Source organism: Acomys minous (genome assembly GCF_964271855.1).
Source record: "Acomys minous genome assembly, chromosome: 11".
In the NCBI taxonomy this organism is placed as follows: Eukaryota; Metazoa; Chordata; class Mammalia; order Rodentia; family Muridae; genus Acomys; species Acomys minous.
Window position 1 is genome coordinate 60,008,236 of NC_140492.1, and position 71,596 is coordinate 60,079,831.

General features: G+C 48.2%; 2 long non-coding RNA genes across 2 annotated transcripts; both read right to left on the minus strand.

Moving 5' to 3' along the window:
- Positions 1-22,870: 22,870 nt before the first annotated feature.
- On the minus strand, positions 22,871-27,159 carry LOC311608344. Its single transcript, XR_014782912.1, has 3 exons — positions 27,098-27,159; positions 25,941-26,209; positions 22,871-23,151 (listed from the first exon to the last, which is right to left on the minus strand). It is a non-coding gene; the product is annotated as an uncharacterized lncRNA (long non-coding RNA).
- A 26,165-nt stretch (positions 27,160-53,324) lies between these two features.
- On the minus strand, positions 53,325-58,194 carry LOC311609003. The gene is made up of 3 exons (XR_014783224.1): positions 58,087-58,194; positions 56,033-56,508; positions 53,325-53,941 (listed from the first exon to the last, which is right to left on the minus strand). It is a non-coding gene; the product is annotated as an uncharacterized lncRNA (long non-coding RNA).
- Between the last annotated feature and the right edge of the window lie 13,402 nt (positions 58,195-71,596).

Below are 71,596 nucleotides of genomic sequence, written 5' to 3' on the forward strand. Positions count from 1 at the left end.
GGGCTCCCCTGGCCCTGGAAGGCTGGAGTTGCCTGTGGACCACCATACCTACAGGGCCTTCGTGCCGGTCCCAGGGTCTGAACTCCAGTCCTCAGGATGGCAGATGTTTTAGTCACTGAGCCATCTCCCTAGCCCTCCCTTCCCTCAGCAAGTGTTTTTTAATCCAGCCAAGCCAGTGACGGTGAAAACTAACTACCATGGTGCCTTCTCAGGCTGTCCAACCACAGCTGCCTGCCGCTACTTCCCAAAAGCCTGGAGACCTGAGTGGCTTTTTAAAACTGGGTCAGAGGAAGTGAAAGGAAATGAGGGTTCTCTGTAGGCACCTGGGCAGCAGCCATGGGGAGTGGAGTGTCGTCCCCAAGGTGAGTGACTCTTCCATCATTCCCTAAATGTCCCCAGAGGAAAACCCATGGCTTATAATATCCCCACCTTTCTGGTCACTTTCTTCTGATGCTTTTCAAGTTTTCCTGTTGCACTATGAATAAATATTTTTATATTTTTAAAAAAATAATCTGTCTTTATTTAAGGATTATTTCATATTCAGATTTTCTTGTGTCAAGTACTCATGTTTGTCTGTTTAAATTAGAATTCCGTAGCTATAATGGACATGTGACATAATTTATTTTCCAGTTTGTCTCCAGTTGGATATTTGTAATATTTATAATTTAGCAGAACTAAGAACCCCAATATGGTTATTTCTGTACCAGTAGCTCTTTTGTCCCTTGGGCTCATGTGTTCAGGCTACGCTTCCCTATATGGAGAGGCTTGATCACACCTAGGACTCAGCTCTCGCTATTGCAAGCTTACTCTCCAGAAAGATGCAATCATCCTACAGGGCTTTCCAGCTGCATTTAAATATGCTGTTATCCCATCCCAGAGTGCAGCCACCATTGTCTTTTGCCATTTATATTCCATTTAGCCTGTCATACTGGGGGAGGTAAAATAGTCAGGGATACAGAAAATGCATCAAAGGAGACGATTTGCAAGACGGAACCAGGAAACAGAACTGAACACCAACCAAGACGAAAGCTTCATGGGGAGCCGGTTGAAGGTCGCCTGCCTAGGGCGTGTCGTGAGTGGGCTGCCCTGGGGTGAACGTTCGGGGTCAGTCAGGGCGGAGACACGCTCAGCAAATAAGTAGCAGAGCCCATCAGCTAAATCTAGGTTGGCATTTCTTTCTGTTTTTGCCAGGTTATGCATCCTAGGTAGGGGACCGTCGGCAGGCCTGCTGTGACGCCTTGAGTATGGCTTCTTCTGCGGAGGCGCGGATGTGTTTTGTTCTTTGCCCCTGGGTGGGCAGTCCTGGGTTGATTGAGAAAGGACGCTGAGCAAGGCTTAAGCAAGCCGTGTGCCTTTGCGGTGTTCCTCTGCGGTCTCTGCCTTCAGGCTCCTGTCACGACTTCCCTCAGTGATGGGCTGTGACATGGAAGTGTAAGCCAAATAAACCCTTTCTTCCTCTTATTGGTCTGGTCAGTGTTTAATCACAACAGAAAGCAAACTAGGACAGGGGCCATCTGCTGCGAGGTGACGTAGCCAAGAGGGCCCTTGTACAGGGTTCTGTGCTATTTGGACTTTAGCCAGACAAGCATCTTTTCTTTATAAGGATGCAGACTTGGGCATTTAATAATGAAAAGACCGATACATCTATTTTTGTAGGTCACATGGGAGCCTAAGAACCTTTCAACTCCAACGTCTCCTTACCCACAGCCCTCAAGACTCCAGAAGGCACCCCAGAGAATATTCTGACATATTCCTGAGCAAGCTACCCGTCCTGGTTTGTTTGACCTACCAAGCGAGTGAGCAAGTTGGGAGTGCCTGGGAACTGTGGTGGCCCAGGGAGCAGAGCTGGCTATCTAGCGTTTTCTGCTTTTTTCACCTTTCTTCACCCACATGTAACATTTTTGAAGGTAGCTTGGCATAGCTCATGTTCTAGGGGTCTCCTTCATGCTTGGCATCTGAAGCCTGGACCAAGAAATCTCCCAGGAAATCACAAGGACCTCCCAGAAGCCTGTGACATGTGAAGGCTTATAGTTAATTTCCTGGCTATACCAAGCATCCCCAGCAATTTCCCTTGGGGAAGCCAGACCTAGGAACGTCTGCTTGTAGGATGAAATAGCTCTTCTTATGAAGAGGATTTTTGAGAGTTTGAAAGCTTCCCAGCCCTCAAGAATGGGGCCTGTGGGTTCTCTAGTCTTAAACTTAGATATGTAAACTCCTTGAGGGTTTAAGAGGCAGAGGAATTCCAGCATCCTCAACTGACTCCTCCTCATTCTACTGGCTGTGCTGGCAGAGCAGAGGGTCTGGCTGACTTTCCCAACAAGCCTAGCATCCTGCCCAAGGCCTGACCCAAGGGCTGAGACTGCAATTTTCTTTTCTCCCTGAGTATCTGAAATTGATAGGGAAATAGGTGGAAGGAGAGAAAGGGTGATCTGACTTTCCAGGGGGGCACTGGTCTAGGCAGCACCACCACCAAGCTGTCTCCTTTTGAGAATATTTTACTTACCCACGTCTTGAGTCCCTTAGACCTTAAAATGGACCCTTCCTAGTCAAGCAGCATCTTGTTTATAGTGTGTGTGTGTGTGTGTGTGTGTGTGTGTGTGTGTGTGTGTATGTGTAATATTGTGTATGTCCAAGTGTCTGTATAGGTGCATTTCTGTGTAGGAGGTATGCACCTGGGCATGTGCATGTAGTGTGTGGCATGTGTGTATCTGGACATGTGCATGTTTGTATATGTTTGTGTGGGATATGTGTGCCTGGGTGTGAGCATGTAGAGGCCAGATGTTAATGTCAGAGTTTTCCTCCTGTGCTCCACTTTATTTTTATTTATTTATTTATTTTTAAGGGTTTTTTTTTTAAAGGCGGGGTTTCTCTGCGTAACAGCCCTGGCTGTCCTGGACTCGCTTTTGTAGACCAGGCTGACCTTGAACTCACAGTGATCCGATCTGCCTACCCCTGCCTCTCAAGTGCTGGGATTAAAAGCGTGTGCTACCGTGCTGGTCCGGTTTATTTCTTTAAACAGTTTTTCACCGGGCTAGATGAGCAGGCCAGTGAGCGTCCAGGATCTACGTGTCTCCTCCCCTACCGTGCTGCGGTTACAAGCACGCAATGCTATGCTTGTCTTTGTATGTGGGTACTGGGGCTCTGAACTCAGGCCTTCAGGCTTATGTAGTAAGCACTCTACCCACTGTGTCACCTCTGCAGCCTTCACAGCGACCTCTTAAAATGCAGCATAGCCTGCGTCATGCCTTGCTGATTCTGAAAAGAGATGCCGTTTACCTCTGGCTCGCTTCCTCCCACCCTAAAAAGGGCCACACTAGATAGAGTTCCTCTGCGTGCCTCAGAGTGAAGTCCCTAAAAGTCTACCATAGGGTCTTCTGCTATGCTTGCCTCTGTATAAGACCTGGCACCTAGTCCCCAGTGTAGCCTGCAGACACGCCGGATGTGGGCTGTTATATGTAAGGGAAGCCGGAGCAAAGGGAGGATAGTTCGGTTCCCAAGGTATTTTCCAGAGCAAAAGAAAGAGAGAAGGAAAACCACCTCATTGAAGTGGTTTTAGGTGCAGAGAGACAGGCGATAAATTCACTGGACTCTGGCCTTTGGGTGTTCTGTTCTGTAGATCTATCTAGATCAAGCAAAGGTCCTTCCCAGGCCCTCTTTGGCTCCAAACAGTATGTGTCCTACCTACCGTCTTAGTCAGGGTGACCATTGCTGTGATGAAACACCATCACCAAAAGCATCCTGGGGAGGAAAGGGTTTATTTGGCTTACATGTCCATATTGCTCATCAACATCAAAGGAAGTCAGGACAGGAACTCACACAGGGCAGGAACCTGGAGGCAGGAGCTGATGCAGAGGCCATGGAGGGGGTGCTGCTTACTGGCTTGTTCCCCATGGCTGGCTCAGACTGATTTCTTAGAGAACCCAGGACCACAGCCCAGAGGTGGCCCCACCCACAATGGGCCGGCCCTCTCACACCAATCACTAATTGAGAAAACGGATTGTAGGTTTGTCTACAAATTTCTGGAGGAGTTTTCTCAACTGCGGCTCTAGCAGCACACTTACTTAGCTTCACTGTCTGTCTTCTTGAGGCAAGATGGAGTCACCTGGAGAGTGCACTGTCTTAATTGATGTCTTAATTGGTGCAGGAGAATCTGGGCCGTTTTGTGGGTTATGCCATCCCGAGGCCTGGGAGTGAGCCCACAAGCTGTATTCCTCCAGGCTTGCCACTTCTAGCCCCTGCCTTGGGTTCCTGCCCTGACTTCCGTCAACAATGAATTAGCGCCTGGAAATGTTAGCCTCTCCTCCGAGTTGTTTTTGATTGGAGTGTTTTATCATAGAAACAGAAAGGAACTAGGACAGTATATATAACCCAAAGGGAATAGGGGGCAATGGGCTTCCCTGTACCCCAGCATGAGTGTGGGATGGGGATGGACTCTGGTCAGACAGAGAGAGCCACAGGACTCAGCAATCACACTTGTTTCCCGCTGGGGGTAAGCACATGAAGCCAGCAGCCAGCATTGTGTAGACTGTACAGTGTAGAAAGACCCTCAGAGGAAGAAACAGCACCCCGACCAGTCACTTGAAAGTGTCTGTTCTCGAAGGCTCTAGACTTGGAAGTAAGAACACTGGGGAGAGATGGGATATGCGCATAATACAGGAGAAGAAGAGAAGGTTACAGCTGCTGCTGCTGCTGCTATCACTGAGCTGGGACTTCCGGCCTGAGCAAAGCTGGCCAGGTAAAATCACTCGGGCTGAACTTAACTCTCAGAATTACGCAGGGGGTGGAGGTACGGCTTAGCGGCAGTGCACGGGTGTAGCATGCACAAAGCCCTGGGTTTGAATCCTAACAGCAAAACAAACAAACACCACACACACACACACACACACACACACACACACACACACACACACACACACACACACTAAAGAGAATGGAGGGACCTGGCAGGGACAGGCACCCGGAAGAGGAGTGGCAAAGCCGGGTCAATGCCAGTAGAGCTGTTTGTACCAAACCAGAGTTCATTTCCTGGCCTCATGGTCTTCAGTGAGGAGAAAATAGTAGTTAGCCGAAGTCTCACCCCGTCACCAAACACACTGTGTTAGGAAAGCCTTCACCCTCTCCTTGACCTCCGTGCCCAAGGCTTCGGGATGAGTCACCCTATTCCCCGTACCAACTTCTCTTTTCACCCCTAGTTCTGACGTGTCTAAGCCCGTCCACACCCCCAGAACTGAAGCGCCTGTCATCTTCACACCAAGGATGACTAACCGTGGCCTGCTCCCCGGCTCCTAATTATCGCAAGATGCAACTGCTACGTGTCTTCAAGCTGAGCTTTTTGGGAAAAGAGGGGTGGAAGTCACAGAGGCGACGAAGATGCTGTGTGGCAACGAGCTGACCTTCAACGGGCCTTTGTAATTCTCAGAAGCAAGAACCACGTCACCGCAGATCCAGACAGGGTGTTCTTGCGGGACTACATTGTTAGCGCCGTCCATTACTGCCTCTGATTAGGTTCCCAGGCTCATTAAAGTCTGTGCGCCTTTGACGGCTTCTCTTGGATCAGATTGGGTCAGCTTTGCTGAGAATAGTCAGGGCTTTGGAGTGTCCGGCACAAGCTAGATACTATCTCTTGGCTCGACTTCTTTCAAACGCCCCTCCTTGACCCGTGCTCGTGTTTGCGGGTGCGCTGCCAATGACGCAAAAGTCACCATTCAGGTATGCCGGCTGGCAGGTCCTCTGTGCGAGTCTAGCCAAGGGTTTCTGGCCCAGAGAAATCCAGAAGGAAAAGTCCAAAACATGCTGAGTCAAGTCTAAAAAATTAGGAAGAGACTGGACAGGAAAGACACGTAGACTGGGCTTAGAGAACCATAGCTTAAAACGGCTTACAAAAGGAGGACGAAGGGGAGGCTTGTACCCTTTCTGATACTAAGACATGTTAAGGCCTCATAATATTGACAGTAATCAAAACAACAACCAAACAGATCAGTGGGGCCGAGCAGAGGGTTCAGATGCAGAACCATGTGCGTGTCACAGCATAAAGATGAAAGGGATGTCACAAATGGGAGGGGGGAAGGGTTATCAAGTGGCACTTAGGAAACTGGCTCACTGTAGGAGGAAGATGAAACTGTGGGCTATAGCTCGCTTGGTACAATGCTTATCTAGCATGCATGAAGCCCTGGGTTCGCTCACCGGCACTACACAAGCCCAGCACATATGCTTGTGATTCCAGGAGTGGGAGACAGAGTTAGAGGCCAGCCTTAGTGACTTGAGGCCCTGTCTAAAATAAACAAAGGAACATAAGAGGAAAGCATGAGGGATAAAAATTAACTTAATACTGAATATCAAAGAGGTCACTCATGGCTTAAAATAAGTATAAAATATTAAAGAAAAATAGTAGAAAGAAAATCTGTAGATATACAAAATTCCATTAATACAAAACTTCAAGGGCCTGAAGAGATGGCTCAGCAATTAAGAGCACTGACTGCACTTCTGAAGGACCTGGGTTCAATTCCCAGCACCCACATGGCAGCTCACAACTGTGTCTAACTCCAGTTCCAAGGGATCTGACACTCTCACACAGACATACAAGAGAGCATAATATCAATGTATATAAAACAAGAAAATAAAAAAGACCACTAAAAAAATTCAAAAGCAAAAGTTGCCAAGCAGACGTTTATAAATCTGATTATGTCAAAGCTTGGAAATGTTTAATAAGGAATACATCCCTGGCTAAGCTAATAGGCTGGTGGCAGAATAGGTGTAGCTATTTGTAGCATCTCCTAAGAACTCACTATTATCATTTGTGAGTGTGGTATGTGTGTGTATGTGTATGATGCAGGTATGCGTGTGAGTGAGCATGTGTATGCTGGAAGAGGTCTAAGGCCCCTATGCTTGTAATATCTATATGAATGAGGATCTGAGGTGAAGAACATAGAAAGATCTTGGACACTTATGACGGCAACAGGAAAGCGGGAAGAAATAGACAAGTGTTACATAAATAAAATTCCCAAGCTGGCAGGTTGTTACAGGTCCATTTTCCCTGGGTTTCAGACCTAGAGATGCAGAGCTGTGTGGTCTGGGAAGGTGGCTTAATCTACCCAAAAACACTGGGTAGATTAAGAGTTTGAACTGTAGCCGGGCATGGTGGCACACGCCTTTCATACCAGCACTGGAAGGCAGAGGCAGGTGGATCTCTGTGAGTTCAAGGCCAGGTTGGTCTACAAAGTGAGTCTAGGATAGCCAAGGCTAACACAGAGAAACACTGTCTCAAAAAACAAAACAAAACAAAAGACTTTGAACTGTGATCCATCATAACCCAGGCCTCTACCAATGCCATGGGCGTTGCTGCTGCTGGCTGGTCTCTTCAGAGACATCCTGGACTTGGCCCAAGAACTGAGGACTTTGCACACCTGCATGATCAGGCACTGGATGGAAGCTCTTCCATCAGTGGGTCATGAGCTGGGTGCAGCAGCTTCCTTTAGTCAAAGGAAATCCCCATGAACAATCTCACATGTTTTCAAGGCCAACACTCCGCGTAGCTGGGAACTGGGTATCTAACTTTTAAGCAGGAGCCTGAGCAGTGCACCCCAACATCCACCACAGTAGATATGAAGGGAGATTCACAAGCCACATGGAAAAAAAATGCAGATTAAAATAACAATGAGATGTTCCTGCATGCCCTTTTTTTTACGGATTAAATATGGAAAGAAGGATGGTGCCAAATGTGGCAGATGTGAGATGTGACTGCTCCTGCGTACTGCTGGAGAGGGGGTGGGCTTGAGAGAAGGCTGCTTTGGCAAGCATCCCAGGGAGAGCTCTGTCCTGGTGACTCATATTCAGCGGAGCACACAGAAAGTCCTCTATTTGGGTATAGGCCCCCAAATCCTCATTCAGTTCCTCTGGAGACATCTGCAGGTACTCGCGGTGAGAGTTAAAGGCTATTTTAGTTCCTCTCACTGAAATTGGTTGTTAAATATGGTGCCCACTACGCGTTATTACTCAGGTGTCCCAGGGAACACTACACAGAGGAGCTAAAATCTGTATGGGAACAGTGCATTTTAGGAACAGTATTAAAAAAAAATCAAGGGCGGGGGGAAAGTAAGAAACAATGTGATAGGACACATATGTGAATTTATACTGCAAAGAAATAACTTTTGCAATAAAGTTTGGCAATAAAAGGAGGTATCATACACACCTAAGAATTATTGTGGCTTGGACAGGAAAATAAAATTTAAGAATGGAGAGAAACAGGAATAAGGAAGTAAATCCATTTTTAAAAGGTTTTCACAGGGACCAATGATGCTTAAACCCTTGAGCCAAGAGGTAGGATTATCTGAACTGAAAAGAAGCAATGACAACAGCTACTTCTTGAGCTCCCCACTTTCTCTCTTAGATGTCTCCTATAAGGTCACAGACTGAGTCACCCAAAAATCACAGGGCCCTGCCACACACCAGCCAGCTCCTGCTCTTACCTGCTAAGGAAATGGCATCCACCTCCGATGTTCAGTGGGTGAAAAGCTTGGCACTGGTACAAAGGTTCATGGCTCTGCTAGCGGGTGGTGTTCATCCAGGGCAGGGTGCGTCTCATTCCCTACCCTAAGACTATTCCTGCCTTTGATTCCCACCAGGGCCACTGCCTTTACTGAAAACGCATCACCTCCAATGCCCCCATTGGACCAAAGTCATCTTGATAGATAGAAGAAACACAGCCAGCTAAGAGCAGTGTCTGAGCTCTTGCCCACCAAGAGAGAGGGCTCCAAACGGTGGGTGGTTAGCTGATGGAAAGGGGCTCGCTGACAGGTTGCCTCGCGGGTCTGTTAAGATTCCTATCCTATGGAGAATGGACAAGGCACATTATCTTCTTGTGAATTTATCCTATAGGGTACACTGGTTGCAGAAAAACCAGAGCTCTCGAGAGAGCCTGTAGTGTAATAGGATTTGGCAAGTATTCTTGGCTTCCACATTCCTCCCAGTGCCTGTTGCAAGCCCCGAGCTGTCCTTGACACCCCAGATCCCTACTCATGGTCAGGTTACAGACTAAAATCCTGGGAAACAGAGGAGAACTGGTCTGGGAGGGCTAGAAGAGGAACCAGTAGGTCAGTCTTGTCACGTGTACTGCATGGAATCCCCCGACCTACACTAAGTCCTTAGTCCCCTTTTCTCAGTTATCTCCAACACTGAATTCTACAAGTACATCTTCAATCAATAAAATACCTAGGAAAAGGGGCTGGAGAGATGGCTCAGTGGTTAAGAGTGCTGTCTGCTCTTCCAGAGGTCCTGAGTTCAAGTCCCAGCAACCACATGGTGGCTCATGACCATCTAAAATGAGATCTGGTGCCCTTTTCTTGTATGAGGGCACACATGCAGTCAGAACACTGTATATGTAATAAATAAGGTAAGGAGGTCTGTGTGGGTACCATGTTTTATTGTGTTTTTCTTTTGGCTCAAGAAAATAAACTTCCATGGTTGCTTTAGGACTGATCCTGGAGATCTCAAGGTGGGGTGGTACTCTAGTTTGGATGTAAAGTGTCCTCTCAAGAAGCTCCTGTTTTGGGATGTTGGTGCCCAGCTAGTAGTGCTGTTTCAGAAGGGGCTGGAAACCTTAAGAGGCAGTACCTAGCTGAGGTAGGTAGGTGAGTCTTTTGGGGCTGTGTCTTCCCTTACCTCCTCCTGAACCCTGTATTCACTGTTTCCAGGCCACCATGATGCACAGGGTTCTGCTCCACCACATCCTCCCTCCACGAAGGACTGTTGTCTCTAAAACTGTGAGCCAAAATAACCCCTCCCCCTGTATGTGGTTTGTGTCTTATTCCAGTGGTAAAGAAAAGCAACGAGCACAGATGGGCTTTGTTGTTCAAAGCTTTGTAAGTCCACCAGTCAGCTGGTGACTGGACATGTCTCTGCAAGAGCTGATTCCACGCCCCACCACCCTTTCCGTTCTCTCTTATTGGTGTCGTTAGGATCATGCCAGAACCCAGGAGATCTGGCCACTGCTCTGGCTCAGATTTCTTTTTATTGAGTAATCAATCTCAAGCAAGAAGCCCTTCTTCTCCCAATCCAATTCTCTGCTTCTTTGTAGTTCCACATGTTTAGAAATGGAACTTTAAAATGTCTTGGTGATGCCTAGAACAGCCTTCACTCCCCTTTCTCTAACCTTTGGGGAATAAAAGCTATTTTTAAATAGAAAATTTGAAGAAAGAAGAAGAAGAGGAGGAGGAGGAGGAGGAAGAGGAAGAAGAAGAAGAAGAAGAAGAAGAAGAAGAAGAAGAAGAAGAAGAAGAAGAAGAAGAAGAAGAAATAAAAACTTATCGTATACTTCCATGATCCAGGTAAAACCTGTTAGCATTGAACAGCTGGGGAAGTAGGGACATAATTAGAAAATAAAATGATAGGAAAAACACACCAAGCGAAAATGGAAAATCACCTTCTCCTATTCCCTCTTTCCATAGTAAGAACTTGCCAAAGTAAAGTGAGATTGTGGGGCTGGAGAGATGGCTCAGAGGTTAAGTGCGCTGCCTGCTCTTCCAGAGGTCCTGAGTTCAATTCCCAGCAACCACATGATGGCTCACAAACATCTATAATGTGATTTAGTGTCCTCTTCTGGTATGCAGGTGTACAAGCAGGCAGAGCACTGTATAAATCAATCAATCAATCAACCAATCAATAATCTTTAAAAAAGAAATAAAGTGAGATTGTGTCTCCTAAAAATGTCAGAGGCCACACCCATAAAGTCTCCTCAACTTGGCTGCCCAAACATGACCTGAACAAGGATGACACCACAAGGCATGTTAAAGTGGACAGGAAAAAGTCTACACAGTCTCAACTCTGCACAAAGACCTTCAGGCAACTAAGGAAAGCCAAGAGAGACATAGTCTTCCCCAGGGAAGGACACACCAACTAGTTACCCAGTACCAAATGGTCAGCCCTGAAAACACACACACACAGGTAACAGTTTACAACATGAGCAGGTTCTATTTATCTATTTAGTAATGTATATATGTATGTAACAACGGTTAATTAAAAAAAAAAAAACCAGACCATGAATTTGAAAAAGAGCAAGGAGGGATATCTGAGCGGATTGGGAGGGAGGAAAAGATGTAATTATTTAAACATCTTAAAAGATAATAAATAAAAATAGAAGCCCCATTTAGGAAAAGTATGCATACAGATTTACATGTACCCTTTTTAAAAGTATGCAAAAGTAGTCATGCTATAAGTGGTGTTCTCAATTTTTTCTTAATATAGTATATATAAATCTACTTGATTTATTTAAAAGCTAAATAATAGTTCATTGAATGGTCTTATAATTCAGACCAGACAGTTTTGCATTTTTTCCTCTTTTATGAACCCTAGCGTGTCCTCTTGCGCCTGGAATTTCTTCTGAGAGCCAGGCTTGGCCGAGAGTTTCAGTTCAGGTGCCAATCAGGCAGAGAAGTCCCCACACCGCCAAATGTTCAGGGCAAAATCATTCTGAAACTGTCATGAGAAATGTATTTACTTGTTTCCATTCTGGGAAAAAATTTCCATAATCAACGGCCAGTTCACCACTTATGTTGATGGCTGAACATTTTTGACAAACCTCAGTGTTTTCACAGATAAAATTCCAGATTTAGAGAGGACCTGAAAGTCGTTTGGTTTGGACCCACTTAGAAATTCCTCCTACAGGCTTTTGTGTTATTTATTTTTACCATTTCATAACATGGAACAGCTTTCACTAATAGAAAACTTTCCCTTGTTTTCCCAGACCAGCTTTTAAAAACACTCTGGGATTTATTTAGCATTATATCTGAGGCACCAATCAGAATAAAAGAAGTTAAAGATTAATCCCACATTCAATGTTAAAGAATTTCATGACAGTAAAAGCACACAGTGTGTGATTACGTAGAAAATATGAAATGCCACGTTTATAACACACACAATGTAGTATGTGGCCTTCCTGTTCCAGGAACATACTCTGAATAGCAGTAACCGTTCCTGTCTGAGGACTTCAGTCTACACTGTTTTTTTCCCCCGTGCCAACCTAGAACTCCATGGGCAAGTCTCACAGTGTCAAAGGCTCTTCTTGGGTGAGGGAGGCCCTGAGCCAGTGAGAAGCCAATGAACAAACAGGCCTCGTTTTCAAGCAACACAATCTTACCAACGCTTGAGTAGTCGTATCACATACTCAAAGAATCAATTCTACTTAAGCTACAAAATTATGATTACACAGAAAATCACAATTCAACTATTATATGCTTTAGTATTTTAAAGTAATTTGTGCCTTTGGATGAAGAAGAGGCCAAAATAATAATTAGGATTTTTAGAATAATTAGGATTTTAGAATGAAGTTGATAAAATGTATCAATCCCCCAACTAATGCATATTACCAAAATAATTAGTCTTGCCTAGTCTATCTGGATTAGTAGATTAAACAAAACAAGCAAGCAAGCAAACAAACAAAACCCTAGAAGCTAGTATACAAGAAGAGATTTTAAAACTGCAGATGTTGGAAAAGGAAAACTCGCTTTAGGCACATGGTATTTCCTTACACGAACACATTGTATTTCCTTACAAGGGCACTGCAATTCTTCAGCTCATTAGAAACACATCTTTTAAAAAGTCAGTCCTAATGTTGAAGCTAACAGACAAGTTTTAAGATTATTGGCACTATCCTGTAAGGCACAATGAACCATTTAAATAAAAGCATCGTGACATTCCAGCGGGCAGTGTGTACAACAGCTTTCTCTCTCTCTCTCTCTCTCTCTCTCTCTCTCTCTCTCTCTCTCTCTCTCTCTCTCTCTCCCCAGACGTACAGCTTCTAAATAGATATAGTTGTTTTGGAGGTTTTGTTTGTTAGTTTGCTTTTCAAGATAGGGTCTCTCTGTGTATCCCTGGCTATCCTGGAACTTGCTCTGTAGACCAGGCTGGCCCCAAACTCATTAGCGATCCACCTGCCTCTGCCTCCTGAGTGCTGCTGGAATCACAGGTGTGCGCCACCACCGCCCATCTATAAAACTGTTTTTAAGGGCAAAAGCCAAGAGTGTGCTTGCTTACAAACCACACAGGATGTCTTCAGCAGATACTGGCTTGCGGAGTTTTAGGTGGTAGAAATGCTAAGCTGTTGCGTCTGCTGTTGTCTGACTGGTCGTTCCTCATGCTGCGGACTCTGGTGGCACGCCGCTGAGAACTCACCCCCCCCCCACACACACACACCCCACCCCCCCACCCCCCCACCCCCACACACACACCCCAGCCAGTGCTGCTCTTCTCACAGCTGAATCCACTACGATAGAGATAGAGAGCCTTTGAGCCCTTAAGACGGAAGACCTGGCAGAAGCCGCCCACAAAGCCGCTGGGTAACACAACGTTCTGCTTGATAAAGTCTGCCTCTTCGTCAGTTAGACCTACTAATTCAGACTTTATTTCCTCACTTCTTGATCTGTCCTTTCGCTTTGTTTACATCTTTTCCAGCGCCCTTCACGTCCATCAGCACACAGCAGGGCAACCTGTAGGAGAAGAGCCACCACCTGCTACGGTTGCTGCGAGTTTTCCAGGCTTTGGGAATTAAGGTCCTGCACATCAGCCAAGCTCTGCACCCATTGCAATCTGGGGAGACAGCAAGTATTTTTCTACCATAGGCATAGAACTCTGGCCAAAGCCTAGATCTTCTTGCTTACTCAGTGACGCCAGTGTTTCCTAACGGTCCTCATCACTTCCATGGTCTTGGGGAGGGGGGTTCTGTGACTGCCAGCAGCCAGTCAGGTGGAGAGGCACTGCCCTTGGCTCTCTAGCACTTTCCCTGACTAGGACTAGTTCTTACAGATCTGCGTCGGTCTTAGCTTTGCCCTTGAAGTAGCCTTGAATGAAGGTCTCTGTTCCCGTGGCTGCTCTCCAGACACCTGAAGGCGGGACTTCCCTCTAACTCTACTTTTCATTCACTTAAGCACTCCCCTAAGGGAGGAAAGTGCTTGCCTTGAAAGAAGGAGGACCTGAGTCCAACCCCAGAACCTGTGTTAAGAAGGAAAGGAGGGAGCCAGCGGTGGTGGCGCACACCTTTAGTCCCAGCACTCGGGAGGCAGAGAGGCAGCTTGGTCTCTGTGAGTTCGAGACCAGCCAAGGCTGTTACAGAGAGAAACCCTGTCTTGGGTTGGGGGGTCAGGGGAGAGGGAGGAAAGGAGAAAGGAAAAAGCTGGGCATGAATTTTTGTGATCCTAGTGCTAGGGACATGGAGCCTGGAGAGGGTGTCACTGGGGCCCATTAACCAACAAGCTTAGTTTAATTGGTAACTTCCAGGCCAGAAACTCTATCTCAAGAAATGAGGTGAACACAACACGTGGATTATTGTCCTCTGGATTTCAATATGCATGCTCCTACATGCAAGCACACATGCGTGCCCACACACACATATACATTTTAAATATGAAAATTTAAAAAAATACTTCCCTATCCCACTATGTTTCCAACCTTGTATTAACACCTTGTGTACCCCACAAAGGCTTGTGTTGAGGCACCAGCACTCATGAATACATAGTGCCCCCCAAGCCCCCTATACATAGTTTCAACACTAAAATACTTTTTAATTAAGAGAACTGCTTTTATTGGTTTAAACTACTCTTTTTCCCCCCTTTTCTTTTTTGGGTCCTGGGTATTGAACAGAGGGCTAACTCAATTTCCCTATCTGAGTTACACTTTCACTTCTCGCCTTAAAACGATTTTTGCACTAAGCTTTACCAATACGAAATAAAAGTAACAGGGGCAGCGTTGAGAGAAAGACATCCTAATGTTCCATGTAGCCTCGGCACACGCAGAGCACGCATCCGTGCTGGGTCAGGTGCTCTGTCAGACGTTACAGTTAAGACGAAGAAGCTACAGGTTAGCCTGTTAGGCCAACAGAGGCTTTACGGGTGAGAGTATGCTCTGGGGCCTGTGAACGACAAGGTAGGCAGGGACACCCCACACACACACACCCTAAAGCAAGCGTGGTAACTCAGGAGAACAGAAAGCGGAAGCAGCAGAAGTACTGAGGGAGGAGCCTGGCCCTTTGGTAACAACAAGGCCACAAAATATAGAGTTTCCTTGATGAAAGGGGAAAGGCTTTGCCTGGGTTCTATGACCTTAGTTATTTGAGCTGATGTTTGCGGATGACTTTTTAACCCTGCCTCTGACTCCCAAGTTTAGCATAAAGCCCTAGGATGCCGTGGGAACCTTCTGGACCAGCATCCTTGTCTCCCTGTCAGCTTCAGTCACCTGGAGACAAAGACCCCCTTCTAAGTCTTTGCATGTTTCAAGCATTGGAGATACATGATGCCCACTCAAGCCAAAGGCCTGTGTAAAGCTGTCTCCCAGCCTGCGAGGAATAAAAATCAATATTTTATGATCTGAATTATTCAAACGCGAGGCCCCAGAAGTGATTCGCAACCCAAGGATGGAGCCTCGGTAGGAGACCGGTGACTGCAGAGTCGTGTTTCCACAGCTTAGCTCGCAATTCCCCAAGCAATCAGTCAAAGGGCTGAGAAAAGATGGAACAGCAGCATCCCTCTGATGAAGAGTCCGTGGGAGGACCCAAGGGAGCCGGGCTGCTGAGCCGCCTAGACAGTACTAATGGTAGAGATGAGGGTCCTCTGGGTTCTCCAAGAGCTGGGATTGGGTCAAGTTACGTTGGTGGGGGAGGGGCGTGGCAGGGGGCGGGGTCAGCATGAAGGATGCGTCAAGTGCTCCTTTTCAGAACAGAATGAAAGATCTGTGAGAAAAAGTGGATGTAGCCTACACCTTTGACCCTAGATGACCGTTCTGTATAGATGTGTCCATCTCTTGCTGGGGCTGCTCAGGGACTGTGCTATCAAGACCATGACTCAATAGAAGGACTGGCCTGGGAGCTGGTGACACAGTTGGGAGTGTGGGTGATTTGGTGAAAATTCATCTAAATGGAGGAAATAATAAGAAACAATCTAGATAGAGGTATTGGGAACAAGCAAAACAAAACAAACAAAAAAAACCCCAACAAAACAAAACAACTTGTTCTAAGTACTGCCATTTTGTTTTCAGACTCCACTTAATCATAAGGAGAAACTAAGTTCAAGGTCCCAGGACCTAGGGGAGCAGGGGACTTCCCAATAGCTGAACAGCCTCTGTTGTAAGGAGACAGTTGTCTGAGTCCAGACATCTCAGGGACAACTTCTCCATCTGGCTGGCAGGGTCAAACAAGTTCATGTTCCTGGGTCCAGGAACCAACTCCTATCCTGATTGGTGGAAAAATGTAACAATAACTTAGCACAGATGTTTGTATTTTGCAAGCTTAAATATTCTGTGATATTCTAGCTCTGGGTGGCAGTTCAGCTCCCAAGTCTGTCCTGCGGCCCCTGATCCACCAGTAAAGGCTTGATTACAATAAGTGTTGTTCATCTCTATTGGCCCGGTGTTTAAGTTATGCTGGATTTAAACAGACCCCCATAACAGAGGGAGAAAGAGAAGTGTAGTGGGTACCCCTTGGACCTGGTTGGATTGTTAGTCGGGTTTTTGCATTACTGGGACAGGCTATCTGACATCAAGAACTTAAAAGACGGTAGTTTGCTTGGGCTCATGGTTTCAGATGGCTCAGTTCCTCTGAGGCAGGAAAGGCCTGACGCAGCAGAAAGCTCATATCCTGATAGCAAGGAAGGCCCTCCCCCGCCCCCCAGCCAATGGGGCAGTGCCATCCACGTTCAGGGTATGTCTTATCCCCTCAGCTGTCCCCTTTGGAAGCATGGTCACAGATAGCAGAGGGATACCTCTGCGATCTCCTGGGTGCGTCCGCATCCGGTGATACAGACAAAGCCGCGGGACAGTTGAAATGAAGACGGTGAGATCTGAGTTACTGGCCTCCCCACTTACCTTAGGCAAGACAATGATCCTTCTCAGCCATAGTTTCTGTAACACTAACTGGTGATAATAGGCCCCTATTTGCTGTGTTCTTGGGTACGTGGAGTCGAAACACCAGGCACTGCTGTTCCCTCGGGCTGTCATTTATTAGGATAGTGCTTTCTTGCTGCGTTGGGGGGATCTAACTGAAGATATCTTAAGTGAGACAGATGTTAGCTTCTCTCCCATATAACAACCTGGTGTGGCCGCTCAGGTCACCAGAGGACCAGTCCCCTTCCATGTTATTGGCCAGGGTGTCTTCTCTTACACGCTTCAAGATGGCTTTCTCTCACAACCACACCCTAGCTAGCAGAAGGGTCAAAGAATAGCAAGGCCCTCCTCATAATTTGAATGCCTATACACCACCTCCTCTCACCTTCTGTTGGCCAGAATATGGTCACATGGACATGTCAGGAAAGGCTGGGAAATGAAGTCATTTTCTAGAAAGGCATGTACTCACTTAAAAACCCAATGGCTAAGCTGTGTGGTGGTGGCACAGGCCTTTAATTCCAGCGCTTGGGAAGCAGAGAGGCAGGCAGATCTCTGAGTTCAAGGCCAGTCTGGTCTATGGAGTGAGTTCAAGGATAGCCAAGGCTACACAAAGAAACCCTTTCTTGAAAAACCAAAAACAATAAACTAACAAACAAAGCAAGCCTGTGGCTAAAGAAGAAGAGAGGGTTCTCTTTGGCCCTCCAGGCTACATTAAAAATTCTCATATTCAGGGACTAGAGAGACGGCTCAGAAGTTATGAGCACTGATTGTTCTTCGAAAGGTTCTGAGTTCAATTCCCAGTAATCACATGGTGGCTAATAACCATCTATAATGAGATCTGGTACCCTCTTCCAGCGTGCAGGAACACCTGTAATCAGAGTACTGCATAAATAATAAATAAATAAATATTTTTTAAAATTTCCATATTCCTTTGTGCCTCTTTCACAGTGCCTGGACCTGGAACACTTGTACTCTTAGTTTACTGCTATTTTCTCTGAGGATGCACTAGTGAGAATGTGGGACTGTCTCTGCCTTCCTCCCTGCGGCCTGTCTATGACACACAGATAGACGCTCACAGTGTTCTTGACGATGATGACTAGCATAGTGCTGTCACCAAAGGCCCTGGGACTCCCTTGGAACAGCACAGCTTGGAGTGACTGAGTCCTTCCCACACTAGGGTGTGTCGCAAACAGAACGAGTCCCTTGGTGTTGTGAGCGTGCTGTCAGAAACACAGATGTACGCTCTTGGATCTTTCCACAAAGTCAGAATTTATTAAAAAAACAATAAGTTCGTGAGGTATGGCACTTTTGTTGTCAGCAATTGCCTTGTAGCCTGCTTTCCTGGCTGAAGGAAATATACAGGTTCTTTTATTCCAATCTTTTAAAAAACAAAAAACAAAAACAATAATAAAACCCCCAAACTTGTATATGTATCTATTTTGTGTGTGTGCCTTTGTGTGCATGCCTCTGTGTGTGCGTGTGTGCGTGTGATCATCAGAAGACAACCCAATAGGAGTGAGTTCTCTCTTTCTGTAAAAATATCCTGTATTCTCCTGAATGTTTTCAGTCTCTGAGGCTTACTTCTGAATAAGCTCACCCTTTCTAGCTCTTTCTGAACTCTGGCTCAACTTCCTCTCTAAGCTGACTGATTCAAACTGGCTTCTTTTGGCTTCTGACTGAATTGCTCTCCTAACAACACTAACTTTGGCAATATGTTCTAATTGTCTGGCTTTTTCTCATTCTCTGTTGTGTTCTTCACTTGTGTCTAGTTTCTCTCTCTCTCTCTCTCTCTCTCTCTCTCTCTCTCTCTCTCTCTCTTTCTCTCCCTGCAATCTGTCTCTGTGCAACTGTTCTGGTGAAAACTGCCTCCTTTCATTTTTCCCTCCGTGCTGCTCTCTCTTAAATTGCCTCTTTTTCTGATCTCCTGAGAGTTGGGCATATTCTCTTCTGCCAACTCGTTGATTTGTCTCTTTGTCTGCCTTTCAATTAGCTATCACTTTCAAACATGGCTTCCTTCTACATACTAACTTTACCTTCATTGGGGGGGGGGGGATTAAAGGTGTGTACTAAGGGCGTTTCTGTATTCCAGCCAGATTAGCCATGTTGCTGGAATAAAATCCCTCTACATGGTTGCTATCCATGGGAGGCCTTCCCGTTTCTAAAGAAAAAGGAGGAGGAGTAGATGGGATGAGGAGGACGGGAGGAAGGGCTTGGAAGAGAGGAGTTTTGAGCCAGACAGCTGAGCTGGACCAGCCAGCCAGAATTCAGAAAGAGCTAGAAAGGGCAAGCTTATTCAGCAGTAAGTTTCAGAGGCTGAAAACATTCAGGTAAATAAAAGATACTTTTGTATCTGGCATCTAACATGGGGCACAGCTCAGAGATTAAGAGAAAGGATGAATAAGATTAGTTGAAAAGCACTGGATTGAAGGAAAAAACAGTGTGGCATTAGATCAACCTGTATGCTTTAGAGATGTTTTAACTTTAGAATGGAAATCAGGGAATGTGCTATGCTGGGGAAAAGGTTTTTGATTCCCACAAGCGAAGAAAGACTATGGGTTCTATCAAAATTGATAAAGATCTGGTCCAAATAAGGGAAGCTTCCACATGAGAGGCACAATTCAAGGAAGAGACGCAGAAAGACAGCAATGCAGGAGACGTAGGAAGCGCACAGCCCCCTCCTCAGTGCGTGGAGATAGGTACAAGTAAGAGCCTAGAAAGCATAGCCGGCCATATGGAAAGACAGGACTAGGTGGTCAGGTTAGCGTAGATGAGTTAGTTGAGAGTCTACCCAGCTGAGGGCCAAGCTTTAAAATGTTAAAAGGTCTCGATATCTTTATTTTTGTCTGGTGGGTCACCAGGGTCTTACAACATCTTCCTACCGTGTGGATCCTGAGGGTTGAACTCAGGACAGCAGCCAGTCTGGGTAGCAAGTTCCTTGGCCTGTTGAGTGATCGTGCTGACCACGAAGGGTTAAAAAGGCCCCCAAGAGAGTTCAAAGAGTTAACAGCTCTGGGAAGCAGAAGCCAAAAGGGATGGAGAGAGACTCTGTGAGGTAAGATAACCAACCCAGGCTTGCAGGTCTTCTGGGGGTGAGGCCACTGCCTCTGCCCTAGAGTTAGGGTGCAGGGTCACTGCTGTGCAGCAGCAAAGTACAGTGGAAGTTGGAGAGGTAAAAGGCAGGACTGCCGCAGGCAAGTGAATAGACAGATGGATGGACAGCAATTCCAGTGGGCCACAGCAATAACAGGGACTGATCCACACTGAAGCCCCTAGGACAGTCAGGAGTCTCTGTCTGTGAGCCGTTTGACAAGTGGGTGGGCTATTGGCAGGGCAATGTTAGGTGTCTTCTGTTAGCATACTGTCCCAGTCTGCCTAGCAACCTATGACATCATTACCTACCTGCCACTAGGCACGCCCCTGCCCAGGAGTATATAAAAGGACAAATCCACCTTCTCTCTCTCTCTCTCTCTCTCTCTCTCTCTCTCTCTCTCTCTCTCTCTGTCTCTCTCTCTCTCTGGGGTGCCCCCCTTCCTTCTCCCCCCATGCTCATATAATAAACTTCTCCATACCATATCTGTTGTGTGGTGAATATTTCATATTTCACATTGCATATTTTATTTTTCATATTTAAAATTGGTGGCCCATACGAGGATTGAACCCATGGCCTTAGCATTATCATCTTGGCATCCTCCTCTTTATGGGGTCCAGGTGAGGGAGCTGCATTCTTTCCTCTGTATGGATTGTTTGATAATTTTGGGCCTGTTTTTCCTGATAAGATTTTAATAAATTGCATGCTCCTATAGTTCCAATTTATCTTAATAAATGTATAGGATGGTGCCCTTTCTACTTCTGGGAATAAGTAATTTATCAGCCTGTGCCTTGGAGGTGGAACCAGACAGATGGTGTTTTTTATATCCACCAAAGTGCTGAGTCACCTCCGTACTCAAAGCAGTCAAATACTGCTTAAAGATGGAGTCTCTTAGGGCAAGGCACAATTTGAAAACACACTGTTTTATACAATGTGGAAAAACTTAGAGCAGAGTGCAGCCTGATCTCAACACTTGGCCACAGTAGGAGAGTATACGAAGTGAGAATTTTAGTTTTTTTAAAAAGCATAGACGTGTTATGTGACTATGTTGTTTTAATCCCGGGTGCGGGATATGGGGCTGCTTCAGATTGTCCACAGCAACTGACTATGATTTGCCTCGTACTCTAGCAGGGGCACGATTTTGCCAGTTGAGGATAGTGTACGTTCGGAATTCTGGGGACTCTTGAGGGGGTATATAATGACAGAGCACCAAGAGAGGCGGGTGGCTGCTGCTGCTCCTGCTGCTGCTCCTGCTGCTGCTCCTGCGTCTGTTGCTGATTGCTGTTTGCTCCTGCTCCCGGTTGCCCTTTGCTAGATTGCTGGGTGCTAGTTGGAGATATCCAGAAGATGAAAATCAAATTTGCCCCCAAGAAACTCAATGCCCCTAACCAGTAGGAAGTAGTCTAAAGATATTGATGGCCCCTCTCCCCTCTAACCTTCTTTCTCTCCTACCTAGTGTTGGAGGGTTGGAAGGGATAGAAGTGGTGTGGGGAGGTAGGGAAAAGAACCCAGGAAAGTAGCCAAAAAAAGTCTGCCTATGGGTATATCTTACTGAGAATGTAACCAGAATCATCCCAGGACTCTGTGTGTGTGTGTGTGTGTGTGTGTGTGTGTGTGTGTTCGTGCAGGTGTGTGGGGGTATGAGGGGTTGGGTGTATGGGAGTGAGTGAGTAGGTCAGGGGTAGGTAAATTCTAGTAAGTGGGTGTTTAATCAGCATGGCCGTGTCCCAAAGATAGAAATCAGAAATCTCTGCATGTCTTCTGGGACACTAACATGAGTGTCAGTTTTAAATAGAGAAAAGATTGGCGTAGGGGCAAAGTAGTCTTAGCCAAATTGAGATGTGGACGGTCATTATCTCAGTCTCATATGATTGCTCCTGCTTGGTCAGGGGGAGGGGGAGGGAGTTTCAATCAAGGGGGTAATTGCTCTCATTTGGGAGGTGACATCATCGCAGGATGATCTATCAAATCCAAGGTTTAGGGCAACGAGTGGAGACTCAAGGTGCTTTGTCAGGGGTCTGAACAGAGTGTTATAAAAAGCTAACAGTAAGATGTGTATGGCTTAGTTAGTCACATATCTGAACCTTTAGTGTTGACAGGGGGATGAGCTAGGTCAGGGTAAAGTTAGTGCTAATCAACTTTGCATCGTACGTTTCTGGACAGACACTCCTTAGGTGAATAATATGGCTCTGTGTAGAGCCGAACAGGGATCTGACCCAAGGGTGGAGACTGATACAAACTGAAGGCGAGGTGACGACCTTTTAACCCTGTATTCAGTTGCCTTGTGGGCCCATGTGAGCAGTCAGGGGTTCTTAGAAAAAGCGGTTTCCAAGTGTCTGCTGTTAGCAGGTAAAATGTGCTCCTCTGGAGCTGGAGTCTGGGAAAAAGTGGTGAGCAAGGAGAAGAGCTTTTCCCGGAACACTGACAGCCCTAAGGCTGCAACTAGAGGCCTGGTTTTCTGAATAGGCCTGTTGCCTGCTTGATTGGGGTGGGGGTGGGGGGTGGGAGGTAGGATAGGGCTCAATGGAGGACATCCCTGGGGAGATTGACCTGCAGCAAGGACTGCCTAGAGTCTATGTGCAGGTGGGGCTGCTTTTTGATGCATGACAGGTCCCTGGTCCACATCTGGGACCTCCGGCTCACTCCTGGTTTGACTCTGGTTCCTAAGGAGAGTGGAGGGTTGTGGCCTCCACTTGACCTCCAACCCATCACATCCTCAGCCTGCTCTGTTTTCCCTTTGATTTGTACTGGAGGGACACCAGGCTTTTGGCTGTGAGCAGCCAGCTCTTTTTTGGCAGTCTCCAAAGCCAGGGCCAGTCATCAGATACCAAGCCCTGGGGCCTGTGAGGTGCTCAGGTTACAATGGTGAACAACACGGAGCCCATGCAAGAGCCAAGTTCAGATTTCCTCTCTTGTATTTTCCCTGAAGGTGGGGGAGGAGAGAGCGGCTACATCCTCCCGCCAGCAGCCTCTGGGAACTTTGCCCATGCTCGGCACTCAAGAAGCACTTTTCTTCTGCTGTGGCACTGGCTTGACCTGGGAATGACCACGAGGGCAGTTTCATTCTGACTGCTGAGTTTCTTCCCCCATAGAACAGCAGTGGGCCTGCAGGTCTCTCCACCTGGCATTGGGCTAGATGAATCAGCTGAGCAGATTTTTCCTCGATGGGGGTTCCGGGCTAGAACGTCCTCTTATTCCTGTGCCTGGAACAAAGAGCAGGTAAGAAGTTGACCAGTTAATTCCGTTTTACCAGCCAGCTTTCTTCTTTCTCAGAATGGTTTCACAACGAACTCAGGGCCATGGGTTTCTCTTGAAGTGCTGTTCCCTTCCTGGTTCTCTGTCTGTTGTCCATATTGCCGTGGGATGGCTGGTTGCTCCCGTTGTTGGGAGCTGAGGGTCTCTCGAGCCTTGATTCTTGGCTTCATTTACTTCCATCTAATATACACCCTAGCCAGGTGTGGTGGTGCACACCTGTAATCCCAGCACTCACAGAGGTAAAGGCAGGCGGATCTCTATGAGTTCGAGGCCAGCCTGGTCTACACATCAAGTCCAGGACAGCCAAGATAACACATAGAAACCGTATCTGAAAAAAGCAAAAACCAAACCAAACAAACCATCCAATATAAACCCTAGCTTGCTCACCTGCACACACTTAACAATGATATTACTTTGTAATGGCGGATCTTGATTGTCAACTTGACCACCTCTGGAATCAACTACAACCCAAGTTACTGAGCAGTTTTGTGAGGGATTTTCTTGGTCAGATTGTTTGAAGCCAGGAGCCCCACCCTAAATATCCACAGCACCTTCCATGGCAGCCCTCATCAGACTCGGAAGAAGGGAACTTCACCTTTTGCCTGCTTGTCCTCACGCTTGCTGGCAAGCCCACCTACCCTGTTGCTGTGGCATTCCCCCACCAATGTTAGAACCACTTCTTTGGGATTCCAACTTCGACTGAAGATAAGCAGTGCTCCAGGATCCCCAGGCCTTCAGTGCCATGATTGAAACTGCCGAGACATCCAGTTCCGGGGACTGAACAGCTACATAATTTTTTTTTACTCCCTTCAGTGTGAATCAGCCGCTGTCAGACTACCTGAGCTGAATTCTGTAAGCCACCCTAGTACATCGCTTTTTGATGTATATATGCATCCTGCCCAGTTCTGTTCCTTTAAAGAACTCTGACTAGTACAAATTTCCTTGAGTACCCTCCTCGTCTGGAAAAAGAATGTGTTGACCACATTAACATGTACATCCTATTTCTCACTAAATTCTGGAAACAAGGAGTGGTAGAGTGTTATATAAAGAATATCAGTTTGGGAGTTAGGGCCTCCGGGCTCTCAAGAATGAAAAGTTTGTCATTCACAGCATGATCTGAGAAGGTCATTTCTGTGTAAGGGTAGACGTCCTGCCTACGGCTGAGAGTCTACATTAAATGGATTCATGGCCTCTTGTCAGTCCGAGCAGCATCTTGTCTCTTCCCACGACATTCAATCATCTTGAACATGCACAGATGAAGACCTGACCTAGGGACGAGCGTGGTCCTGACACCGAGGAGAATCTGAGACATCTGACTTCAGCAACCAGTTAGTCCAGACTGGATCTCGCTTGGTATATTGATAGTGAGATTTCAAAAGAAAGTAGATCTAGGTTTGACTGCATGTTTGGTGGGCTGGCATCTAGGCTATTCCGTGTCGATACACAAAGGGTGTGAGGCAGCCTTACGAAATGCTCAGTCAGGGTAACGAGGAGGTAGGACACGTCACCACTATGAGTGGAGGCTAGAAGCAGGGATGCACGGAGAAGTCTCCAGGGTTTTAACCTTTTCTACTTCTCTGCATCATCGAGGGAGTGTGGGGAGAAGGCAATGGAGCAGGCAGTCTGAGTGGGAGCTCTCCTGAGTTTGGCAGACTCTCTGTTGCATGCGTACACCCAGCCAATCATTTCCCACCCGGGTCTATATGAACCCCTGGGCATTGCCTTGTCATCAGCCTGGCCCCAGCTCTTGAGCAGGGGAGTCACTCTCTCTCACCGGACACGCTCATCAGAGGAAGAGTCAACAGGCTTGACAGGCAGGAACACTTGCTCCTGCCTCACGGGCAAGCCCACTGAGACTGCCCACCATTTCTGCCTCTATTACTTTCCACTCTCTTGGGCGCCATGTTCTTTATAGACTTCCTTCGGAGGCTGCGTTTGGTTGGCATCCCACGTGCCCTGAGAGCTCACAGCTGGAACCCCTGCCGGTTGGCATCCTGGTGCCACGTGATGTCACTCCCACATGGTAGATAAAGGTGCTCTATGAGCCAATGAGATGGCTTATCAGGTAAAAGCACATGCTGCTAGGCCGCTGAACTGAAGTCAAGCCCTGACACTTTCATGGTGGAGAGAACTTAATCCTGTAAATTGTCCTTTGGCCTCCACATGGATGCTATGGCATGCACACACTCAACACACTCACACATTCACACACATACATACATATAATAAACAAAATGTAATAAAAATTCTCCTTGTTTGTTCACCCTTCTCTGTGTGCCCGCTTTATTCTTAGAAGAAAACAAAGTAAGAAGGTTCTGGATAGACTACCATACCCCTTTCTCCAGATCTTCGCATGAAGGTCTCTATAGACACAGACGCTCCCATAACCCATAGGACAGTCGCTGTGAGGTTCATGGCCTCCTGTTCCCACTATGGCCTCCCAGGTAGGTTTGACTGGGCTTGGAACCAGTGACAACCACATTCAGGAATGCCTGTCCCCCAGCAACAAAACCCTGCAGAGAAACCCGCTGTCCAGACACACGTCAAACAGTAAGTTTTCAAAGTCACTGCATCTATTTCTATAATTATAATCCTTTGAAGCTAATACGTCCCCCCCATCCTTTAAAGCAATGAAGATCGCTTGTAAGACTTGCAAATCACACTTTTTCTGTGAGAAACATCATTTGGGGACACACGAACTTGGCAAATAAATTCAGAAAAGCACACTTTGTCTTACCAGGAAGCCGTAGAAGCCTGGGAGTCAGGGTATCGTTTCTGGAACATAGTTATAGTGGATAAACAATTGCCTACAGGGTCATCCCGGAATGGATCTGGGCCGTGATGATGCGTAGCACGACATCCTTGAGACGGATGCTTTTAATTGTCATGCAGTTCTCAAGATGCTGCTGCAGGCTCCGGTGGTCCCTAGGTTGTGCCCTGTGTCTAATTCCACTTGTCCTCGCCTTCCAGCAGTTAGACCACTGGCTTCAGTTCTAGGCTCCCTCCCTGGAGAGGCCGAAGAAAGAGCAAGGGTCATCTTCTACATTTAAATGCTTTGGCACTGTTAGGAATTTGCACTGTAGGAAACAGATTGCTTCAACTTATTTGCTCTGATTCCACTGGCTATTGTATTGCTTTCAGACCTCCAAAGGTCTTGCTAACCCAGACAGCCCCGGGACAAATCTCTCTACTTCTGTTCTTTCCATGTGCTGCTTAGTTGCCCTACATAACTCTAGTTTCCTGTTGGCTTTATTGGACTCAAAGCATGACTATCTTAAGTTTTATACAAATATTAAATTAACATTCCCTACGCAAGCAAAACCTATAATCGTTAATTCGGGTTATGTTTAAAACAGCGATTTCCATCTATGGCTGCACACTGATCAAATCATAGAAGCTTTATAAAAAAAAAAAATTCCCATGCCGGAGGCCCATGCCTCAAAAATCTATTTTAATTGATTTGGAGTGGGGCCCGGCCATTGATTTTTTTTTTTTTTTTTAAAGCTGCCTGCTGATTCTAATTGCAGCCAGGACCCAGAAGCATTGTTCTGAATGGTGCCTGAGAAGTGTGTTAATTTAGGGGAAGACAGTGGGAATTGCCGGGCTTGTTTTGTCAGCTCTCAGCCCCATATCTGGAGAGGAACAGAGCCAAAAATCACAGCACAGTTACGTAAGGTGTGTAGGGCAAGCCACCTCTCAAACTGGCTCCTTACTGTATGCAATCAGCGAAAGGGCAGTCAACAAGGGCAGTGGGGCGGAAGTACAGGGCAGGAACAAACCATGTGCTTTTTAACTCTAAAGCCCAATCATATTAGATAGTAACCAGCCTGTGTGAACAGAACGGATAGGAGACAGTTAAAAAGGGGGAGGGGGATGGGGGGAGGGGATTCTCACCCTTAAACTAAGCTGCGCTGAAAATGCCTCCACGCTTCTGGAATACCGGCTCCTAATAAGCGAGAGCCCCTAACACAGATTTATGTCGCCTTGAATTTCAAGGCGTCATCACTCCAGTGAATTATGATGACTTGGAGGTGCAAATCCATCGCGTGCCTGGGAGAGGAATTTCTGGCTCGGTGTGTCTGAGGCAGAGCGGGGAAGACAATTGGGGTAGCGGCGGCGGCGGCGGCGGCGGCGGGGAGAACAAAGGACAGTGCCCGAGCAAGCAACTCTGAGCTCGTTAATAGTTAGCCGAGGCTGGGATCATCACCACTCAGCACCATTTCCCCAGGCTTTTGTTTTCTTTTCTCTGGGAAAGATCGGCCCATTAGCTCACTGGCTGCGTTACAGCGTGTGTGTGTGTGTGTGTGTGTGTGTGTGTGTGTGTGTGTGTGTGTGTGTGTGTGTGTGTGTCTGTGTGTCTGTGTGTGTCTGTGTCTGTGTGTGTGTGTGTTTCCAACATTACGAAGGGGACCAACACTTTTCAAAACTTAGAGGACAGCTAGGAGAGATTCCTCCTCTTTAGAGGACGTCCTTAAGCATATGGTGCCTCGGGGCAGGGGTGCGGGTGCGGGTGCGGGTGCGGGTGGGGGGTGAGAAAGCCTTTAACTAACGGAGCCTGGAGAGGGATTAGCTCGTAGAAAGGAAGGCAGTGGGGTGGGTGTGGAAAGGGATTGGTGCTTGAGAATCAAGCTCAGGTCTAACTGTAGGTTTAAAGGCTGGTCATCTTTTAAATACATCAGAGTGAAGAGTCAGGAAATCCCCTGAGCAGTGAGATGCATTCCCCAGGGCCTATTCTCTGGGCAGAGCATCTGCCCGCTGCTGCAAGGAAGCATCTCAGTGTAGGACCACCAGCTGCCAAGCACAGGGGGTTACCCCACCCCGACTCCTGTTTTCTAGAAGCTGACACCGAACAGTGCCTCCTTTACAAGCAAAGGACAGCGTGAGCAGAGGCCTAGGCACTTGGCGTTTTTTGAGGTAACTTTAGCTCTTACCAAGCTTGCTCCTAGCCCCTGATAGAAGGGAATCTCCAGACTGGTCATGGTTCCCTAGCGTAACACAAGTAGGAGGCTGGATGCTTAGCCTTGCCTGCTCTCCCTCTCCAGGGTCCGTGACTTCAGTGAGACCACAAAGCTTTTGTGTGCTGTAAGCCAAGAAAACCTAATGGGCAGGGTGCACTGGGCTCCAGAAAGGCGCTAATGTAGTCAGAGCTGAATCCTAAGAAGGCGCCCACGCCACGCCCCCCACCCCACCCCAAGTCTTTGCCTTACAGGCCTTTAGTGTAAACAGCTAACCACTTGCTAAAGACTGATTTCAATTCTTTTACCTAATTAGCAAAATACACCACCTGCTCAGCACCTCCTTCCTCGTGTGTGTTTGTAGTCCTGTTCCATTTCAAAAGCTGCACCTTCCGTCAAGGTGCACCTTCCCTTGCTGCCTTGAGCTGAAGCAATCTGTGAGAGTGGGGCTCCCCTGGACAGCCAGCCACACTCGCCCTAGCGGCTCATGCCCCCTGGGGAAGGAGGCTCTTAAGGACTTCTGCTGAGCGACTTTCATGTCTGTGTGTTCCCTCTCTAACAAGTGCTGGAAGCCAAAACACCAGGAGGAAGCCACCAGGAGAGAATTGTCAGGGAACTAGGAGGAAAGGTAGTAAGGTTGAAACCCGTTCAAACACTCATAGCAGTTCTTGGTGTCACCTCACTGTCCACCTCCTCACCGTAGGGAGCCACTGTGGGTGGGGCTGGGGGGCAGAGGATCTGTGTCCAGAATCAGCAGGGAAGTCCTTTGTTTTAATTGACTCTGTGGACTGTGGCCAGTCTCTCTCCTTGTCTTGGCCTCAGTTTCCCACCCCACATTTGAATGAAAAAAAAAAAAAAGAAAGTCCTCAGGATTTCTGTCTACCGTCCCGTGCAAGCCAGCACTTTGCAATTTTATGCATGTCATACAACAACCACATGTTGGGGAAGAGGGGCAACTCCCGTGCTTAGCTAGAGCTCAGGACATAGAATGTTCCAGGCCCTAAGGTCACTCACCAGCCTTTGGCCTCGGAGGCCTTTCAAGAGTTTCATCTTAAAGACATTCAGCATCTCAAATACCAGACGGCAGCTGCACAAATTTGGAAAGATCTAGTTAGGAAATGGACTTGGGGAAGCATCGCCTCAGGCGAAAAGGACTTTTCCCAGTGGACACAAAAATCAGCAGTATTGTGTCTGTTGCTGCCGACTGCGCAGATGCTTCTTGGATCCTGCCTACTCAGGTCCTTGGCTCTGGGCGGTTCTTTTCCACCCTGTGTGGGTCTTGATGACAAATGGAGGTTGTCTAAGTCTTCTGGTCCCAGCTGTCCCAGAAACCAGGCTCGGAAATCACTTCCAAGCTCATCTGTGGACTGCCTGCCTTTTAACCGCTCCCTCCAGAGACAAAGGCTCACAAAACGCTGCCGCTGCAGTTGGCCTTAGAGATACGCCTATGGTTCTCTTTGGATGCCCTCTGTGTGGAGAGGCATAATGGGCCAAGCAGGGAAGTACCTTGTGCAAGCCAGCACATAGAGGTCAGGGGGAGGGCGTCCTGGTGTCCTAAAAGTTGCCAAATAGAGTAAATTCTCTGCTACCCTCTTGAGGCAGGTGTTGCCACATCAGCCAGCCAGCCAGCCAGCCACCTGCACTGGGGATGAATTGTTTTTATTTTTTAATTTTTGGTTTTTCAAGACAGTGTTTCTCTGTGTAGCTTTGGCTGTTCTGGACTCGCTTTGTAGGTCAGGCTGGCCTCGAACTCACAGCGATCCACCTGCCTCTGCCTCCCGAGTGCTGGTATTAAAGGCGTGCGCCACCACCGCCTGCCTCATTGTTTTTGTTTTATTTATTTATTTTTATTTTTGTACATATACATTTATATTATCACACATATATACAATAGATTACCTATGGCTAGAAGAACCGTGACACAATCAGGAATTATGTAAATGTCACATTCTTAGTGTTTTGGCTATTTGTATTTGACAGCCTTGAAGAAGACATCTTTCCTATCTTGGCGTATCTAAATTTCTGAATGTAAATCGATCTCTATCACATACTGTCATTACCCATTGTTTTTATTTTTATTTTATTTTATTTTTACTATTTCAAACAACAAGCCCTAACCTCTTTGTGGGCAGAACAGAACCCTCCAGCTTCAGGGAGTACTTTACTTTCTGAAACTGAAACTTAGTGTCATATTCATTCCCTGGGCAACATCTAGAGTTACGGAGAAAGAGCCGGGGTGTGTCCAAGGGAAGACCAGAGAGGCCTTGTCAGGTCTCAGGCCTGTAGTGTCCTACCAGTGCCTAGTGCCTGTATCCTCGGCCCCACCCCACCTCTCTGTTCCCCTCCACCCCATCCCAGGCCCCATCTTGTCCCATCGCTGTGTGTATGCCCATCCCCCCCACCCTACCCCCACCCCCACCCCAACACAGGGAAAAGCTTCCTTCTGATTGCCCTGAGCAACCACAGGCCGGGAGAGCATCCCAGGCTAGACCAAGAGTAAAGTTTCCATGTTAACAGTCTGGACTCACTCAGTGGGTTGGAAACAATGTTTCCCCCTTCAGAAGGCACTGCAGCAAAGGCTGAGTTGACTGAGTTTGGGCAAACGGATCTCACTACGTAGCCCAAGCTGTGTCTGTTGTACTAAGGCTTGCCGCACTCACCACACTGGCTGGGATTTTCCATACAAAATTTTTCTAAAGTAAAGTAGAAAATAAACAAAGCTTAGTAACAGAAATTGTAGCATACAGATTTGTTTTGTTTTGTTTTTTGAGTACAGATTAAAAAAAAAAAAAAGACATAAGACACATTTGTAGAAAGACTAAAGCTTGCCTTTTAAAAGTCCATGACCTGTCACCTAGTACTGTGCTGTGTGACCGGGTAGCCGCTGGCCCCTTATTGTTCTTGAGTGTTTGAGATGTGGTTACTATGACTTGAGGTTCTACAAAGGTAAACTACACACTGGACTTTGAAGATCTACTACAAAAGAGTGGGGGGTGGGGGGTGGAGGGGGGGTGGGGTGGGGGTTGCGGCTGGCCAAACAGCTCAGCAGGTGAAGGCACTTACCATCAAGTCTGAAGGCCTGAGCTCAATCACCCAAGACCCACATTGCCGAAGGAGAGAATTAACCGCCACAAGTTATCCTATTACACTATCATGCTCCGGCTGTGGCACACATCACACACGCATACATGCACGCACACACACAGGCGCACACACGTACTCATGTGTGCCAAAGCATAATTTTTTTTTTTTTTTGAGACAGACTTGGCTGTCCTGGACTCCCTTTGTAGACCAGGCTGGCCTTGAACTCACAGAGATCCTTCTGTATAAGCCTCCCAAGTGCTGGGATTACAGGTGTGTGCTACCACACCCACCTAAGAAACAATTCTTAAAAATGCTCAACTCATAATGTCATTGCATGCCTGAGGTTATGTTTTGGATATAAATATGGAGTAAATAAATGCAATCCTACAGTTACTTTCCCTCCAACTCTGCCGTTAAGCTAGCTATAAAAGGCTATGCTTCCTGGGGGGGGGGGGGTCACATATCACATCCCTGTTAGACAGTCCTAGTCTAGAGAAACTGTGATAACATTTTAGTGTCCTTCCCCCATTTGTGTGTATATATTTGGGGAGTTCAGCTTCAGATTAAAATCCTAAATGTGACTTTTCAGGGCTCCCATAGACAATGACAAAGGTTGACGGGGCAGGCAGTGTGGAATGTGGTCCTCCGCCCAGCCTGTGGGACTCGGGCAGGGCACAGTCCTCTCTGGGAAGAGTTGGCACGAAGGACTCGGGCCCTGAGGCCCGTGTTTCTTGCCTATTGCAACTCCAACCCAGAGTTAGCACTCCCGGGAGTCTTCCTCCCCTGAGGTCTTGGCTTTCCCAAGGGTGTCTGCACAGGCCTCCCTTTCAGGAGGAGGCGTGAGAAGTGTGACTGTGCTGTGGAAACAACAAAAAAGGAACCCAGGATGAGGGTGTCCTGAGCACAAGGGAGTCACTTTGAAGAACAGGGTACAGTCTGCTTCCTTCCTTCCTTCCTTCCTTCCTTCCTTCCTTCCTTCCTTCCTCTATCTATTTATTTTATTATACCACCCAGAAAAAAAAAGGCAGCTTAGAATTTGGGGAGAAGGGGCCTGGAGAGATGGCTCAGAGGTTAAGAGCACTGCCTGCTCTTCCAGAGGTCCTGAGTTCGATTCCCAGCAACTACATGGTGGCTCACAACCATCAATACCCTCTTCTGGTGTGCAAGTGAGCATACAGGCAGAGCACTGTATACATAATAAATAAATACATCTTTAAAAAAAAAGAATTTGGGGAAAAGGCAATTTGGATGTAAGCTACTGAAGAAGCTGTCTGAAGGAGCTTGCATTGTGCCCTTCCTCAAGGCTCTGGGAATGCAGGGGGGGGGGGACTGTGTCTTCCCAGAGCCAAGGGCAAGCAAGCCGTAAGGGTGCAGCAAGGATCCTTCCAGCAATGTGCCTGACATGAAGTAGGCACTGGCATACGAGGCAGGCAGGCATAGTATGCCTAAATAGTTGTTAGAGTCTGCCCCATCACCTGACCTTCACATGACCCGGAAACACCTCCCTGCTCCTTTGTGGATTCTTTAGTCAATCAGACTTTTATGAACCCTTTGCCCTATGCTAGCAGAGTGTTAGGCACCAAGAGAGGCATGTCAAGGGTTGAACCATGGGGATTTAATAGTCAAGAGCACGGGCAAGGCCACAGGCACATCTGTAAGTCCCCAGGTCACATAGGAACCGTGAAGGGGAGGAGCTGGCTAGAGGAGGCGAGGACAGAGAGGAACAGAGGGAGACTTCTTTAAGCAGAGGGCTGAGGGAAGGGTCCATGGCTGAGAGGAGATCCTGCCCTCCCGCTGGCCACCTTCTCCGTTTCCATGCAAAATACCCAGAAGACACAAATAAAAAGGAAGGATTTATTCACTCTGGGTTTCAGAGTTTAGTCCACGGTTCCGTGGCTCTGTGTCCTTGGGCAAAACGTGGCATGTGTGAGGAGCTTTGTCACCTCGGAGAGGACAGGGAGCAGAGAGTGAGGAGGCTGCAGGCAGCAGCTGTAACCTTCAAGGGCACACTTCTGTGACCTTCCTCCTCCAGCCAGGCCTCACTTCCTAAAAGTTTCTAGAATTTCCCAAAACGATGCCAACAGCTGGGGATCATACATTCAACACAGGAGCCTGTGGAGCTAGTAATACTCAAGCCATGACATTCCACAGGGTCAGTAACAGACCTCAGCAAATCTATCTTTCTTCCTTCTCACCTTTCTTTCAGTACACACACACACACACACACACACACACACACACTCTCTCTCTTTCTTCTTCTTCTTCTTCTTCTTCTTCTTCTTCTTCTTCTTCTTCTTCTTCTTCTTCTTCTTCCTCCCCCCTCGCCTTTCTCTTTTTCCTTTGCAAGAGTGTCACTACTGAGCCCAGGTTGGCCTTATGCTTTTCCTGCCTCTGTCTCCCAAGTGCTAAGACTGTAGGTATGTGCATTATGCCTGCTTGGCAAATAATTTTTGAACAGCATCCCCTCAGCAAGAACAAAATACATAAATTGGCATAAAGATTTACTAACCTAAGCTGGATGTGGTGGCTGGACACACCTTTGGTCCCAGCACTTGGGAGACAGAGGCAGGCAGGACTCTGTGAGTGTGAGGCCAGTCTGGTCTACATGCCAGCTCCAGGCCGATGAGAGCTAGTCTAAGAAAGAGAGAAAGAAAGATAGGCAGAAGAAAAGAGGGGGAAAAAAAAATCCTTCCATTCTGTGAATACTGTCAAGTCAGCATTTCCCACAGAAGATGGATTTTTTTTTTCTTTTCTTCTCTGCTTTCTTTCTCTTTTTTTGTGTTTGTTTGTTTGTGTGTTTGTTTTGTTTTTTGAGACAGGGTTTCTCTGTCCTGCACTTGCTTTGTAGACCAGGCTGGCCTCAAACTCACAATGATCCTCCTGCCTCTGCCTCCCAAGTGCTGGGATTGAAGGCGTGCGCCACCATGCCCAGCAATACTAAGGATTTTATGGCTAAGGATGAGATCTTGGATTCCCTTTGTGCTTCTGACTACACTGGGGCGTCCTTCGGAGAGCTACTGAAGAGTGCATACAGATGTGAGAAATTGCTATCTGTGGAAAGATCCTTGGGTCGGGATCCCTCGTTTCCCTGCCAAGGTGACAGAGAGGCCGCCAAGGGCAGCTCAGAGCTTCTAAAGTGCTCCTGGGTGAGAATGTGGAGCTGGTCCCGCTGAGGCACTGGCTCGGAGGCCTTGGCTTGTCTCCGCCTGACCTCACCCTACAGCGCAGCCTCAGCTTTAACTCCCGTGCTTTGGAAGCTGCTTCCTCCCGGGATGGGACTCTGTGCTCCGCCCATTCCCAAACCCTCACGTCTCCAATTTCCAGCAAAATACTTTCTCTTACACAGAACTGGCAGGATCCAGCTTCAACTACTCCTATGCCAGGGAGAATCTGGGCATAGCACAGAAATTTTTAAAAAGGATCCATCCCTACTTCAGATGCTGTCTCACTGCCCCAGTAACAAGCCACCACTTCCTGTGGACCTAACATGAAACGGCAGAGACAGACCCCAGGACACAGTGTTTGCCATGCAAGCCTGAGGACCTGAGATCAGACATCTAGCACTCATGAAAAAGCTGGACACCATTGGCTTCCCTTGAACCCCAGTGCTGGCTAGAATGGGAAGAGGACAGGGACAGGCTGATCCCTGAGTTCACAGGCCAGCCAGTCTAGCCAATCCGCAAGCTCCAAGTTTGGTGAGAGACCCTGTCCCAAGAAATAAGATGGAGAGTGATAGAAAAATACACCTTACATTGGATTCTGCCCCCAGCCTCAAATATATATATTGTGTGTGTGTGTGTGTGTGTGTGTGTGTGTGTGTGTGTGTGTGTGTGTGTGTCTCCCTGCCTGTGTGAGAAACTGTGTCCACTTGCCAGCTGAAAAATAATTGCATTACTTCTTAGACTGGCTTGTCTCCAACTGCCAGAGGTTTTGACTCCTTTGCCCACACATTCTGAGCTCATAAGACCAGGGCTGTAAACATTTGTCTTGAGGTTTCCCTCTCTGTTCAGGGGACGCAGACACACCAGTGCTGTCCCATTACCACCAGCCAGACCTCCTGAGTTGGTGGAAACAGTTCCTCATTGGTTACTTTCCATTCTCCAGGCCCAGGGCCCTCCACGAGCACATCAGGGCCTGGTGCAAGAACAGCAACAGTGTTTCGTTCTGTGGCGGTCCAACAGCAAGAGCAGTTTGTCTCCACTCAGATGACGATGATAGCCTTGTGCAATTCTGCATATAGGGCTAAGCCCACAGGCGGCTCAGAGCCGCCTTTTTCTTCTTTTAGTGGGGTTTAAAAGGTTCCAGAGAAGGAACATTCCATCCTACAGAGAAGCTCTTTAAACAGGGAGGTAAACAACTCAATAGCTCCAGGAAGTCCCTGAAACTGACCAGACTCACTGGCTCCCTCCCTGTTAGAGTTAGCTGTCAAAGTTGCAAAGCAAACAAACAAACAAACAACAACAGCAAACCACTCTCAGACAACCTAAACTGCAAAGACTCTGAGACTAGACCAGCCACGTGGAAGACGCAGAAACCAGCTAAGCTACCTGGAAGAGGTTTAGACCAACTGAGGCACTGGGCAAGGACACTCTCCAACCTGTTGAGTGCCTGCAGGCTGCACAGTGTGCTCCAGGTTCCCAGCTTTTGTGAGCTGACACACATGCAAGCTAGGGTGGGCATTGGTGCTGCAGCTGCCTTTGAGTCATTTCTGCTCCAGAAGTAACCCCTCACCCATCTTTCTGTCAGTAACCTCAATAAATTCACTGGCTCGTCAAGTTAGACTCCATGGTTGGCCATATATGTTGTGGGATCCCTACCTGGGGTGAGTAGATGTGTGTTATGTCTCCCCAGGAAAAGTTTAGCCACACAACAGAAATAAGTCCCAGGGCCATCTAAGAAGCTTGCTTGCTTGAAGCCAATTGTTCTGTGTCTCCAGTGGACTTGGCACAGACATGGGTAGAGCACTGGTGTGAATGCCAGGCAAACAAACTCCCTTCACAGGGATGTTGCTCCCGCCTCCCAGACGATGCACAAGCCAGGGCTGTATAGCAGGAAATGGGATGTTCCGGGTGTGTGACTGTGAGGACAGGGGTTGTTCACAGGTCTGGTGCCTGAGATGAGAGGCTCAGGGGGTGAGCAAGAGGGTGGTGAAGCAAAACAGCAGATTGTAAACTTCATCTCTTTCCATGGTTACTAGGGCAAGAGGGGAAATAAGAGGAATCAATCTGTGTGGCGTATAGCTGGACTCTCCAAATTCGTTAAAAGTCGCCACTCACCTCTACTATCTTGTTTATGTGCATGTTGAAGGGACCAGATCTCTGTTCCTCTGATGTTGTAACAGCCTGAAATAAAACAGAGGCAGCAAACGCTTTCTTTTGTCTAGGGGTGTTGGAAGTGGGACAAAAGTGGATCTCACACCATCAGTTAATTGGATGTTCCTGTAATTGCCAGGTCAGAGGGTGTCCTGTTCCCCGCCCCCCTGCCCCCCTTCCCCCCACCACACACACAGAAGGAAGGCGCTTGGGTTTCCAGTTTGCGACTGACACCGGGCTCAACTTCGTGATTGGGACAGACATTTTCTCTCTTCTTCCTTCTTTTACAGTGGAAAGGCAAGCCCTTTGTGCACAGCCTCCCTAGAGTTTTTTGGAGCACTCCGTTCTGAAGTTTCATGGTCCCGGTGAGGACACTAAAGGCACTTTCAAACTCATACTCCTGGGCTGTAAAAAAAAAAAAAAAAAAAAAAAAGATGTGGGGGACTGATCAAAGGTGAGCTGCGGGTTTATGACCTCTCCCCCCAGGCCTTCTCCCCTCTCCCTGACAGTTTTATAGAAGTCTTTCTTCTCAGCTTCATCCAGATCAAAGACTTGGATGCAAGGGTCTCCTCAGCCCCCCACTTGTCAGGGAAGGAAGGGATTACCCTGAATTAAAATCTTAAATAAAGCGGGTTTACCCACCTCCGGGGTGGGGGGTAGGGGGTGGGTAGAGGGAGGCGACCAAAGGCTCACAGAAGCAGAGCCATGCAAGGACTGGGGTTGAATTCTAGAGTGACCTTTCCCCTCGCCCCTGCAGCCTGCCCTGCTCCCGTCTTCGCCCTGTCCTGTCCTCCTAACGCCCATTCCTCCTCATCGCTAGCTTCCAAACAGAAACTCTCCGATCCTTTGTACACAGTATCAGTTAACATCTGCAAGCTGCTCTTATCCCAATCATGAGAACAGTGTTGGGGGCCACTCGAAGTCTCCCCTAGACCCCCAAGCTCGAGGCCTCAGAGATCTGAACGGAATGTGGGCGGGAGCTGCGTGTTCAGGTCACAGCCCGGTTCATTCACTGACTCTCTTTCACTACCTTTCCGGCTGCCCTTGCCTTGGCATAACAGGATTTAGGTCCTGTCAAGGTGGGGCACATCAGGGAAGTTTCCTGCATGTGCCTCCTGACGACTGGAATGGCTTTAGTCCTGGGATGCTCTGTGCATTGATGCAAATTAAGTGGGAGCACAGGGAATTCTGGGACCAGTTCCCTTCTACGTACGTTCAGGGCAACTCAGAACAGCAGATTCTCATGGTGTTTGACAAAGACATACCGCACAAGTTCCTCAAGTCACAAAATCTTATTTGAAGGGACTTGAGGATCACCTAAGACACGCCCACCTAAGTCACGCCCACCTAAGTCACGCCCCGGCAAAGGTGAAGAAGTAGCTACAGAAAAGCAAAGCAAACCTTGTTCCCCAGAGTCACCTCCCAAACAAGGAGGCCTGTGCGAGCTTCAGGGACCAGCATGTTATGTCAGCTACTCAAGAAATGCTGAGCGAAGCACGGGGAGTCTAGTAGAAAAGTGGGAGCAAGGATAAAAGGACCTAGAGGGGACAGGAGCTCCACAAAAAGACCAACAGAGCTAACTAACCAGGGCCCAGAGGGGCCTGCGGAGTCTGAAGTATCAACCAAGGACCAGGCATGGACTGGACCTAGGCCCTCTACAAAGATGCAGGTGATGGGCAGCTCAGGCTTCATGTGGGTCCACTAGGAAGGGGAGCGAGGGCTGTTTCTGACATAGACTACGTTGCCTGCTTTTCGGTCACTACCCCCCTGACTGGACTGCCTTGCCAGGCCACAAAGGAAGAGGATGCACTCACTCCTGATGTGAGTTGATAAGCTAGGGAGGATGGGTAGAGAGGCTCCCCTTTTCTGAGGAATGGGGGTTGGGGGGGGAGGGGAGGAAGGTGTTAGGATTGAAAATGAAAATGAGACAACAGATATGAATATAGAGAGATTTATTTAGGGAGAAGGGAAATGGAGAGGATTGGCACCTGAGTGGGCCGTGAGGGTAGGGAGAGACAGAGACAGAGGGACAGAGACAGAAACAAAAGGGGGTGCCCTTAGAAAAAGTGCAAGAGTAAGAGACAAAGTGAGAGAGGGAGAGAAGGCGGCAGGTCGGCCCCTTTTATATCCTGGGCTCCTGGCACAGTTAGGGGCGGGCAGGCAGGCGGTGACGTCTGAAGCAGCCTTCCCTTCCTGGAGGACCCACAATGAAGCCTGAGCTGCCCGTCGGCTACATCTATGTAGAGGACCCAGGTCTGGTCCATGCGTGGTCCTTGGTTGGTGCTTCAGACTAAGCAATGCAGGGGGCGGGCCGCTTGTATGCCAACAGGGGGGAGGGTGGGCCTGGGAGGAGAGAAGGGAGGGGGCTCTGACCAGAATGTAAGATAAATAAATAAATTAATTAATTAATTAATTAATAAAAAAGAAAGTTGAAGTGGGAGGGTCTTGAAACTGAGACCAAGCTACACAGTGAAATTCTGTCTCAAAAGAAACAAAAATCTAACAAACGCTAAAAGAAAATAGATAAATGAACGAAACAAACAAAAAAAAAAAAACGCAGGAGAATGGTCCCGGGATGGGATTTACGTTGTAGAGTGTTTGCCTAACACACATGAAGCCCTGGGTCTGACCCACAGTGCCACATAAACTAGGTGTGGTGGTGCATACCTGTAATTCCAGCACTCAGCAGGAAGCCAGAAAGAGAAAAAGTCCAAGATCACCTTTGGTGTATAGTGCATTTGAAGCAAGCCAAGCCTGTGCTGCAGCATGTCTCAAAAAAAAAAAAAAAAGGTGTGTGGTGTGTGTGTGTGTGTGTGCCTTCTACTCTACGGGCTGGGCTGCCTTACGGTGCTCAGAGTGGACATTAACTCCTGGAGGCTTCATCTCCTCTGGGACTGCTAGCCCAGCGTGGCCTTCATGGGATCTAACTACAGTAGATTTGGGGAGCTGCTTTGAGAAAGCTGCTTCCCAAGTATACGCCCCAAACTTTGGGGCCACATCAGTGTCCCACCTTCACTCCTTCCTGTGCATTCTTTTCCCTGTGGGTCTCTCCATCCCTAGTGCCCCAAATCCAGCTCCTCCCTGATTTCCCTCTCCTGTCCCCTCCCCTGGACCCTGTCTGGACCGCATCCCACCCTCCTCTTCCTGCCCAGGCTTTCTGGCTGGTTCCAGCTCCACCTCTCCTCCTCCTGTAGGTCTTATCACCTGCTCTGCACTCTGGCATTTTAACAAGGCTGCAGCCTGGCTCCAGGGCCCCACCCGAGGGCAATTGACCCCTATTTGCATTCTAAGAAGAGAAGTTGGTCCTATGTGTGGGCAGGGCGGTGTTCTCAGCCAGTGTTTCTTGAAGTGTGTTCCCAGGGCCTACAGCATCAACGTTACCCGGATATTTGTTAGGAAAGCAAATTCTCAGACTCCACCTCCCAGGCCTACTGCTCTAGAAACTCTGCGTGGGTCTCAGACATATTCAAATATAAGGACCACATAGGATTCCTGTCCTCACAGCACCAGCTCGGTGGGCACACAACCATGGACTAGCGCTCTTTGATGCTGTCCTGGTGGAGCCTTTGAGCTGTATCAGAGGCCACAGAGGTGATTATCAGCAAATGTACAATGTGTGGGACCAGCATTCTCCTTGCCTTATTGTCCAGAGCAGACTCCGTGCTCCCTGAACACAGTACTGGTGGGTCCACAGTGTGTGGGGTATCAGACACACTCAAGTGGCCACAGGGTGAGGGAGCTACAGCTGGCACTGAGCCAGGGGGTAGTGACAGGTACGTAGAAGCCGCTTTTACTGGAAAACATTGACTCCTCCCTTGAGCCCTCAAGGTAACTGAGAACTGGACAGAAACCCTGGTGTCTCTGCCTTTGCTTTGCAACTGCCTTCTTTGCCTCAGGTAACCTGCTTGTCTCTGCTGGTAGGCATGATGGCCACTCAAGGAACCGGCGACCCTGAACAGATCTTATTCCCTCCACAGCTGAAAGTCAAAGGTTACAACAATGGAGGCATCTTACTATCAGTCATTAGTGTTCCGTTCTAGACTCCCAAAGGGCGCCTGAAGGTCTCCGGTTATGGTCTGAAATTGGCAGCCATCATTGGCAGAGCCAATGTGTAGGGTGAACCACACACCAGATGGAGGCCTTTACCCACAATGCCAAAGCTGCGCCCTGGAGCAGCAGTAACCATCTCCAGTGAGCCAGCTTGTGCCTTCAAACAACGCGGACTCATCCACGCCACCTTTCCAGACGTAGCCTGAGACAATGATAGTTCTGCCCAGGCACTGTTTGATTAAGGATAAACCTGGGCTCTTGACCCCTTCCTCGATTTAAACCTAAACTCTACAAAACCAGTCTTGAGGCAGGGGGATGTCGTTGGGTCTCTTTTCCCAATATGCATAGTTTAAGTGTCCTCTCTGCTTTTCACCACTGCTCATCTCTTTAATGGGTGGGTGTATCGGGACTGGCAGCCAGACTCACCTAGCCTGTTGGAGCTGCAGAAGCTGCAGTTTTTAATCCTAACACTCTAGTGACAGGAAGATGACCACACAAAGCTACGATTTCCCTAAGCACCAGAACTTGCCTTGTGCGCAGAAGTGGAGGTGGTATTTTGGGAAATACATATGGCCAAGGGACATTATCACATTCCATTTTACTTGTGTCCTGATTCACTGTACCAGCCAGTACTTCACCTAGGAATTGTGACACAGAAGAAAAGAGGCAAAGAGAAAGCAAGGGGTTGCTTTCTCAGTCTTCTTTTGCATGGAGGTCAGAGAGGAGGTACATGTGTCAGAAAGGGCTTTTACCCACTGAACCACCCTTCCAACCCCCTCCTTTTTTTTTCTTTTTTTTTTTACACAGTATCAAAAGGGTCTGTTGAGTTATTGATTTTTGCTTCCTTTCAACCTTTGAAACTTCAACTTTTTCTGGGCTCTTGCTGACTCCCAATTTTCTTTTCTTTCTTTCTTTCTTTCTTTCTTCATTTTATTCGAGACAGGGGTTCTCTGTGTAGCCCTGGCTGTTTTGGAACTCACTCTGTAGACCAGGCTGGCCTGGAACTTACAGTGATCCACCTGCCTCTGCCTCCCCCAAGTGCTGGGACTAAAGGCGTGAGCCACCATTCCCTGGCTCAATTTTCTTAAAAGTTGATGACAACCAGGCTTAATGACGCATGTTTGCAGTCTCATCATGCCTGAGTTAAGGGTGGGAATAATGAAAAGTCAAGGCAAACCTAGGCTTCGTAGCAAGACTTGGTTTTTGTTGTTGATGTTTTTGAAGTTGATGATGACATTTTTCTCTACTTGTCTTGATTGCATGAACCTCCTTCCATCGTTGTGTGCGTCCCCTTACGCAGGCTAATCAGCCAGAAAGATGTTCTCTGGATTAGTTTTCTTATTCTTCCTCATCATTGCAATTTTAGCCTCTGGGTTTTATTTTTAGGGCCATCCCGTTTTAGCCGGACTCCCTTTCATAGCATCTCACTATGGCTGCCTCTATTCTGAACTTTTGGCAACATATTTTCCCGGTCTATGAGTCTGAAGATGCCAACCCTGCTCTGCTAGGATGGCCCTCCTCCACAGGCTGTCCGCATTTTTACCCAACAGCAGACCTCTGCTGGTCAGAGCAATGCCTGGAGCCACACTTCCATTTGCTGCTGTCACCCCCTTCCTTTCAATGGATGAACATTTCAATTGGGCCACTGAAGACTTGACTAAGTTAAAAGTTTAAAGACGTACAAGGTGTAGGGACTTCCGCACGTGCACCTGTTAAGAAGTCAACACTTACCCCGCTGTTCTTACCTCTCTGCTCCCTTTCCAGCGATATCTGTGACAGGAACATCCATCCAATCCTCACTTCTCACTACATAATTTCCTATTTCTCCCCCCAAAAAGGAAGAGCCATGTTCCCACCTCTTGAAGGTAAGGAGGTTTGCGGCTCGCTCTGGCAGAAGGGGCTGCTGTGCGATTTCTAGATCACAGAGGGGCAACTCCGACCCAGCAGCCTCCAAGGATCTTGCTTGGAACCCAGCAGCACTTCCGTGGGGAATAAAGAAATGGGTCACTGGGAGGAATCACGTGGGGAAGGCGCAGGGAGTTCCTGGGTGGCAGCCCAGGGGAAGTTGGAGCCAGTGGCCGCCATTAACAGGTACACAGGTGAAGGGAACCTCAACCCGACTCAGACTTGACATCTTCCTGCCTGAGGTCCCAGACATTGTGGAGCTGAGAGGAGCCATCTGTGTCTTGCCCTATCTAAATTTCTGGTCCACGGAAACCCTGAGCGAGACTCCAATGGTTGTTGGTCTTTGTAAGCTCCAGGGTGTTGGGGACGGTTTGTGATGGGTTTCTCGCTGTTCTTCACGGAAATTGCTCTCTACGTGTGGTTATCTCACTTCTCTGCCATTTGAGACTCAATCGCTTGACCTCTATCTCCTTCATCCCCGAGCAGTCAGAGCCACTTCACTGCAATCCAATAGAACCTTAGGATAAAACAAGCCTGGCTGTTATTAAATTATTGCTTAAAAAAAAAAAAAAAAAAAAAAAAAACTTAATAAACTGTAGATGGCAGAAACAATACGTCCAAATGCTTCAAGGCACCTATTAACACAATTTACTCTAGTAATTCCAGGCCTGCTTACACTCAGTACAGATGCCCACAAAAACTAGCATCATATTTTTCACTTAACTCCCCTGACTAGGTCCTCCAAAGAGGGCGCCCCCCCCTTTAGCCTGCTGCCCTATTTTGAGTTTTAGCACATCGCTCACCATCCTGGTTAGAGCTTCTTTTCTAGTTTCTGGTTTTGAGCTAGGGTCTCCTGCCACTTAGGTTGGCCTCCGACTCACTAAGTCCCTGAGGGTGATTTTTGAACGCCTCATCTTCCTGGCTCTAACCCCTAGAGTGCTGGGATCAGGGGCATGCATCACCACGTCCAGCCTTATGCTGTGCTAGGCACAGACCCCAGGGCTTCATGCGTGCGCAGCAAGCATGCTCCCATCTCAACTACTACAGAGATCTGTGTAGCTCTTGTCTACTGTTTTTCCTTCTGTTACAGTCTCTCTGCAGAATACAGGAAATGGCCCTTTCTAGCTCTCTCTTTTACATCTGTGGTCTCAAGATCTAGAACAAAAATCTTGCATGTAGTGAGCACTCCATAAGTTAATGGATATTCAGGTGCCTGGGTCTCGGTCTCCCGAACAGCTCCTAACAAGTGTGCGTCTGCTTCCCTGAGCCCTCGTTAATGTGTGTGACCCTGCCACTCTCCTGAGCATGTACCTTGCACTGATACAGGTAGGGAACAGCTGTGGCTGCTAATGAGATTACCTGGCTGATCCATTTGCTGGGAAATGGGAGGCATCCTCCCAGAACTGTCCCAGAGGATAATTTCACTTTCCAAAACCATCTCCCAGTTGTCCTGGCTAGTTTTTTTGGGGGGGGAGGTGGGGGGGGCGGGAAGGGGAATTCTTTGTTTTGTTTTGTTCAACCTGACACAAGCTCAAGTCCTTTGGGAGGGGGGAACTTCAATTGAAAAAAAAGCCCAATGCCTCTATCAGGCTGGCCTTTAGACTGGAGTCTGTGGTGCAGTTTCTTGATTAATGTCCGATATGGCAGGGACCAGCCCTTTGTGGGTGTTGCCACCCCCTGGACTGTACATAAAAGCAGGCTGAGCAAACTGTGAGGAGAAGCCGGTAACGCAGCAGCATTTCTCCACGGTTCACCTTCAGTTCCTGATGAGGAAGTGTGAGCCAAGTAAACTTTTTCCTTCCCAAGTTGCTTTTCATCATGGTGTTTGTGACCAAATAGAAAGCAAACTAGGGCACCAATTTGAGCGAACCACATAAAAGTCCAGTTTTGCTACCGGGGCTCGAAGCAGAAAGATGGGTTGTAAACCAACAAAGCAGCTCAAAAAAACAAACCAAACTACCACCACCACCAACAACAACAACAAAACAGCAAAGACCCAGAAGCCAGGCACGATGTGTGGTGAGCAGTTGAGCCACAAATTAGCAGCAGCCAATAGAAGCCCAATAGAAGCCCAGTAGAGTTTCTCCCAACCACCGTGTTTCAGACAGCCTGGCTTTGAACTGTGGACATGTTAGTGGTCTGTTACTTTCAGCTCTCCCTACTTGCATCCCATCTGAAGTAGCACACATCCCCTACAACCTCTTTCCCTTGCCTTCTAATACGTCACTCTACCTCACAGGCATTTATAGGCCCCGGCTAAGTCTATCATCACTCCTAGAATATTCATTCTTGGGGCCAGAGACCGTGTCTCTCTTTCTTTTTTTCTTTTTGTTGGTTTTTTCAAGACAGGGTTTCTCTGTGTAGCCTTGGCTGTCCTGGACTCACTTTGTAGACCAAGCTGGCATTGAACTCAGAGATCCCGCCTGCCTATGCCTCCCAAGTGCTGGGGTTAAAGGTGTGCGCCACCATGCCCAGGCCGTGTCTCTCTCCCTCCCTCCCTCCCTCTCTCTCTCTCTCTCTCTCTCTCTCTCTCTCCTCCCTTCACCCAAAATAGTGACTTCTCTGTGTAATTGAATTGAAACATATATGTCTGACCTTTATGTCTTCCTACGCAACTGAGCTCATCTAGAGAAAGACTGTCAGCTGTCACTCATAACCACTGAATGTGGTGGAGGTACTTGGGGGGGTGATGGTGGTGGTGGTAGTAAGCAGTGCTTTTGGGGGTCCTTATTCTGGGATGGTTCAGTAGCTCTCCTATCAAAAGCCAAGCCTGGGGACCCATCATTTCTCCCATAGAGAAGACAACTGATTTGCTCTTGGCGCTCAGGTCACGGAAGTCACTAGCTCAAACAAGATGATGAAGAAATGAGGAACTCTCCCTCTTGCCCCATGACACCTAGAAAGGAGATGTAAAATAGGAAAGAAATCATCAGATCCGATGTTCACGGTCCCACTCCTCTGGTGCAAAATCATGGTAGGTGGAGGAGGCTAAGTGGGCATCAGAGAAAGCCGGAAGCAAGAATTTTATACATAGCTTCCATCATTTGATGGCTCTCGGGTTGGGGATTTGTCAGCTTGCAGGCTCTATCGCTAACAGGAGGTAGCCGCACCGCACTGTAAGCTAAACGGTCACCTAAAGCAGAGAGGCGGAGGAGGCCCCTTTGATACCTCAGGCATCCCGTAGCCCTCAGGGGCTGTGTAGGGGGCTCGGGCTCTAGTACGTCCCTTAGGAAACACAGATGATAGTAAAGGTGTAAACTCGTAAACCTGGCACTGGGATTCCACAGTGGGCAGAGCGGTCCTACCCGGAAGAGAACTGTAGTTGAGACTGGGATGTTGGAAGCCAGCCAGGAGGAGGTCCTTGGGCCCTGCCTGAATTTAAAGTAGGCTATGGAAAACAGAAAATAGAGCTGCAGGCATGGGCAGGACAAGGGTTCTCCTAGCCCTAGCCCCCTAAAGCAGGTTAAGAGGCTGGGGTCTGAGTGCTGACTCCTGTGAGCGCCTCCAAACCAGAACCAGCTGAGCTCTGGATAGGTAGGTACCATTGTGATCTGAGCATGGCCGCCTACAGTTCCTCCTGTTTGGAGTCTCAGGAGCCAAGCCTGTGGTACTGTTTTGAAGGTTGTGGAGCCTTTAGGAGGCAGAGCCTGGCTGGCACGGGTAAAGTCAGGAGTATGGGCACTGCAGGTAAAGCTTGCCCCTGGCCCTCTCCTGATCGTGATCTTTTCTTCTAGTCTGCATCTTTGAGAAGAGTCTCTGTTACATGCCTGATGCCCCAATTTTTACTATAACTTCTGCTCAAGATGTACAAAACTCCCATGAGTCCTGAGCCAACTGAGCTAAATGACCCATTCTTCCTTCACATTGTTTCTGTCAGATGTTGGGTCACAATGAGGTAAACACAGCTAACACAATCATGAAAGCATGGTCACCTTTCTTCTGTTACACAAGACAATGGGACTTACAAGGAAGTCTGTCTCAATTACAAAGCCGCCCCTCCCCCACACCAATGCCTCCCAGTACCTGTATATAAATTTGCAACTGAATTATGCATATTTTCAAGGTGCGCAGATTTATTTGCCTTCTTGCCTAGAGTTTCCTTAAAATATGTTACCTACCAATGACAAAGCTTTGGAATATCTTTAGAGTGCCTTGTAATTTTTAAATTGTTATCTCTGGTGTTGGGGAGACGGCTCCGGGCTTCAAGCTCTTACACACAAGCCTGGTTTCAGATGTTAGAGCCCACATAGAGTTAGGTGGGTCCAGCACCTGCTTGTCACTCCAGCCTTGGGAGGGAGAGATAGGAGAAGCCCAGAGAAAAATGGCTGGTGATACTAGCCCTATCCATGAGTTCTGCATTTGATTAACAGACCCTGACTCAAGGAAATGGTAAAGAGTGATGGTGGACAATTCCTGATACTAAGCTTGACCCTCCACAAGTGCCCATGTGCATAACACACACACACACATATACACACACACATACACACACACAGATACCACACATACACTTACACAGACACACATATACACGCAGGTAACACACACACAAACATACACACGTACTACACAGACAAACATACACACACACACCACACCACACTACACATGCACACAAACACACAGGTAACACACACACACACACACACACACACACACACACACACACAGAGTCACATATGAATATTGGGGGGGAGTGTTATCTAGCAAATGAGTATTGTTCCGAGACAGCCCCCCATCTGAGAGAATGCCTCAGCGTATACTGTTATACCAGGAAAGCCATGCGTCTGCCTACCTGGTTTGCGCGGTGCCCTCACGCGTACTGTGCCACAGCCCTTCAGGGGCTGTCTTCCAGCCTCCTGCCATTCCCCGTGAACCACAGCAAGGTGAGAGAACAAAAGGAAGACCAAAGGGCATGGGAGCGGAGACTGCTCAGGGAGAAGGGCAGCTTGATAAATATGTCTATTCATCGCTTTCAGTCCCCTGCCTCCACCCTATTGATTTTCCTTTTCTGCTGCATGTGCCCCGGTGTCTAACGCAGCGAGTGTGCTTGTGAATAGTTTTCAGAGAGTAACTTTCAGTCAAACCTCCTGTACCTCATCTTGCCCTCTGCCCCCCATTTTTCTAGCACTGTGTATATTGAAGTGGGTGGCCTTGTCTGTAGTTCTATAGCCATTACTATCTGTAACCCCCAAGACCATCCTTAGTCATCAGAGAAACGCAAATCAAAACGACTCTGAGATTCCATCTTACACCCATCAGAATAGCTAAGATCAAAAACTCAAGTGACAGCACATGCTGGCGAGGATGTGGAGAAAGGGGAACGCTCCTCCGTTGCTGGTGTGAGTGCAAACTGGTACAACCACTTTGGAAATCAATCTGGCGCTTTCTCAGAAAACTAGGAATAGGGCTACTTGGTCTTGACAGGACCGTCTCGGCATCTTTGAGCTATTTCCTTCATGAAGAATGAGGCAGGAACATATGGATGAGGCCAGACGTGGTACCTGTGGCTGTTACAGCATTGTAAATGGGATCGTGGAAGGGTTAAAAGGCTTAGCGGTCTGCTATTGAAGAGACTCACTGGTCTCTGCTAGTCTAAGAAACAGGTCTAGAGCAACCTAGAGGGCTGAGATAGCCCACCTAGAGGATGCTGAGATAGCCTATCTAGAGGGTACTGATATAGCCTGGGACCTTGCATAACTGAGGGCTCCAGGGCAGCCCAGAATTACTCCTGATCATGAGGAGCCCCAAGAATCTAGGGCAAGGCAAGAGACATCGAAGCGAGCACAGCTTCCATTTAACTGATAAAAGTCCTCCAGAGGACGGTGGGGCCTGGAAGGGGGATTGGGAGGAGGCAGAGACTCTGCAAGATTAGGTCTAGAGCAATTAAGTCCAAGAGGGAGGCTTGGCACGGATGGGAACGCCTTGAGGGAAACATGTCTGAGACCAGATTTCAGGAAATGCTAGGCAGGATGAAGGGCCTTAGACCCTAGGCTGGGATGGTGGAAGGCTGGATCACCAATCAAAGCTGAGGTTGGAAGGGAGAAGGCTGATGGTGCCACTTCGCGGGCTTATCAGTGAGTGTTGAAACCTTTGTGAAAATGTGACATTCCATACTGGAAGAACTCAAAATCTCAGCAGCCCTCCACCACCCTTTAATCAGGAAGCGGAAACCTGAAATAACCAAGAGGAGACCATGTGACAGGAAGCTGAGGAAGACACCAAGTGACGGAGCAGAACATCAGGAAAACCGTAACTCTTTGCCTAGTGAGATGGCGTCCTCTGCGAACAGTGCTCCCTCCCCTGGAGATTTCTGTGGGGTGGAGCTAGCTTAGGCCAGCTCCTCTAGTGACAGGGGAATTACTGAGGGAAAAATTGACGTGAAGTCTTCCCTCCAGGGTCTTGGAAAGCCTTGATCATAGGATGCAGTTCTGACAAGCCAACCGTGGTCTCCACCCCACCCATACACCCACACACAACTCCCAAGAAACACCAGAACTCACAGGATGCCAAGGACAGGCCAAGTGTGTTGCTGACAGGAGATATTCAGTAGAGGGGTCCATTGCACAGCCTCTAAAAGGGAAAAATGCATTGTCCTTTGGGAGATGTGCTTATTTTAATCAATCAACTTATTCACTTTCAGGCATTCCTAGGACCCTATCTGCAGCAGGGCGTGGCTGGCAGGCCCCGCCCTCTGCCCTGAATTCCCTAACCTAGGGGCGGGGCTTCCTTTCTCCCAGAAGCCCTTGCTATATAATCCAGACATTTTGGTTCCTCCCTCCCCACCCTTTCCTCTGCTCTCCTCTCTCTTTCTGCATCTCTCCCCCTCTTTCTCACTCTCCTCTCTCTACACAGCATGATTTCCCTTCTCTCCCCCCCACCCCACCCCCACGTGCATGGCAGTTGAGAATGGCTTCCAATGAACCTGCTTTTATATAATATAACTTCATCTCGCCATTAGCTCATTCCATTTATTTCAATCACAGCCAGTGGAAGAAAGTACCAGTCCTGATGTGAAAACTTAAGAGGCTTCTTGTTGTCTGGGACCCAACAGTCTACAGGTGGAGGTGGGGATGTTTGTGCCACCCTGTCTAAACGACAACAGTGTATACTTTTCTGCCACCTGGGTGTCACCATGGTCCTCTAAAGAATGGCCCGGAGGAGAACTCTTTGTGAGTTTTGGCCACCATCTTTAGAGACGGCACTGAGTACAGATTAGGCCTGCAGGAGCAAACCAGAACAAGCAAGATAGGGTGGGGAGAGGGTGCAAGTGCTGGCAAAGGAGCCAAAGGAACGCACCAGAGTGCAGCTGCCTGGCCAGGGGAGGTGCAGGTCACCCAGAGTGTGTCGCAGTTAGGTGTGGGCTGGGAAGGAAGCAGCCTGGGCGTGGCACAGTAGCACGAGTGCCTTAGGAAAGCCATGTTGCTGGGAGGACAGGGAGAAGCGGAGTGCACTAGCGGCCACGCTGTTACTTACAGAGAAACAAAAACACACTGCAGGAAAATATCACTATATGGTTCGCAGGAAATATAGGGAAAAAAAAAGAAAAAAGATAGCCATTTGCGGAGCCGGGCGTGGTGGCGCACGCCTTTAATCCCAGCACTTGGGAGGCAGAGGTAGGTGGATCACTGTGAGTTCGAGGCCAGCCTGGTCTACAAAGTGAGTCCAGGATGGCCAAGGCTACACAGAGAGACCCTGTCTCGAAAAACCAAAAAAAAAAAAAAAGAAAAAAGAAAAAAGATAGCCATTTGCTGTGTGGTTGCCCCGGATAGTGGGGAAGGAGAGTGGGAGGGAAGTGGGGAAGGAAAAAGCAAATGGACGAAGACTACAATTTTTCTGAGGCCAAAGGGGTCCAAAAGCATAGGTGTGGGTGTGGTGCCCTGAGCTCCCGCCCCCCAGATTCAAGAAAAATCCCAATGAGACTGACTAGTGCTCCAGGGTCTGCTTTCCTCTCTTGAATCCCCTGATCCTCCAGGAAAGAATGTGCCTGGTGAACGAACACAGTGGGTGAAGGGCCAGTGGGCTAGTGTGCCTCTGGGAGCCATGCTTTTCCAGGGAGTTTAGTTCAGAATTCCAGGGATTTGGGGGGCAGGGGGGCGGGGGATGTAGTTTAGGAGTGTGGTACACAATGAAATAAGAGCAATCAAGAAGAGGAGAGGAGAGGAGGGGAGAGAAGGCTCCTATCCATAGAGAGGACACCCGGCAAGGCAGCTGGCACTGCTGCAGGGTTCCTGGGGGTAAAACCAAGTATTGAACCAAGTATTGAGATGGGAGAGGTGTCGCGTGGTGGAGCGAATGGGAGTGTTTTTCAGTGTGTAAAATGTGGCTTCGGAAAGAGCAGCTGAAGACAGGCGTGGGGAAGCGCTCTGTGGTAGACGTGGCCTTGAGATGAAGGGAGACAACATGTCAGCTGTTCTGACATGCTAACTGTACTCAGTGCATCTCCACCGCAGTAGCGGAGCCAACAGCATCTCCAGGGCCAGAGGGCACCTAAGGGTCATATTGACTGACTCCTCCAAGTCCCCACAAAGGCCACCAGGCTGCACAGGCTCATCTCCACTGACTCCAAGGCTAGCGAGGGGCCCCGTGCCATACCAATGCTTAAATGCACGCTGTCTGGTCGTCCCACCAGACCTGGCTCCTTCCTGTTTCTCCTCTGGCCACATTTTTATTCTTTCTGGGCAATAATTGATTCTCAGAAGAAGACGAGGGGCAGGAAGGCCAAGAGATGCCTCCTGGAGCTGAAAGGTAAGTGTGTTCCGCATCCCTCACCCTCCCACACTTCACAATTTTGGTCAGTTTATTCTTCTGAGGGAGATCCCCGCCCTGATGCAAGCACCGCAGGGTGTCTGTCCCTCAGCAGGAGGACCAGGCTCATTTTCCCGCTATGGCAAAGACAGTGCAAGAACACAAAAGATGATGCAAATCCTGTCTCTTTGGGGGATTTAATCACAGACATTAAGAAGAGTTGTTCCCTTTGTAATGTGTCTTTGCTTCTCTCTGCTTCTGCTGCTTCTGGGAGAAGAGGGGCAGAGAATTAATCCTCATGCAAACAGGGTAAAAGTCCTCCCCGCTGGCACACCATGGGGGTGAGATAAGTGGTTGCCCACACCTTTTACACACGCACCATTCACTGACCCCTGAAGGCTGTCGGCAGAGTTGGAGCTTATGGGAAAGCTAGATCCAAATATTCCTGGGAGGGATGATTAGATATTGAAACATTATAATTATTTTCTAGCTCACTTTCCTCTTCAAAAGTAGAGGGGGAAAAAAAAAACAAACCAGATGACTAAGGCAGGGAAGAAAGTAAAGAAGAGTCCCCAGGTTAAAGGGGAGGGAGGAGTCTAGGGAGAGAGAGGGCTGGGAATGTGGAAGGCAGACCCAGCCTGCCTCAGCCTTGACCTGGAGCAGCAATAGGGCCCAGTGTGAAACCCCACAATGTCCTGGGATCCAGTTAGACGTGTACGAGCTAGAACTCCATCCTAGATGCTCCATCCATCAGAAGCTCCAGGGGTGTGGGTCTCCTCTTCCCCGGGGCGCAGAGCTCAGAAGGCTATGAGCACGGTGACGGAATAGCTTCCGGGACCAGCTGCAGTGAGGAACATCAACTTGATTCCAGGGGTGAGGGGACTGAATAGGAAACCGGAAGCAGCCGGGAGGTACTCTGATAGGTCTTTACACTGTACTTCATTTGCATTAAACACCGTGGTCCTATCACCTGTGCAGGACACAGAACCTCATCATCCTGTAGGTGCAGGGAGGGGCGAGCTAGCAGGGAACTGTGTCAAAGGCCATATACCAGATATGGTTAGAGGCATCCGTGCCCAAAGACTCTCCAGATGAGGCCAGGCAGAGGATAGGAGGCCCAACTAGGGAGGGAAAGTCCTCCATCTAGTGCTGAGCTCAGAAAGGCTATCTGGACCGGAAGGACTACAGCCCCAAACAACGGGGTCCTCCAACACAGGGACGGGCCCTGTAGGTGGCTGAACCACGGCCAAGTTGGAGACTGCCGCCTTACAGTCTGTCAGCTGTTGGCCATCCCCTAATTAGGTTCTCTTCCCTGATTGACCCCACAGTTTTTGGTTCTTTAAGAAGGAGCCATGATGTGGCTAAGAGAGTATCCGGCAAACTCTGGTGCCAGTGAGATGGTGGCACAGAACAGGGCTGCCCTCGGCCAGATGGGCAAAAAAAAACTTGGGAGTGGAGTTGGGTGGACGCTGATGAAGTTTGGCAAGTGAGAGGAACTCCCCAGGGAAGCCATGCGGACATCTGAGATGCTTATGCAAGCCTGAGGTGAACGGGAAGACAGATAAACTAAGGCAGAAGCCTGCTATAAAGAGGGTTAGGGGTCCCCGAGGCTTCAAAGCCGGGTTGGGAGGTACACAGGGAGAAAAAGTGAACAGCTGGTTCCCCTCCCTCGGCATTTCCTCTCTTTGGGTCAACCTGCTCAAGATGTATCTCATAGGCCAGGCCCTTTCCTGGTTGACACCCCGCATCTCCGAGGGCCCACGCTTGCTCTGCTAACCCTGGAGGCGGAGGCAAGGAGGAGGAGGCTGTGCCTCTGAGAGTGAAGTCTGAAGGGGCCTTTTCTCTGCAGCCCCCTTCCCTGGAATGCCGCATTTTTTTTTTTGAATGCCGCATTTTTTGTTTGTTTATGTGTTTCCTTCCTCTAGAATGTTAGTAGGGCAGCACTTTCACAGCATTCTTGGCCACTGGATCCCTAAGATTCCAGAACAATGCGCGCTCTAGTGAATTAGTTACTTTTCTCATCGCTGTGATAAAATGCCTGACAAAAAGTGACTGAAAGAACGGAGAATTTATTTTGACTCATGGTTCAGAGAGGGCATCAAATTCACCATGGTGGGAAAGGCCTGGCACCAAGGGTGACAACATCCGTAGTGGTGAACACCGTACAGTGTGGCTTGTCACATCTCGGTGGGCCGGGAAGCACTGACGCATCGCACCTGAGACAGGAACAGGAACAGGCTGTGACCTTCAAAGTCATCTCTTCAAATTCCACAGCTGATCAAAACAGCATCACTAGCTGGGACCAAATGTCCAAATGCATGGCCTGAGGGGAGCATCTTACCTTCCAATCATATTATCTAGTAAGCAATCAGTACATTCTTCAAAGGAAATGAGTCTTAAATTCATTCCAATCTTTTTCGTTGCTCTGTCCTCTATCAACGTGGATATTAACATAAAATTATTTTCCTCGAATGAATGAATAAAATAAAAAACAGTCTTCAGGTCTACCGCAAAGTGGGGTCTGCAGATCCTTGTACAGATCACAGCTCAGGGCTCTCCCACAAGCTTCAATTAGGATCAGACAGCCAGGAGGAGAGAGGAAGCGCCCGAGAGCCAGAGCCTCTGTGATGGAGCAGTGCATGGACCAGCTCATGTCTCTCTGTGCCTTGGTCACACAGGTGCTTCTGCAAGACAAAAGTACAGCAAAGTCACAGCCAAGTATCAAACCGACGTCAAAGAACTTGTCTGCCTAGAGGCGTGGTGTATGGTGTGAGCCCACTAGGGACTGCGTGGTTCCTGTCAGAACCAAACTCAAGTATGAGCACACTGAGCGAGGTATTCTGGGGACAACCCTTGCCAGGAACTGTCCTTGGCCTCAGAAGCTGGCCTTGGATGCTGGGTCATTACTGCTCATCACAGCGCACATCTACCAGTCCCTAGATGAGTGTCTGGTGCATAAACAATACAGAATTGGCTTCCATTGATTTTTTTTTTTCAGGCCTTATGGCTGAAAGTCATCCTAAAATGTATTTAGCATCACTTTTATACTAGTAAATTGAATATTGAACTTTTTTGTGTATCTTTCTATGGATGCACAGGATGTCAGGCTCAGTCACTGCAAGCATCCTGACTTATCTCTGACACCATGGGAGGCTGCAGACAGGCGGCAGAAGGGCGAGAACCCTGGATCGATTTTAATCACAGATGACAGTGGTCATTGAAATATTCCTTGGGGCTGGAGAGACAGCTCAGCAGTTAAGAACACAGGCTGCTGTTCCAGAGGACCCAGGTTTGATTCCTAGCATTCATGTGCTCGTGGCTCACAACTGTGTAACTCCAGTCCCAGGGGACCCAACACTCTCTTCTGGCCTCTGTGGGCACTGCACATACCTGGTGTGCAGATATGCATGCAGGCAAAACATCCACATACATGATTTTTTTTTTAATTCTAATAGTTTAAAAAGATATATTTTTAAAAATCCCTGTCCAGTCATGGTGGCACATACCATTAATCCCAGCATTTGGAAGTGGAAGGCAGATTAATCTGTGTGAGTTCAAGGCCAGCCTGGTCTATGTAGGGAGTTCCAGGCCAGATAAGGCTACATAGTGAGATCCTGTCTTTAAAAAAAGTTCCTTAACATCTTTTTTCATTGCAGTAGAATGATGGAAGGATGGTTCAGATTCAAATCATGTTTCAATTGTGTACATTCATCTCTATTTCCTGTGAATAGAAAAATGGTCATTGATTCGTGTTTAAAGTAGTGTGTGTGTGTGTGTGTGTGTGTGTATGTGTGTGTGTGTGTGTAAGTGCACATATTGGGGGATACATGAGTGTGCACATCTGTGCACACATGGAGGCCACAGTGGGTGTTCTGCTCTCTTACTGTGACCTTGTTTCCCTGAGAAAGGGTCTGTCAGCGGGGTTGGCTGGAGCCAGCAAGCCCCAGGGATCATGCCTCTGCCTCCTAAAGTACTGGGGTTACAAGTATATGAGAGATCACACAGAACTTTTTGTAGCTGACATTTGCTTCTTTGTGCGTTCCTTTTTGTCTGCCCTTCTCCTTTTTCTTTTAAGATTTCAGCCTCCTAAAACTAGATAGGAGAGAAAAAGGGATAGTGGGGAAAGGGAGTGAGCTTATAATTAGACTACTTCCTGCTGATTAGGGGCAAGTTTGATCTTTGTCATCAGTATTTTTAATTATTTCGTCCTTCTCCTCCTCTTTTCCTCCTCCTCCTCTTCCTCCTCTTCTTCTTCCTTCTTCTTTGTACATGGCTACTTAATAAACTGCAACCAACAACAACATCCAAACGCCAGCCAGCCAACCACCTTTGGGGGCGCTAGCATTTACACACCCTTTGACAAGTCCCCAGAATGCCAAACATTACACACTCACTGAAACTGTCTGCAGCTGGCAAACTCACGCCCCTGCTAGAGCACGAGGCAAATCACAGTCAGCTGCTGTGAAGCAGCTCATAGCCCCACACCTGGAATCAAAGTGAAAATATATTCTTACAATATTTCTGTGGGTTTTTTTTTTCAAAGAACCCAAACCGCCAAAAATTCTCACTACAACTTTTTATGTGGGATTTGAACCCAGGTCCCCATTCCTGTACAGCAAGCACACACAACTTCCCCACTTTTGCTTATACTCTATACCAAGGGGTGGGGGGGTGGGGGTGCAGTGTCTCTAAAGAATGTTCACTGAGCACCTACTTTATACTTAGTACTATGTTTGCTACTGTAAGGAAGGAATATAAAGCAAACACAAAATTACCTTTTGCATTGCATGATGCTATTGGCAATAGCAATGTTCCCATTTTTGAGTACCTGCCAATATATAAACACAGCGCACTACAAATATTACTATCTATAATTCTCATAGCAGCCTTATAAAAGGAACAAATGAACAAAGAAACGAAAGTGGCTCCCATAGGTCCACAGGGAGTGGCACTATTAGGAGGTATGAGTTGTTGGGGGAAGTGCATCACTAGGCGGTGGGCTTTGAGGTCTCAGAAGCTCCAATCGGGCCTTGTGGCTCCTGGGTCCCTTCCTGCTGTCTTCCAATCAGGATGCAGACTCTCAGCTCCTTCTCCAGCACCATGCACACGGCCGTGCTTCCCACCGTGATGACAATGGACTAAGTCTCTGAACTGTAAACCAGTCTTGATTAAATGTTTCCCTTTATAAGAGCTTCCGTGGTCTTGAGGTCTCTTCACAGCAGTTGGAATCCTAACGGAGACATGGAATGTTCTATAGAAATGAGTAGAAATGACAAGTCAGTTTATCAATATCACAGGCCCTAAGACAAAAGTCAAAGAGAGCTTGTGCCTAAGGATGCAAGCACTGTGTATGTAATCTTGGAATTAACCTCAAAGGACATATAAAACCTAGTTAAAAAAAAAATATTAGGGCTGGGAATGTCACTCTGGGTTTAATTCTTGCCTAGCATGTGTCCTCTGAGTCTCTACCATTATGGGGGGGGGCACGGGGAGGGGGAAGGAGAGGCAGGAATGTAGAGAGCTTCCCTGGGCTCAATTCCTGCCACCTCAACTTGAGGAGGACAAATGTAAAAAGCCACACACTTCTAGGGGGGAAAAAAAGACCTTAAATTAATGGAGCCTTTGGCTAGGAAATCTTGGCATGATAAACACACACTTGATTTGATACACAGGCAGGACACTCATGCCCACTTCGGCCCAAATCAGGAGGGAGGTGGTGGCTCTGCTCCTGCCAGTAGGGAAAACCTGGGCGGACTAGTTAGCAATTGGTCTGGAAACTACCTCACATACTAGCAGGTTGGATATCTACGCCAGAGCAGGACCATTCTCAGACCCACTGAGCTCATGGGTAAAGTTATGGGCTGCAGTGTTAGTCTTCCTGTGTGGGGCAGCACAAGGAACAGTTACAGGAAAACAGCACTTTTCTGGAAGGCAGTTGTGCCACCCAGTGCCAAGGACCCGACACATCTGAAATCATGGAGGTGGACCACTGGATTGTGATGTTGCAAACAGGATGCTCTGACCACTGCCCCAGGCTCCATCTGGACCTAGCCCTTCGGCTTCCGGATAAAAAGCAAAACAGGTGCAAACAGGCAGCAGCTGCTCAGCCTCTCCCAGTGAGAGAGTCACCGGAAAGCTGCTGATCCTATGGGAAGATAATGACTTCTGACAGGAAACAGGGCTCTCTGACAGGCTCTTGACATTAAAGGGATTTCTGATTATATATATATATATATATATATATATATATATATATATATATATATATATATATATATATGCAGAGACTTCAAAGAGAGTAGGGTCTTCTGACAAAATATTGCATACTTATTTCTAACAATATTTTGGTGGAAATGGGGCACACACGAAGAACACACCCCCACTGGGCCGTAGGTTCCCCGGTACTAAGAGGGAGGTTCCTCAGTTGGTGCCCCATCTAGTATTTGTCGGAGGAGATCTGAATGGGCTGGGCCGTATATTTGCAATAGATATGAGCGGAAGAGACTGGGCAGCCATCCAGAGGCTTGGAGGAAGGGAAGAAGGAAGCCTGGTCCTTCCAAATTCTGTTGTTCGAATGGAAATTCTAATGGAAGTTTTGGCCCTCTCAATTCACAAAATGTTCCTAGAAGGGGGGCAGCAAGGAGTAAAGGGGTGCCTGTATCCCCGACACTATCTAGTAATCAGGCCCTAGCACGCTAGAGAGGTCAGCCCTCGGGAACAGAACCAAGGGGGAGGTATCGAAAACCCTCTGATAGAAACAGCAGGCCGGCCAAATCCCAATCTATGGGAGCAGTGGGTCCCTGGGCCCCAGATTCAGTCACCGACGCACCTGAGGGGGCTCAGCTCGCAGACCGCTTTTGTGGCAGGTTAAGGTTGACAGTGAGCACGAGCCCAGTAGTCAGCTACAGGGAAGAAAAAACGGTCTCTGACCGATGGAGGAGCTCTCACCCACCCTCCTCCCAGGCACCACCTCCACCACGTGACTGAATTCCTGCGGGCGCTGGGAGAATGTTAATTGTGCCGATCCCCAGAACAGCTGCAAGGTCTTCTTGAATCAGCCTGAGCCAGGAGCAGTGGTTTGTACTTTGAACCGGATGCGAGGCCCCTGCTGGCAGCTCTACGTGCTGGCCACTTTCACGTCTCGTTAGCAGTCTCCCCAGCCTGCTTTCTAGAGACCCGGGAATGTGATCTTTTTAGTTGCCATCACAGAGCGCTCTCTCTCTCTCTCTCTCCCTCTCCCTCTCCCTCTCCCTCTCCCTCTCCCTCTCCCTCTCCCTCTCCCTCTCCCCCTCTCCCCCTCTCCCTCTCCCCCTCTATTTTATTTGTAAGAGTGTTTCACCTGCTGGTATGTATGTGCAGTGCTCTCATCGGATCATAAGCCATTAGATCCCCTGGAATTGGAGTAACAGATGGCTGAGGGTGCTGAGAACTGAACCCAGGTTCAAAGCAAGAACAAGTGCTGTTAACCACTGGGCCATCTCTCCAGCCCCAGGAATCTCTCTTGTAAAGAACACCCCTAACTAAACCCCAAGCCATCTAATGGTTGCCAATAACAACTAGGAAGTCATCGCAATGATAATAAGCATCACAGATAAGCAGGTTTCAGAGATATAGATATATATACGATCTAATATATATATATATATATATATATATATATATATATATATATACTCAAAATGTGTGTTTCTTAAGAGACGTAGGGCTTTCCTCAGGACATGCTTACATGGCTAATCTGGTCTCTTCTTAAGAACCACTGTACCATGGCCAGGCATGGTGACGCACACCTTTAATCCAGCATTCAGGAGGCAGAGGCAGGAGGATCTCTGTGAGTTCGAGGCCAACTTGGTCTACAAAGCGAGTCCAGGACAGCCAAGGCTACACAGAGAGACCCTGTCTCAAAAACAAAAACAAACAAAATACAACACTGTTGCAGAGGCTGGGAAGATAGCTCAGTGGTTAGGAGCACTGGCTGCTCCCCCAGAGGACTTGGGTTCAATTCCCAGCACTCATATAGCAACTTACAACTGTCTGTAACTACAATTCCTGGGGCTCTGACACCCCCACATACGTGTAGCACAAATGCACATTAAACAACAACAACAACAACAAAACACTGAACCAGGCCCCTGGGGATGTCCATTTCCGCTGCCCTGAGAAAGTGAGTGAAGTTGGGTCCTCAGCAGTGACTCTTAATGTCTAGATGGTGGTTCCACTACAAGATCCAGGGAGAGTGTAGACATGAACTAGGAGGCTATGTAGACCTCAGGCTCCTCCCCTTGCTGTGGAGTCCCACAAGGTCCCAGCAGTTGCTGGACACCACTTAACCTTAATGACATTGTATGTAAAATGGAGGTGATGATGTCCTGCATGCCTGTTGAGGTGGTTAAAGTGAGATGTGTATAAAGTACAGTGGTCCCTTGACATCTATGGAGTTTGGCCCCGGGAGACCTGACAAGGGACGACACCCCTTCAGGAAGATGGAGTAGAGTTTGCACATATCTCTACGCATGCTCCCATGCATTATTTATTTTCCAATGCTGTGGGTATGGATGTTTTGCCTACATGTATGCCTTTGCCTGGTGCCCCTGAGGATTGTGGGCCACCATGTGGGTCCTGGGAAGAGAGTCCAGGTCCTCTGGAAGAGCAGTCACCTCTGCAACCCCCCCCCCCACTACCTCCCTGGTAAATCATCTCTAGGTCACACACACACACACACACACACACACACACACACACACACACACACATCAGCGTCCTTTATCTGGAGTTAGCTGAACACAAGGACTCAGAGCCCGTAGACACAGAGGGCTAATGTACATGGCAGGCAATAGGTCTATGAACTTGGGGGAGCGGAGCCCAAGGCAGAGGCCTGGCAGGCGAGGCAGTGCAGTCTGTGTCACCACACTTCCCCGCCCTGGCTAGCACCTGGGTGGGGCTTCTTTACACAGCAGCTTCTCTACACAAGGGCACCAGGAGGGCGAGCGGTGGCAGCTGCCAAGGGTCTGTGCCAGCGCCCAGCCTGCTCGGCCTGGGACAGAGAGACTGACACTTGGGATGAATGCATATTCGTCATATGCCCACAGCGAGACCAGGCTCCCCTCCTCTCCTACTTGTCATTAGATACCTTGGTGAGGTGGGACTCATCCTGAGTTCTTTCCCATGGGGCGGGGAATCCTTGCGGTGGGCTAGCCTGACTACTCTGGGACTCTCTCATCCAGTAGGCCTCACTGGGACATTCTGCAGAGTTTCACACTCAGGGTCTCTACCTTATGTCCCAGGACTCACCAAAGAGGCCCCTCTAATACTACAGAGTCAAGCAGGAAAAAAAAAAAAAAGACAGGTGGAGCCCTGCTGTCATTGTGGAGAGGCTTCCTAATTGGTCTGCTCAAAGTTGCTCTTTTTCTGCCTCCATTTCAGTCATACAGTACCAGGCCACAAGCAGGAGTGAGACTTGGAGAGCAAGTCTGGGTGTTGCCCTTTGGCTCCGCTCTCTCACTGTACCCAAGGGCAACCAGTCCACACTGACCAGGAACAAGTGTTCACAGAACCCAGAGCCAGACAGAAGCAGGGCCCAGCATGTGCTTGCAAAACCAGATTTTCTTCTTCCAAAGGCTGGAAAACACTGGGCTTGAACAAGCTGGAAGAGGAAGTTGAGTTGGAACAGAGCAGGGTAAAAAAAATTCCCAAATTACTCAGTGTGACTCTCTACCCACCAACAGTGCTGGGTGCGCATAGATCTGGACCAGAAAGTAGTGGCCTCAGAAGTGGGCAGGGGATCCGGGTGTGGTGGTGCACGCCTTTAATCCCAGCACTTGGGAGGCAGAGGCAGGTGGATTGCTGTGAGTTCGAGGCCAGCCTGGTCTGCAAAGTGAGTCAAGGGCAGCCAAGGCTACACAGATAAATCTTGTCTCGAAAACAACAACAAACAAACAAAAACAAAAGTAAAATAAAAAAGATAACACAGAGAAACTCTGTATCAAAAAAACAAAACAAAACAAAACAAAAACAAAAAAACTAAGGAATAAAAGAGAAGTGAGCAGGGGTGAAGCCAGAAGGAAAGCCTTACCTCTAAACAGAAGCATAAAAGTCTAAAAAGATTAGTTTATATTCTACATATACTATTTATATAGTATACTTAATAAAAAAGTATAAAATTCAATAACTGATGCTTTTGAGCACTCTAGCTTAAATAGCCCTCTGCTCCTCTACAATATAGCCTGTAAACTCTGTTGTCTCTTTAAATAAAGCTTCTTGCTATTTTTTCTTTTTTACTTCTTGCTATTTAAAAAAAAAAAGTATAAAATTATCTACAACTTGAGGCACCAGGGACTCTACCCAGCTGCTGCAGGTGTTGACCAGGATGTGAGTGCTCTCCTCAGATGAAGGAAGTCTGTGGGAAGGATCCTTTTGAAAAAGCTAGACCCAGTTCCGCAAAAAAATAATATAAAAAAAAAAATCACTGTAAACAAAACTGTTCTCATCAGTCCAAAAACTAATTGAAGTTTCCCAGGTGACTAAAATATCCTTTTGTACTAATTTTAGGAGGAAGAAGTAAATAAGAAAGACCTAAAAAGCAAACCAAGGATTTAAAACAACAACAACAAAAAATGTTTTACATGGGGCTGGAGTGACGACTCAGCAGTTAGGAGTACGCGCTGCTCTTGCAGAGGCCCTGGGTTGGATTTCCAGTACCCACACGGTTCCTCCCAACCATCTGTGAGTTCAGCTCCAGGGAACCCAGTGCCCTCCTTGGCATGCCTGTGGTGTGCAAACAGACACTCAAGCCCACACATCCACATAAATTAAAAAGTTTCCACAGCTTTCACTGATTCCTCTGGAGCCCATGGTGGGCTGTGCAAACCATGCCTATTATGCGGGTGACACTCTTGCCTCTGGATCAATTGATGTTCAAGAGAGCGACTGTTGATCACTAGGTCGTTGCGATGGTTGGTTGGTCCTTTTTAAACAAACAAACCAACAAACAAACAAAACAACGTTAGAGTTCATCATCAAAGGAAGTCAGGTCAGGAACTGAAGCAGGATGGAACCCAGAGGCAGGAGCTGATGCAGAGGCTGTGGAGGGGTGCTGCTTACTAGCGTGCTTACCAAGGCTTGCTCAGCCTGCTTTCTTGTGAAACCGAGGACCACCAGTCCAGGGATGGCACCTCCCACAGTGGGCTTAGCCCTACCGGCTTGCCTACAGCCTGATCATATAGATGCATTTCCTTCCTTGAGGCTCGCCCCTCTCTGTAGCTTGTGTCAAGTTGACACAAAACTAGCCCACCCAAGATTGAATCCAGGGTTTCAGACGTGGCTAGGCAAGGAATTTGACAACCCAGGTGCATGCCCAGCTAGAGGCTGGTCTTTATTAAATCAAGGCAATTTAGAGTCCCCTTGGAGACAAACTCTGGGAATGTCCGTTGGGGAGCTTGCAGTGGGAAGACCCATTGGGAATGTGGGAGGCACTGCCCCAAGCACTAGGATCCCCGCGCTGAGTAAGAGGAAGACGAAAGCAACACCGACATTTCTCCCTCCGCTTCAGAGGGATGGATGTGACTGGCCGGGCACGCTCCTGCTGCCGCGCTGCCCCATGTCTTCTTACACACCGAGCAGAAGGAGACCTTTAGATTTGCTTCTCTCAGGCATTCTGTCACAGTTACAAGAAAGGTGACAGAACGTGCTTTCCGCTCACCCAGCTGTCAGCACGCCCATTTCCTTCGCATGACCGTGAAATGGAGTTTGACTGCATTTCACAATTGACCACGAGCTCCTTAAATGGATTTTTCAAGAGTCCTAAATCCTTTGGGCAAAGGGGATGCATATTTACCTTTAATGCGTTCATCATTCAGGAGGGACGTTTGAGCAGAACCTCAGGTGGGAATGGGTCACCTTAATGCTTCTTACCTGGGTGGTATGGGGGGGGAAGCGTTCTCTCTCCAAAGAATATTTGTAATGCCTGGAGACATTATTGATTTTCATGAACGGGCTGGCATAGGAGACAGGATGTTACTGGTATCCAGAGGGTAGAGGTCAAAGGTCAATGTCCTATAATGTACAGAACACCACCACCATCCCCCAGCAAAGATTTATCTGACATCTGATCAGTGTGCTTGTTGAGCATTGACACAAAAAGGAGTGTAGTCCTGAGAGGGCCAGAAGCACTGCTCACACGCCTCAGGGCGGAGCTCAGAGGCCTGCTCTGTCCTGCATCACTTGGGACTGGTATCAGTTTAGCAATCTCTCAGGATGGCTATAGAGTCTGAAGCCAATATGTCCAGGGGTCATAAAGTGCAGCAACCAGGATGCCTGGCTGCTCTATGCTGACAAGAGGCACCACTGAGCCTGGAGTGGAAAACTAGGAGCTGGTTACGGGAATCACATGCTGCGCCGCTGCACCGGAGCCAGTCAGGACCAGAGTACAGCGCATGCCTGACCACCCGCTGGCGGAGTTCCTCCTTAGGCGGCTTCCACTGGGAACCAAGTTCCCGTGTGACCGGCTATGCGTCTTCGGCTCCGCCAATGTTATCAGTTCTCTGCGTCTTCAACCTAGGGCCAGAGTTCACTTAAAAATTTTCACGTCTTGGCTCCCCATTCATTCATTCGTTTGTCCTTTATAGTGCGCAGGCTGATCTGAGCGCAGAGGGGGTATTCTGAGAAGCCAGGTAACCTGTGAGTAGCTACAGCTGTGGTTCTCAGCCTGTGGGTCACGACCCCTTTGGCAACCCTGTATCGCCCAAAAAATATTTACATTGCCATTTATAACAGCAGCAAAATTACAGCTATGAAGTAGCAAGGGAAATAATTTTGTGATGGAGGGGGGGTCACCACAACATGAGGAACTGTTCTAAAAGGCTACAGCATTAGGAAGATTGAAGATTGATGGTCTAGAGGTTGAACAACTAACACCATTTGCTCTAATTCGTCATTAGTGTTTCTCAAGTAACAATTTTATGTAGCAATTAACAGAATGTAAATTACTTGCAGAACGGTCAGAAGTCAGGATAGCTTTTTGTCAGTCGGAGCTTTCTCAATCAAAAAGGCGCTAGAAGTGCAAGTAGTAGCTCATAGGAATAGAGCTGAGAAATGTCTGAGGCTATAAAGGACTTCTATTGCAAACAGCTGGGAACCGCTGGTTTGCCTCTTAGGATGCAGCTCGTTTCCATAGTAGCTCTTGAGCCAGAAGGCACAGCACTCTAGAGTTGCAGGCACTCCTCTATGAAATATCCATGAAATATCATTCTGTGCCCAGGGACACACTGCAGGGACAGTCAATGCCCCCTCCATCTGGCTGCTCTGTAATCTCTAGAACATTTTCCTATCGCTCATCTCACTGGCAAACACTTCCTCCTACCCATGAGTATTGTAGGCCAGGGACATCACTTTTTCTTTATGGGTAAGGACAGGCCTAGGAGACCTGATTTAAACTCAGGATTGAGAGCCAGACATACCAGGGCCTGGGCCCCATCTTGTGAGTGGGAACTCAAGGCTGTCTCTACTCCCCTTGCATTGGTAATGGACCCCTCAGGAGATCTCTGAGACACCAACTATCAAACTCCCACAGAGACTAGTGAATGAAGCTGTCGAGCAGAAAGTACTTGATGAACCAGTCATTTTATCTACTCCCAAGTCCCAGTTCACTCATGAGCATCTCACAAAGGTAAAATATAGAAAGTAATGAACAAGTTCGTGTTCGGTTGCCATGGAAACCTATGCTTATCTTAGGGTTCATATTCTGTACAAAAATTCCAAAAATTCCCCCTGAGGATCTTAGATTTCTAAATCTGAAAAGTAGAACATGCTAAACCAGATTAGATGTTTCTAGGTAATTTTACCTTTGATATTAGTCTACACCCGTGAGTTCCATCTGCAGCATCAAAGGAAGAAGAACCTTCTAGAAGAAGTGAGTGGGTTTGTTAACTTGTTTCAAGAGGTATCTGTCCACTCATTTACTCAACATTGATTGAGTGTAAGACATCGTGCTAGGTTCAGAAATAAGACAAAGGCACACTGGGAGCAGACCGACAGAGCTACCCTTTTATAAGGGAAGTCATTACACTTTTGACGACGCCATCAAGGGCTCTTCAGTAGGAATATAAAACACAGCATACAAAGATGCCCTGGGGAGTCAGAACGTCTCTGAATTCTGAACAGGCCCTCCTGAGGTGACTGCAGTACTGAGTGAGAACCAGTGACAAAATACTTCAACTTCAGTTCTTTGTGATGAAAATCTAACCACTCACTTTAGAAACTTCCAAACAGGCCCCAGTGCACCTATCTCAAGGACAAAAAAAAAAAAAAAAAAAAAAAAAAAAGTCAGATCTCATCTAGAGTCTGGCATTAGCTACTATTCACTAAGGAATGCTCTTCCTCCCTTTAAAAAATAAAGTTGTGTGTCACACAATCCCATTATTTACATTGTATCTGAGTGATGGGATCAGTATCTGAGAGTACATCTGAGAGTCAAAAAGTAACAATACCTGTCAAGTGGAAACTGAGGAAATATTTCTAGGTGGATAGGCTGACATTCCCTGCTAGATGGAAGAGGAGGACATAGGCAGGAAATTACCAACATCTGTGGCACAAAGGAGGAAGTGACGGGCTTGATGGCCATGTGGAAGGTTCAGGGAGGAGGTAAACATCCCCACCAGCTGGAGCTGACAGTCAGGTGCTGCGCCCTCAGCAAGGGCACCAGGATGCCAAACACACCATCCTTACCTCTGTCTACTTTTGAGTCAGTTATGTTTCCTCTGGCAGAGAGTCAGCCAACTATTTATCCAGTTCTAGCCAGTTTGGTCAAGTCCCCAGTGGGGTCCGTATCTGTAAGCACATGGAGGGTGCTCACACCCAGCCTAGGGGGCCAGGGTGGGGGCTGGCTGAAATGCTGCCTGGACACAGATAGGAGTCTCTGGACAGTGCCTTCAAGGGCTAATGTTTTACATATGGTTCTGAGGATTTGAAACAACAACAAAACGGGAGGTGGGGGTGGGGGGGTGAGGTGGGAGGTGAGGGGGGGATGGGAGAGAAGAACGTGTGATTTTAAAAAATCCTCCTGAGAAGAAGCAACTTCTCTTGCCTTCGCCTTTCACCCCACCACACTTAGAATGAGGACAGAGGCAGGCAGGAGGCTGTGGGGGTGCGGTGGGGGGTGGGGGTGGGGCTTCGGTGCTTACCCAGGTCTGTGCAGGTTGATAGAGGACCTCCAGGGACCGCCACTCTTCCCATTAGCAGCCAACTGGGCCCAGGCAGGCTCCGCAGCTGCGCTACTATTGGCTCTATTGGATTACAAAGCCGAGTAATTGCCATTTAAGATTCAAGCGACGGCGAGGGCATTCATCTGCCCTCTCGTTCATTTGCACAGCAATTAATTTGTACCTAAGTTAACAATAAAAATGGATATGTGATCTAATGAAGTAGAAATGACTGCAAGAAAAAGAAAAGGAAAATAACCGTGCCTGCTCCACCCTGCTAGCCAGGCCAGATCACTCTCCTCCGGTCATCTGTTGTTTGTCTCTGAGATGGCTATTTTCAGGCAGGGAGAGGGGAGCCTGGCATGCTGGCCCCTGTTAGGGGTCTAGTCTCAGAGGCCACGAACAGGAAAATGAGATTTGTGCGGTGCAATACATTATTGACTTGAAACGACACAGACACCTCAGTGCTGCAGGGCACCCCCAGGGAAGGCCAGGAAGCGAGCCCTCTGGAATTGTTTAAAGCAAAGGCAGACACAAACCAACCCGGAGGATGTTAGCGCAGACTTGGGAGCTGGGTTCCTAGGCACCATATGGCCAGCAGACTCATTTTGTTTGGCATGAAAGGGGGTTGAAGTCCTTGGAATTGTTTTCAATTCTTAAAAATTGGAATATTTTCATATAAATATCCAGATTTCCAAGTGTCGTGGATAGTTGGAAATTCAGTGGCATTGCATTGACAGGGGTGGGGTTCGTTGGGGTGGGAGGTGGGGGCCCGGGGGATGGGGGGTGCTAAGTGGTGACAGTCCCTTTAACTCAGGGGTGCTTCCTGCTTTACTGCAGTCACTATTAAGTCTCTGTTGCCTATAGTGTCCTCATCTCTCCATTATTAAACAGCCTGGCTAGGATTTCAGTTTGTGACCCGTTTCAGCATGTGCCTCGTCACTTACAGGACTAACCCACTGGGCTGCTGTTTACTTTTGGCTTAACTTTACTCTTCCTGGAGCATTTTGCGTTGCCAGCGTTTGAATGTCTCAGGCATGGAGGTTGTTTCCACAGCTTACATCTCCATTGTACTGCGTGGTGTGGCTCTGGCATTGAACCACAGAGCCAAAGTTACTTAGGGCAGCAGCTCTACCCGCTCTTTTAAGAACCAAGGCTAAGGGAAAGAGGCCAAGTAACTTGTTCAAAATCATGTTGTGACTTGAATCTGAGCTAAAAGCTGAATAAGTCTTGATGCCTTTTCTGTTGCATCGCAGCTTCTTCTGGAGCGTTCCGTCATGAGATCACGCGTCACAGAGGAAGGGTTTTCTTCTCGCTTTGGAGATGTTGAACAGTGTAGGCTCGTCACTCTCCAAGATGGCATCCTGTGGTAAGATGTGGTATTCAAAGCCTAGCCTCTGATTCAGTCTCCCGGCTTCTGAGAGCCTTGCGGTGGGGAGCGCGACCAACTGAACTCTTCCTACCCCTCTCTCTGACCAGCCGCCTGACCTTAAGCAGCCTTCCTCACTGGACTGCCTCATGCTACGGTGCTCAGGGGACACACAGAGGCTCCCTGAAAACTGTAAAGTGTTAGGGCCGCCGGGGTGAGAGAGGAGAGACATCCCAAGTTCCCTCTATTTAAAGGGAGGAAGCGCAGGCTCAGAGGACAGGCCCCTCCACAGCCAGCTACAGATAGAGCTCCGATTGGTAAACTGGCCTCATGTCCTCCCCGACACAGTGAGAGCTGGAATCACAAGTCTCACTTGAAACTGTCTCCAAGCATGGACAGCCCAAGCGGTTTCATGGAAGTCAAGGCCCTAAGCAGAGACAGCATCATTTCACTAATTCCTTTGTAAAGGCAAATGGGAGCGGGTGGGGGTGGGGGTGGGACAGGAAGACCCCACCTTACTCCTTATTAAGCCCAGGCGGGAATTCTAGATCACACGGGATCAGAAGAGGAAGCCCTGGTATCCTCAGGGGGCGAACCACCCCACCCCCACCTCGTATCCTGGGGGTCTGCGGGAGGGGGCTGGGCTCTCAGCTCAGTAACACAGGTTTCGGGACAAGTGCAAATGAGCTCTGTTTCTGCAGAGCTCTGCTCGAGGCCCCCTCCCCCCAGGCCCCGCCCCCTCCCTCACGGCCTGCGCTCAGTTTAACGCGATGTCTGCAGTGACGTCCAGGCATCCTCTGCATTAAATTAGAGCTGGTAATTTCTTTCAGAGGGGAAACAGCTCTGAAATGGCATGAAAGACGAAAATCTGTTCCTTGAAAAATGACACCATATGGGCCTTCGCTGCTGCAGCTCGGGTAAAAGGCTTTGCCTCGCTTTTGTTACTCATCAAGCCGCTGATGTTAATGTCAGATTTGCCACAGAACCGTACACTAGCGGCACCCAAATTAGCTGTGAACAAGGAACTCTAGGCTAGCTCCAGGCGAGCACAGAGCTCTGACTGCGAGAGACGGAAAGCGCTTCAGCAAAAACAGTGTGTATTGATATCTCAAGCCTGAAAAAAAAGATCACTCCTTGCTCTTAGTGGATTGCCAGAGGAGGCTGCTGCCCAGCCTGCTGTGTTTGCCTAGCTGCCAGGAGCCAACAACTGAACCTGCAGGTTCAGGAAAAGACTACCAGAGTAGAGGTGGGAAAAGGTGAGGGAGGGACTCTGAGATCAGTTCCGGTCGGGATCCCCGGGGAGATGGTGTTAGGATGTCAGAGTATGGTCCATTACGGGGTTTACCTAACTGCTTCGCAGACACTCGAGCGAAATCACTTACAGTGAACATCTGTGTGAATGGAGACTATTTAGCACCTGAAACTGGTTGTCCTAAGCTGTCTTCCACCACCCTGAAAATTACGTGGGGAGGGCGCGGGGGGGGGGGGCAGGGAGGGGGGAGAATTCTTTTTCTGAAGAGGATCCTGTCTGCAGTTACACTTCCGGGCTATTGGCAAACGTCACTGGGCGATGGCACCACATGCCTTTCCTCCTGGCAGAGGCAGAGGCAGGCAGATCTCTGTGAGTTCAAGGCCAGCCTTGTCCACAGAGCGAATTCTGGGACAGCAAGGGCTACACAGGGAAACCCTGTCTCAAAAACCAGACCAACCAACCAAAACAAACAAAACAAAAAATGGCAAACATCACTAACAGACCCTGCTAGCCAAATTTTTGCTGTCCTTGGCTCCAGGGTAAGTACCTCAGGGTGCTAAAAATCAAGGTGAGGCCATCTTTTGAAGGACATTTTGTTGTAGAGTTTACTCCAGGATTTGTGGTGCAGGGCCAGAGAGAGGAGGGCAGAGGAGATAGGATGGGTGATTTGTTTTGTGTTGGTTTTGGTTTTGGTTATTTTTTGTTTTGTTTTGTTTTTCAAGACAGGGTTGTTACTCTGTGCAGCCTTGGCTGTCCTGGCCTTGCACTGTAGACCAGGCTGGCCTCGAACTCACCGGGATCCACCTGCCTCGAGTGCTGGGATTAAAGGAGTGTGCCACCACCGCCCAGCAGGATGGGTGATTTGAACCACAAAATGTATCCAAGGGAAAAGAGCAAAGAAGACAAAGTAAGTGAGGTAGGGGGCAGTGGAAGGAAGATGGTGTCCATGGAGGTGTGGGCGGTTTGGACTAGGGACCGTCCCAGCAGAGAAATGCCAGCAGTCCTTGTAGGTGAGAGGCCTGCCTGTAGGAAAGCAACGAGCCCCTGCTGGGCTGCAGAATGGCTTCTGAACCTGGCGTTTGAGTCATGTGAATTCTCAAAGGCAGTCAACACACATAAAGCACCATTGGTTGAACACTGGGATTGGTGGAACTCAGTCCTTCTTTAGGGAAGTCTCCTGAGGTGACCTTGCCCCTGCCTCCCCCACCCAACCTGATTGATTGCTATTGGTGCTTGAGGCTAGCATGGGATGGTCTGATTGGCCCTTCAGTCTTATTGTTAGGCTTCTGCTTCAGTCTGTTTACCTGTGATGTCACTGCCTACCTGCCATGGGGGGCGTGGCCCTGCCCAGTATATAAAAAGACAGACCTAGCTGGCCCCTCCTTCTAATTCCCTCTCCCTCTCTCTTACTCTCTTACCTACCTCCCCTCTCTCTTCCTCTGTCTCTGTCTCTGTCTCTCTCTCTTTCTCTTTGGGGTACCCCTCCCCCCTTTCCTCCTCTCCCCATGCTCATTTAATAAACCTCATCTAATATCTGTTGCCTGGCATCTTGTCTTATTTTCTAATCATTAAACTTCTAAAAGCTTTTACACTGAATAAGAAAGACAGTTAGATCTGCACCTTCAGTCTGGGGCTCCCGAGTCTGATTCCCAGGATTCTGCGTGGGCTTCTGTCCCCACCCATCCTCCCTCCCCCGGTTCCTGAACCCCACACAACAGGACAATCGTGGAAAGCCATGTCAAGACCTGTCCGACCGAACCTTGGCAGCAGCCATGGATGATCCCTACCCAGACTTTGGCAGGGTAGGAATCATCCCCGTGAGAAGAGGAGAGAACCAGGTTTCAGACAGTTCTGGTAATCCAGTTATATTTTCCAAGCAGACAATTTAAAAAGAGAAGTTTGAGGGAGCCATCTGCACAGCTGGTATCTATGAAATGGTAAGATTTGGGTTTTTGGAGTGACAATGCGTAGTTTCTAGGAAGCGTTTTTGATTCTAGGCTGTCTTTTAGGGTGCAGCTGGACTGTTGCTGGCAGTAATCCGGCCGTCTCACTGGCAGCCATGTAGGCTGTGCAGAGGCCCCAGTGCAAACATAATCACCAGTCAGCACCTTCTAGAAGAGATGAGCTTCTGTGTATTCAGGTGACTTCACCGCACCTTACTCGCTGGGGGCCCTTCACAGTGCTTCTCTGCCACTCCCTCTGCGTCCACCCAGGCTCTTAGCCAAGGGCAAGGCTCAGAATACAGCTTTGATTAAAGATGTCCTCCTTGTCCATGCAAGAAATTTGCCTTTTAAAAAATACAAGAAGAAGGCTGGAGAGATGGCTCAGAGGTTAAGAGTACTTACTGGCTGCTCTTCCAAAGGTCCTGAGTTCAATTCCCAGCAACCACATGGCAGCTCAGAACCATCTATAATGAGATCTGATTCCCTCTTCTGGCATGCAGGCATAACATTGTATATGTAATAAATAAATCTTTTTAAAATGTATGAAGAAATAATCCCACAAAGATGAATGTTCATCCAACATA